General features: G+C 40.2%; 1 protein-coding gene across 3 annotated transcripts; it reads right to left on the bottom strand.

Moving 5' to 3' along the window:
• Positions 1–5,407: 5,407 nt before the first annotated feature.
• On the bottom strand, positions 5,408–48,111 carry m1ap (meiosis 1 associated protein). 3 transcript variants are annotated; one of them, XM_084345097.1, is made up of 13 exons: positions 47,877–48,111; positions 47,294–47,356; positions 44,504–44,767; positions 44,158–44,355; positions 40,558–40,729; positions 15,567–15,722; positions 15,160–15,319; positions 11,781–11,922; positions 11,054–11,117; positions 10,808–10,950; positions 9,980–10,095; positions 9,668–9,749; positions 5,408–7,611 (listed from the first exon to the last, which is right to left on the bottom strand). In XM_084345097.1, exons 2-13 carry the CDS (start codon positions 47,339–47,341, stop codon positions 7,366–7,368), a joined length of 1,791 nt encoding a protein of 596 aa, XP_084201223.1. In that variant the 5' UTR covers positions 47,342–47,356; positions 47,877–48,111; the 3' UTR covers positions 5,408–7,365. The 3 variants fall into 3 exon arrangements, with proteins under 3 accessions (XP_084201223.1, XP_084201224.1, XP_084201225.1); XM_084345098.1 differs by lacking the exon at positions 47,294–47,356; XM_084345099.1 differs by lacking the exons at positions 47,294–47,356; positions 47,877–48,111 and adding an exon at positions 46,150–46,215.
• Between the last annotated feature and the right edge of the window lie 2,698 nt (positions 48,112–50,809).

Below are 50,809 nucleotides of genomic sequence, written 5' to 3'. Positions count from 1 at the left end.
CTGAGTCTGGTTGGCTTGCACAACAGGTACAAACTGTTCCCGTCAATCCTGCGCTGCTCTTTATCCCCGTCATCCCTCTTGATCCCTTTTTTTGCTTTTCTTTATTTCCCCACCTGCTGCTGGAGTTTTTTCTGGAGAGTAAAGTCGTCTAAAAGTAACTGGAAGACATTTTGAGGTAAATTTCCTGACTCTGTTCTGTTGTTTCAGACAGAGCAGGGGAAGAAAAACAGAAAGGGAAAGAGCGATGACAAACTTCTGTCTTTCTCATTAAACTCTGGGTGAACTCATTGGAAAAATATTCACGGTGCACACACACACACACACACACACACACACACACACAGTCTGCACACAGTACATGGTACTGTTTTCAAGCTTTCAACATTTGGTTCTTTAATATGGTTTAACACTTCCTCATTGGAATATCCAAAACAAGCTGTTTACATATTTACTGTCAGCCGGAAAGTGAAACCTTGACTTGACTGCTTATTCAGTAGCTGTTCTTATTATTTGTTGCAGTTAATATGGTGAGATGTGCACCATGTAGAGGTAAAAATCAAGTTACTGTGCCAGCTGTGGATTGGTCCGTCCTAATTATATTGTTTTAATGACAACGATTGATCATAAAATCAAATTTCTAACATCTTAGCTTTTGGCCACAATAGTAACAAAAGCATCAGTACATCAAACCAGGCCTCAGTTACGTGCAGAAGTTTTTAAGGAACAGTTTCACATTTTTGGAATACACATTAGTGTTGCCCTTGCTGAGAGTTGGATAAAAATATCAACACCAGTCTCTAATCTGTACCTTAAATATGAAGCCACAGCCAGCCGCTCATTAGCTTAGCTTAGCATAAAGCTTAGAATCAGGGCAAAACAGCTAGCTTTGGAGTCTTGTCGTCACTGTAAGGTTGCAAAGTTGCAAACTGGGACTCCTGGAAGTCACTGCACCCGGCCAAGAAGCAGTCCCATCCATTATCAACAACTTTTACACGTTTCATTTTGTACTGAATAAACAATAAAACACGTTTATTAATTAGCTTTACAGGTACGCGTAGGCAAATTTTGTTACCTTTGGACCTACCATGGCTGGCTGTTTCCCTGCGTCCAGTCTTTATGCGAGGGGTCGCACAGAATAATTAATCAGTTGACTACCCGAGAATGAAATCTGCTAGTCGAAACTATGCAAGACTTATTGTTCATCTGAGATTTTAACTCAGTGCGGTAACAAGTGACATCATAATGTTCACAGTAGGTCAATCATAGCTTTTCAGATGGCCTTCTAAGGCAGCATAACTTTAGGTGTCGATAAACATCAGTTAACTCCTGCGATAAATCCACTATTAGACTACTTTTTTGGATCAGTCAATGTCTACTATAATGCAATAGTCATGAATGCCATATTTTATGCTAAGCTAACTAAGCTTCTGCTGGATACAGCTTCATATTTAACAGGCAGAAACGAGAGTGGAAACAATCAAATGGTCAAAACTGAGGCTGAGATGTCCTTATATGTAGATCACATCCGTTGTATGTGTTGCGCACGTTTTTCAAACGCAAACAGTTCGCAATTCAGTTACTCCTTATCACTAGCAGAATGACTTTTATTACTAACATTGTAGTTGTTATGGTAGTTATGTTAGCCTGACACAACACAAACAAAAGAGACTGTCATGACTCATTATGGTACAAATGTCATTCCTCATCTATCTTAAATAAAAAGTACAGTACAGTAGTTGTATCAGTCATCGGTGTAGCATAATGACTGATTAAACTTTGTAGAAACACATTTAGTGCAGCTTTCTAATTTTGAATTCTTTCAGATCTTGTTCCTGTGTTATAAAAAGTTCCTCTGTGCTTTCTGTCACCTCCTCTCCCTCCTTCTTCACATTTCTCTCCTCGTCTGCTTTGACCTTTCACACATCTGCAGAACAGCTCAACTGACTGCCTGATCATCTATGAATGTGTGTGTGTGTGTGTGTGTGTAACAGCTACACAGCTACAGGCGAGCGGTGTGAGAAATCTACAACCATATGTCTGCATATGTTCCACCACAACTGCCATATCACCTTGTGTGCATTCCTGTGTGATTATGTGTGTGTGCGCAAGGTTGGTAGCCTCAATCTGAAAGCATATGTGACCTCACTTCATAGTTTCAGATCAACTTTAGAGAAATGTCAAGTCAGTAGGAAGCCCTTTAATGTTTTGCTGCAGGACACATGACACAAAAGGAACCAAAGCACTTTGTTAAGAAAATGAGGATTTATTGGTGATTGTTGACAGCAGACAAAAAGCTGACGGATATTTGGACTTTAATATGACAGACAGAACTCGACCTGCTTGTGGACACACGTTTGTATGTGTAGTCTCAAGCCACATGCTGCTATCTTTGGCCAGACAAGCTTTATCTGCAGGTTTGAGGTCTCTGCATTTCTGCATGTAGACGTCACACACACACACACACACACACACACACACACACACACACACACACACACAATCTTCGACTATAAGCATTTCACTCACTGTCTTCTTATCTTTTCTCTGGCTATCCTCAACATTGTGTGACTGTCTCCTTCCTGTCGAGGTCTCTTGCTCTGTCTTTCTCTTTTTTTAAAGTTCAGGTCAGACTTACAGAAAGAGAACAGGACCAGTCCGACGACAAGAGGTACTGAAACCATGCTTCACGCTGACAGGTGCATTTTGTGGAGGACAGACCGTCTTTCATGCTGGGAAACACATTTCCAGAAATTTTGAGAGAAGACATACAAAATGTTGCATTGCTGTGAATTTACGTAACAGAGTGAATTGAAAATATCTCAAATTTAGTGAAAAATTAACTCCTATCCCAGGGCTTTATGCATCTACTTCATTTGCGTACAGAGAGCGTACAGGCACACTCCTACAGCCTCTGTCTGTTGCTAGCTAGCTTACAGTCTTGTACATTGGTTGTTAAAAGCAAATAAAGACAGCAGGGTCCAGCAGTGACATTTGTGAGATTGATGAAATGTTAAAATTCACTTCACTTTTCTTTTTTTAAAGGTGTTCGTGAACACATTTGGGACTGGTTCTTTAGCTGCTCTGCTATATACACCGGCTAGTTGCTAACTTTGTTGGTCTAGCATTTGATACTGAAAATGTATGTATAAATTATATTTCACAGCAGCAGGTTGAAAGGAAACTTTTTTGACTTCAAATATCAAAAATCCTGATATTTTATCAAGCTTTAAGAACTGGAAGCTCATCATTTTCAGTGCAGATCATGCAGACAATCTTTCATCTTGTGAAGATTTCCCACCTGACAGCTGCACTTCTGATATAAAAAACTTTGAGCTGAAACTCAGCAACGTTTCCTCATTCTGTTTTCAGACTGCGGTACATGAAATATGAGACCTTTCTGTTGCGCACATCTGACGAGGATTCAGATGTGCTCCCTTCAGGCGCACCTGAAACTGCCCCATTTCCTCGTCTTTGACTCTGCAGACCACCAGCTTTTATTTTTAGAAGTGCGTGGGCAAACCCATTCAGTCACATGTGTCTGACAGAGAGTTTCATTCATTCTCTCTCGACTCAAGTGCAATCTGAAGGAAATGAGGTTCTCATTCAGCTTGTCGGTCCATTGCCTCAGGGCATGGACTTCTATGCAACACTCTGCTGAATGTGCTTAAATGTTGTTTGTTTATGTTGCGTGATTTCGTCCCAGATTTCCAGATTTCTCTTGCCCTGCATAGGAGTACAGGCCTTTCATAATTCTGTCGGTCGGATTTAGTTCAGGTTCTGTCGCCTGACTTCACCTCCTCACTTCCTCCTCACAATGATATACTTCCTCTTTCTTTTTTTTGCATGGCATTTTTGGCCTTTATTGTTAAGAGTGAGGTGAAGAGGTAGAAAGGAAATGGGAGAGAGGGATGCGTAACATACAACAAGGACTGTCCGCTGGAGTGGAACCGGCGAAGTTGGGGTTATATGGCATGCGCTAACTATTTTGCTACCAAGGCACTCTGCACTTCCTCTTTCTGTTCTGCTTTTGAGTAAACCGATTATTCTCTGCCTGTAACCTGTATATGAATTGAGACTTTGTGTCTCTGCTCTGTTCGTCTGCGTGTACATTAGATTCCTGTGCTGCCGTTGTATCCAGTGAGGACAATTACAGGAAAGAGACAGTTTGTGACACAGATAGAGAGTCTGGCAGAGGTTTTTTCTCTCTTTTTCAGATTTCAGCAAAGGAAACAGTACATTCAGAATAAAGCAGGAAGTCAAAGCACTAATATTATTCTAACCTAGTTATAGAAACTGATAGGTGCACTTATAGCAAAGCGAACCACAAAAGTTTTTTTGATATCAGAATGGAAAAAGTATAAACAGAACTTTCAGAAATGGCAAATATAACTGTAAACTGCATTACATGCAACAAGTTTCAAGAAACAGGAAGCCAAGAAAATCTATGAATAAAAATACAGAACTTATCAGCCAAAGTGGAACCATAACAGAAGCATGTCCTGTCCATGGTGACCGAGACTCAAGGACATGTATTCACTGTCTGAAAAATAAGACAAAATGGTGCAGTGAAAGGTCACCTCTCCACCCTCAGGAAACACTGAATCAAAACTTAAAAAGTGGGAGACAAACTGTCTCCTGCACAGTGGTGAGTGATGATCACACTGTCTGGTCTCAGTATTAACACATGACAGAAGTCCACTTTTTTTTAACTCACTTTCCGCTAAAAAGCTTGATCTTTATGCAACATTCACAACCTTGATTCCATGTGATTATCTTTGATGTGTCGAACACTTTCTAGCGCACCGGTCACATAACACATGTATGAATTAGATGAACTAGTGAGCAAAGAAGCGCACTGCATTTAAAACGCAGGAAGCACAGATAACCAACATGGAGAGTGGCAACTGCTGACATAAGTAAGTTCTAAAATCAGCCAGCATTGTTTGGTACACCAAAGACTCGGCGCTGGTCATGGCCAGATGACCACACTTGGTCTTTCTCAAGGCCATTTCTGCCATTTTTGCCAGCAAAAACCACATATTTCACATATTATTCGTCAGTGTATAAAGGAACATTTTTACAGTGAGGTAGCTGCAGGGTATGTCAATGCGAGGCTAGACTATTTATCAACTAGCTCAAGAGATACTCAGTTTGGCACAAAATAACCACATATTCAACCTGCAAGAGGCCACAAACATGCCACCCTTCCATAAACAGCAACATACAGCAGTTATTGTACCTTATCATAGTACCTGCAGTGAGAGTTCTATATAGGGCGAGCATGCTGCGGGTGGAACAGTGCGTGGTAAAAGGTTAAAGGTGGTTAGATGGCCTCTTTTCAGAGCAAAAGTATCTGAGGCTACTTCACCTCACAGGAAAGTTATCACAATAATTCTTCCACCAAAGAGTTATTTTAGGATCGTTTATTAAACAGCAGTTCATAAAATACAAATCTGAGAGGTCAATAAATATACACTGTATAAATACAAATATGCAGAACTTACAAGAGCTGAAAAGACTGCTGGAATATCAATTAACAGGAACACATGGCATTGATCCATGTCAGTTTCCTTTGCAGCTCAGATAATACATTTAAACCAGTCACAACGTGTAAGCTGAACAGGAACATGAGAAAGTGAACACTGAGATAAGGATGTTTGTGGTAGAATAAAAAATAACAATGAACAAAGAACTTTCTCGCCAAAAACAACTGCGAAGGTTCCCAATCCCGCCAAAACCTGAAGTACCTCCTGACTAGCGGGGCAGTTTCTGCTCAATTCAACGCTGAAATAGGGAAATTTTTCGTTGACTCTCCGTCATGCCCCATTTATCGCTTACAGTTATGACATTTAAAGAGGAGTGTGGCTGATGTTGTCCGGGTCAAACAGGGGAACTTTGGCAACAGCCTTTTGACCTTTTTGAGGACAGAGAGGCTGCTGTTGTGCTATTTGAACAAACGTATGAAATCGACACACGTTGACTCGACTTCTCTGAGCTCGTGAGGATTAAACAAAAAGTGCTGAGAGAGAGCGAGAAGAGAAAGTACAGAGAGAGAGAGAGAGAGAAGTGGGTTGAATGTCAGCGGGTAGTCAAATTCTCTCTGGGGACAAAAGGATCGTTGTGGGTGTAATTCGTGAATGCGGAAGTCCTGTGACATCACAGCGTCATGAAGACATTTGCCACTGGGTCGTCCCTGTAATGTTATAAGGTTCAACAAGGGGGTGGAATGGCGGGAGACTGATTAAGCCTGTGTGTGACTGTGTGTGTGTGTGTGTGTGGATGACAAAGCTCCTTGACGAGGAATAAATTAATAATAGTGACGATGGACGTGTGTAATTGACCAGTACGTACGTGTGAGCATGAATCATTGCTTAAATGCGCGTGGATGTGTGCAGGAATCAAACAGTGCAAATCTTTTCGGTGTGTCGTACTCACTATTATAAAGAACACACTTCAGTTTTTCTTTTGTCTTTGTCCTCCTTCCATCAACCACCCGACTCACTCACGCTGCCTTTCAACCCCCGGAGAGAGAGCAAGCTGTGGGGGTGAAGGAGAGCAGAGAGGCCCCTCTGTCTACTGCTTTATTCTCTGTCTCATTAAAACAGTGAAGCTGTGTTCACGCCGGGGCTTAAGGGCAAAATGGAAATGGAATGTGCATATGTGTGTGTTTGTCTATAAGTCACTATAGAACAAAAGCTGCAGTATGTCTTCTTCATTATGTCTGAATTATAATTTTATAACTGGTTTCTCGTCTCTCACTCAGTCAAGGCTTTTTATACATCCTTTAATCTCCATTTGATCTCCCACACCACCCACCTTTTGCTTTTTTTTTTGTCGTTTCTTATAACTTCCTCTTCCTTCCCTCCATTTTTTGACTCTTCCAGGCTTCCATTGTCCTGCTGTTTCCCTTCTTTTCATCTTGACGGTGTGTGATTTTGAAGTTTTGCAGCCTCAGCGAACTGTAGATGGCAGGGTCACAACTTTCCTTTCTCACACGCTCACGCACGCATAGATAGGCTTGTTAAATTCGGGTCTAGCTAATCGTGTTCGTGTGGTGAGAATAAATAGAGATGAATTGAGGTATCAAAAGATGCTGTAACCACCCAGAGTGTAGCACAGAGTAGTGTGTGTGTTGTCGTGCAAATTGGTGTGTTTTTAAAGCCTTTATGGGCTGTTTAATCACCCATAAACTTTAAAAGGGAGACTAAATGTGTGTGTGTCACTGTAAAACTCTTTGAAGTGACATTTTCAGGAGGGATTTCAAAGTGAGTGTGTGTCAAATGACTTGTTGACTCTCTCTTTGTCACTTTCGTGTCACTGTATTGCGCTCTCGGCCCACTTTCCTCCACCCACCCTCTGGTGGTCTTACTGTATTACCATGGAAGCATCATCATCGTCATCCTCCGGCAGAGTAGGCGCTGGAGACTGACGGCTTCTTCCACCACCGCTGCTGCTGAGGAGCGTCAGAGCTGGACGAGAGGCCTTAGCAGGAGGAGGTCCGAGGGAGGAGGACGAGTGGGAGGAGGACGAGTGGGAGGAGGATGAGGGGAAGGGAGCCACAGTGACCCTGACCTTGCTGTTGGTTCCCAGTTGGTGACCCTGGTTATGTGGCTGAAAAGAGACAACATATGACCTTTATACTTCAAATAGAGGGTATAAATAAGCTTGGAAAACACGTATTTAATGCTACTTAAACTGGCAACTTTTGGCTGAATAATACAGTCAGTTTTTAGTACCCTGATTTGATTTGATTTGAAAAAAAAAAAAGACAAAGAAAAAAGCGTTAGATACAAGAGAGGAAGAGGAGGAGGCTCTGAAGGAGGTGGAACGAAAGCGAGATAAGAGAGGTGGAAGACATTATCAAAACAAACACAAACATTATGTTAAGAGGTACAGTAAGATTAAGTTCCACGGTAGTGGATAAAAAGAGTGTGTGTGCCAAAGAACAGAACAAAACAGAAGCAGAGCGGGCGGACATTTTCTCTGTGTTTTGCTGCTGTAGTGAACTATTTGCATGTCAGCAGCCTTATCGGCCCTGATGAGTCACACAGCCAACAGCTACACACTCGGCTCACAGTCGGCCTCAGCTGATGTAATGAAATAACACGGATGGATGAAATGTTCAAAGAGAGACACTGTCTGTAAAATATGAAACCTACTCTGACAAAGTTACAATTATGAGCTATACTTAAAGTCATGAGACATGTTTAGATATTTGCAGATATTTGTTAAATGTTACCAGACTTCCTTTCTTATATTAACAATTTTGGCAATGTATCATGAAACAGACCTTCGACGTGAATCTATTATGATATAAAACCACAGTTTCGTCAGCGAGTATCATCAGTCTGACTCACTATGAAAAAATAAAACAAAAGAATGATTCACAGGATTATGAGTTCCTGTCTAAAACAAACTATATAATCTAATCTCCTCTAATCTTTTCTTCTTTGGTTGGCAAGTTTTACTCACATTACTACACATTTTTTGATGTTTAACATGTGTCCTTATATAGCCATAGCAATGGTTGTGTTATAATCAAAGTTATAATGTAACTCTGTAAATTTACTCAAGCACTTAATGTGCTGATAAAATACAAAACATTTTTATAGATTAACCACCGGTTTCCAAAAACTCATTGGCTTGTGACCTCTAATATAAAACCAGTGTGTGGCTCTGTCATGTGTCACATGTCTTTTTGAATAATGTGTTTTAGTGTAAATACAGTATATCATACAAGAGTTAATGGTCATGTGTCAGATGTCTTGGAGTAGTTATAAAACCACCAAAGAAACATTTCCCCTTTAAACTTTTCACATGGTTTCATTTAAATAACCGTTCAAGTTATCCAATATTTTACTATAAACACAGATTTGAGAATAGTCTAACAAATTAATATAAATGTATGTATCACAGCTTAGTATTTTCTTCCTTCCTGCCCCATTATTCATCTCACAAACCCTCAAGTTTATTTTGTGACCCTTTGGAGGGAACCGCCCTGAAGATTTCACTGTACTAAACTACTGAACTGTAGATTGAGTAGTTAAAACTAGCTCCACCTCCAGCAGCTACAAAAGGAAAATACTGCTGCATCAAGAGCCATCTGACTGCAGAACTTTATTTTCATAGTAAACCTAGCTGATAATATCTCAGTACTTTTATATTACTAGGATTTTAAACGCAGGATTTCTGCTATTTAGTGGAGTATTTTTATATCAGGGTATTGGCGGTTTCACAAAGTAAAGAATCTGATTACTGACCACTGGCTATAACGTTTCACCACTGCAGGTTCAGGTCTGATATTATGGTGTTATAGGTCTTCTAATAGCTCCATCTTTTGTTCCTAAAGAACCAGTGATGAGGTTTTGCTGTGTTAGGTGTTAAAACGTCGAGGTCAGGTGACTTCTAATACATCAACCACATCTGTATTGCCAGGAAAACTAAGTGCTGCCATCTATTGAGTAAATATGGTAGTGAGAAGTGAGGGGGAAGTTGGATTAGTTTAGAACACACAACCTTAATGAGTTTCATAAAAAATATCCTTCCTGCTTCGTGCTTTCAAATTGCTCTTGACTCACGTTGTTAACTTCACTCATGTCATAATCAAGTTCATCTATATGAGCAGCACATCCTGACCTCTACACTGTCATAAAGCTGCGGCGTTTACCTGCCGCGGCTGTCTGCTGCCTGTGCTTTTAGGGCCCTCTAGTGGTTGAGACTGGTTTCTGCGGGAAGCTGATGGCTGCAGCCTGGAATCAATCATCATCGTCATCATCATCATCATCATCATCATCATCATGTCCTTACTACATTAATAAAATTGACATGACTTTATTCTAATCATCATGCTCTATAAAATCATTATAATCAACATAAGTAAATTAAGTGTGATCTTCTACCTTTCCTTACATCATTGACCTCTACATCCATTACATATTAATAATGAATATAGTCCATCATCGCACTAAACCCCTCTGACCTGTATGGGTATCGTGGCTGTGAGAGCAGGCCTCTACTCCTCAGGTGCTGGTACAGGTTACTGCTCAGACTGAGAGGATTGAACACAGACTCCTCATCCAGCTGAGTGAGACAAGCCTGGCAGAGAAATTGACAGAAAACAACAGCATTATTTGGGTGTGTGAATTTTTGTTTGTGTTCGTGTGTTTTTTATTTTTGTACACTTTGTTAACATGCAAATAAACACATTGAACAATCAAGAAATCTGAATTGTAAGCACAGTCTATCCCTAATATGCATGATACACAATAATATATTGACAACTATTTAATCCTAAAATGGAATCAAAACACGTATACAACAATAAACAACAATAAAACAAATATGAGCAATAGTATCACATTGTGGGGATGTGACATGATTGTAAAATACACCGAGTACTTGTACATGAATTGTCATTATAACTGCATACATCTTTATCTGTAAATATTTGTATACACAGTATATCTCTCTAGATGAGTGCTGAGATTGATTTTTGGGGGTATTTGGTTCCAACTTTAATTCAGATGAAATGCTCTACATCCTATCCATAGACAAGATTTTAATTCAGAGAAAAACTCTAAGCACTTTCACCATGTCAGATTCTCTTCAGAGTCATCTTTTTATAGATACATGATATTTTTACTACAGAGGAAGAGAAGATGCCTTACTGAGAAACTCAATACTCATCAGCCCCATGTTTAATTCCTGGTATCAGTTTGTGGATCAGTAACAAAACCAAATGTATTTCTCCTTTTGAGTCCTCTGTCTACTTCTGCGATTTGTCTGCAATAAACAAATGTCACCTAACCTGCATGGTCTGTATGGCATCAGGTGCAGGGTCCTGAGTTGAGATGGGCAGTGAGCAGGGCAGCAGCAACTCTCTGGAGACCACAGGCTTCAAAAGGAGGGAGAGGGACGGGGAGGGCTGGAGGATGTAGTGAGAACACACACCTGTGTAGTATACAATCACACACATACACACAGCATAAGAGTGCACTCATGAGGACTGAAAAAATTCTTTCTCAAACACACCAGCAACCACACACATATGGACCTGAGCCTCCAGCTGTAGACCTCTGTGCAGGCTCCACCTGCATCAGCAGGAATAGGTCACGACTCTGAAAGAGAGAAAAAAAAGAAACAGGCTATTCATTTGTGTTGCACAGAGGAAACTTGGGAGTAGTGGTGTGTTCATTTAATTGTCAAGTGAGTTTAAAGTGAACTTTAGAAATGTTGGAAAAAAGAACAAAATAAATAAATAGTGCATTAGGCGCAAAGAAACTGGGCTTTGCAAAGCTCAGTTTCATCAGAAGTTGGCATGTCACATATGACTGCAACAGAATACAGTAGAAGAAGTAGAGGCCGCAAACTGGAAACAAAACCGGTTGTTTGCCAACCACCAATAAACCTCAAAGAAGAAGAAGCAGTAACAAAACTTGTCACCTTGGCCATCTACAAGAGAAAAACAAAGAGGAAGGCGGAATCTGGGAAGATGCCGAGAACAGAAACAGCTTCATTTTCTTATCTCAGTGTGGAAACAGCTGAGCAGTCATGTGAGGTAAATGTCCACTATATTGCAGCACGGTGGCACACTATTAAACACCTCTCTTTATTTTGTTAAAAGGTATCTGGTTTGCATAATGCAAAACACAGATAGATTGGTAGATTTAAAACCCAGCAACCCACAGAATTATCAGAGAACTCCAAGCCTTGCCAGTTTTCTCATGGTGAAAAATAAAATGTCTGATCTAAAATTATAAACAGTAAACACATTAACACACCCTGAGTGTGTGGCAGAGAGCGTGGAACAGGTTGTGGTTGGTCTCCATTTCATCCCAGTCCAGCTGCCAGCAGGTGGTGGGGTGGATCACCAGCGGCAGGCCGTACAACACACTCTCACACACTCCGTCTGCACGCAAAGTCCTGCAGCACACACACACAAACCTGGTTAGCATGCAAACCCAAAAGGAAGGACAAACATGTCCATGATATATGTCTTTTTCTTCCGCAGATACTGTCTCCAATCAAAAACAAACATTCTGTGACCACTGGAACTGTACTGTAAACCATTTTATGTCTAACCAGCTGTCGTCTATCTCCCCTGAGCTCCTGAAACAGTTTTCAGTGGAACACTGTCTGTATGCAAACACAACAAATCATCAGGAGCAGACACAGACCATGACATCATCCCTGTGACTGTCCTCCAGCTCCATTTAAATGTCACTGCTGTAAATCATGACTCATCAGTATGTAAAGCACACACACAGACAGAGCACAATAACTTTTCCGACTGACCGGTATGCAAAACACACACGCACGCGCGCGCACACACTTTCAGTCTCACTTACAGGCACACATTACATCCAACTGCAGCTCCTGGAAATGTTAAACTGATGCAAATTAGGGACTGTGTGAATGTTTTTTTTGTTGTTGTTTTTTTTTGACTGAGAATGACTTCTGCTTTTGAACAGTAGAGCTTTTTACACCGGCGTGACCCAGTTGTCTCCAGCTGATCAACCAGTGATACATGAATCGAGGAAATTCTCCTGCCAGTATTTATAAAGACGTGAAAATGTTTTCAAAAAGACATAAAAACACATGACGACAATATAATATGTATTAAAGAGGTGAAAGCTTAAGACTTGACAAGTAAGCACAAGCACTCTAGTATGCTGCTGTTTGCTATTGGATTTATCAGACATATCTTTGTGTCATTTGTTTGACTTAATGCTCTTGGTTAAAGTGCAACTCTCGCCAAAATGCAATCTAGGCTTTTTTCGTGAATGTACCCGAGTCAAACCTTTGTGTAAAAGCATAATTCCGACAAAAAATCCACTTTTAAGATTTACCGTAGTTTCGTTTTCGGGTCAAAATCATTTTCAATTGCGTGCTAGGGGCAACATTACGGTAGCATCAAAATTATGATGCTATTTTTAAAACACTAAGAAGACTCGACACAACATGAAACTTTGCTCGTAGTATCACCAGGGTCTCTACACATGAACACAAGCATTGAGAACATTGTTTGTGTACACAGAGTTTACTAAAAAGAAGGTTTTTGAACAACTTACGTTTGCAGTAGCTGTCCTGCCAGTCGAAATGCATCGATTCCCTAGTGCGGCGTAACATGGAGGAGAAAGCTCCATGTTACGCCGCACTAGGGAATCGACGCATCTCGACTGGCAGGACGGCAACGAGCGGAGCAAGCGGCTGCTAACGTGAGTTGTTCAAAAACCTTCTTTCTAGTAAACTCTGTGTACACAAACAATGTTCTCAATGCTCGTCTCATTGAGATCTTTCTCACATTCTCAAGACAGGCCTGGTCAAAACTAAAGCAACACTAAAACACATAGTTGCATATAGATAAGAGTCAATACAGAGACAAAATTAAACATAAGAGTGCCTGTCAGCTTTAGAATAGCCTAATGAATTATAGCAGCGTATGTTAATTCCAATTACAGTAATCAGGATTAACATAAAAATGGATCCAAATGATTAAACTGAGCATTAGAAAAATTGCTTATTTTCATGTCATACACTGCATGCCTTTTAACCCTCGAGTTTTGACTTGAAGTACTGTATATCTGCCTTCTTTATCAGTGAGGTATTTCTTAAATTGCTGTCCATTTTTCCTTACATGAATTTCCAACGTTTTGGAAAGAATTTTAGATCCCCTTGACACATACTGTATTTTGGTTCAGAGTAGCCAGCATTAATATTAGTTCACAGTATGGTTTATTTCAGGCTCCTTTTAGTCTTGTGAAGGTTGGGTGGGATGACGATGGAATGGTTTTTGTCAACACAGACTTCAGTACTGACTTTGATTCTAGCATGTTTTTATAAGATGTTTTGGCTATGAGCCTCTATTTGGACAGGATAATTTAGCGTATGATAGGAATTAGTAAGAGAGAGGTGATGACATGAGGGGAAGGGCCACAGGTTGGAATTGAACCCAGGCCGCTGCTGAGGCATCAGCCTCTGTACATTGGACCTACGCTCCTCAGGTGAGCTATAAGGGCTCCCAAAGTATTTTTTTGTTGACGAATGATCTAAAAAAAGGAAAGTGAAAGGAACAAATAAAATAATTTGTATTAATATGTGTTAGAAAGCCTGTCCGTTTCATTGTGAAAATACTGAAAACATATATACACTTAAGATAACTGAGCTATTTTAAATGAGTGTGCCCTCAGAATAACTTTAAACTTGCTTTTGCCATAGTATACTCGTCCTGTATGTAAATATATAACAAGCTAAGGACACTGTTAGTTTATACGATTATACGATATTATTTGTGTCAGTTGGATGTTACGTTATGTACGTTAGTCCTTGTAGCCAGTGTTAGCCTGCTCATCTTGTGTTGAATCCCTGTCCTCTCCTTGTGCATCCCTCTGTGACCATGCCCCATGAGTTACTACTATATGAGAATAAAAAAATGTTCCTCACAAACATGTTAGGGGGAAATTCTCAACTGGCGCTTTCAGGCATGGAGCAAGTTCTCAGTGTTTTCCAGCATCAGAGCCGATGACTCGAGCAGAACAAAGCAGACTCTGATGTGATGGGAGAGTATCATCTAAGAAATATTCCACTGCTCCCAGCTATCAGAATAGAGCCATTCATGGACAGGCAGGGTTTTACTGAATACACACAACATTACACACATGGCTGATGGAGCTTCTGCACATAATCATACACACACACGCACTCTTCATCTCAGCCAATCTAAGAGATAAGGAAGCATGAATGTGACTGACAGATGGTGATGGCAGACATCATATCTAGACAATCTCTTTAAGGTTTAAACTAAAAATGTGCATCTTGTCTTCTTCAACAAGAATAATGCCAACTGATCATCGCTATGGTATGATTTCAGTTTCATGTTACTTACAAGCACATGTAAAAGGTGCAAACTATCAACATTATTGTCTTTTTTTTCATTCATGTCACTGACTTTGCAACACATCTTCTTTAGCAGTATTAGACTTTAAAAATGGTTGAGTGAAAAAGGGATATTAAAACATGCAATTTCTGCACAATTATTTTGTTATTCCTTTTACTGAAGCTCAAACACAAGAGATCTCAGATCAGATCTGAGATGAAAGCAATAGAAACTGACTTTTCAATACATTGTAAGGAGGCTCTCCTTGCTGCCACATCTCTTACTTGATTGCTTTCAGTCTCTGTGGCAGTTGGCTCTGATTGGTTGATCCCTTAGTGACAGGCAAGAAGTCCCAGACGCTCTCGGTCTTCACGCCCACGTTGGGGTTCAAGGGGATGAGGGCGGGGCTTATCAGACGCTCCTGCATGTCACACTTCACACACACTACACGGGGGAGAATACAGAGAAAATAAAGTGACAACTAATTTGTTAATAGATTAATCGTTTATGTCAAATTAGCTGGTTCCAGCTCCTAAAATGTAAGGTTTTGCTGCTTTTCTTTGTTATTTGTTAAAGTTAGGTTTTAGACTGTTGGTTGAACAAAAGAAGCATTTTGAAGACGTCACATCACATCCATGTTGCTAATCAACAAGAGGAGATATGCAGGTATGTTTGTGTGCAGTGCCTCTACCTGGAATAAGACTGTCCAGGGGGCTCGGCAGCAGGAGGTGGAGGTGCTCCCTGTCTCCTCCCTGCTCTTGAAGCCACGCCTTCAACACCGTCTCCATTGCGAACACACTGTTTTCCACCCGCTGCAGGTCGACCTCCGTTCCCAACATCAGACAATCTGAAGATGGACACACAGAGGAATCTACTGTCAACAAATCAAATGCTGATAGGGTTACAGAATTTAAGTATCTCAGCTCAATGACACATTTACTTTTACATGCCAATTCAGGAATCTACAACAAAAGATTGATCCAGCTTTCCCTTCTGTATGAAGAGGACTGTTACATCAACTCTCATGTAATCATGTCATGCAACATGCCTGTAACAGTTTTACCTAATGTTTGTGGATTTTTATCTTTGTATTTTTATTTTAACTGGTTGATTTTGCTTGTGTGTTTGATGTCTTTGTTCATGGCATCACTGAAAATCTCCCTCAGTTGATTCCCCAGGTCTTGAATAGAGATCAAGAGTTCGAAATTAGATTAAATAAGGATCTGGATTAACGGTCGACCCTGCTGACAGAGACCTGACACTTAATTTGGTATGGCCAACCATGTCCTTTTCCAAACCACGTTTTACACAGATATCAGTTGCATTAGTATACTCCTGGAGAAAATCAACAATTTTAGTCTATGACCACTAGATGGAAGCAAAATTCAATAAACTCAATTCACAGACTTCAGTTTCTCTGGATTAAGCCTTCTTAAGCTTTACTGGATGAGAAGGCCTGGCACTGAAAGAAGTAGAGCTGAAGCTTTGGACATTAACTGACTATTATTTATTTATTTATTTTAAAAAAAGAAGACAGACGACACAGAGAAAGAGCGGGCTGTCTAGTTATTTTAGAGACACTCATGCAAATCTTTGTCTCTTGTCTCTCATTTTCTGTACTTAGAGTGACGCCTCATCCCAGAGGCCATAAAGCAGCTGCACTGCTCTCCTCTCTTTGCTTCCACTTATCATTACAGAGAAGAGAAAGAGACCCCGTGGACCTGCCCCACCCTCTACTCTCTCTGTTGTCATCCCCCAATGTCCATTTATTATAGCAAACTAGACACAAACCTTAACGAACGCCCTTATTCTCCTATTCCCTCTATCTGGTGTTTAATAGTTAATGACCCATCAGGAGATAACTAATGGGACTAAAGGGAGAGCAGTGGATCAGGAGGCACTGGAGGGTACAGATGGAGGAGAGGTTCACAGAAAGGCGGGATAAGAAAGAGCAGATAAGATGGATGAAGAGTAGACAACATTTTTAAACTTTCTCTGTCAGGAACTTTTAGGGAGAAAATGAGAAATTCCTTGAATAAGATGTCATTGCTTCTTTCATCTGTCAGAGGCTGCTACAGTACAGAAGCTATTTTTGGTTCTTGGCCAAAGTTTCCAAAAGTGTTTTATCCAGAAATAAGTACGTTATCTGAAGGGGAAAATTGTGTTTGCCGAGTTTTCTGCTGATGAACATTTTGCAGTCAGATCCCTGCTGAGTGAAGGCAAGAGGCATGAAGGAGGAGAGAGACAGAGAAGCTAACAAAGCGTGTACTAATGACACTTTTGGTTTACAAGTTCTCCGTCTATGTGTCAAAAAGTCACACTTTAAAGTCAAGCTTAAAATTCTGACGCATGCCCATTGCTCCTGCTTTAATATGGATTAAAGACCTGGTGGGAGTTCTGTGATACTCGGGATGAGCTGTTAAAAAACGCTGCATCCTGCTGTGTACCAGCTAAGTGAAGACAGAGAGGCTGCAGAGAAAATGCATAAAGGGTAGAAAGAGAGAGACAGAAGAGTAAAAGCTGAGGTTAGAGACACTTATGAAGACATGTATATTTAGAGGAGGAGAATAGGGGAGAAAGAGAAAGGATGCTCAACTTTATGGGAACGGTAATGCAGAGATAAGGGAAAAATCCGTGAGAGATGTACAGAGATGGAGGAAAACGGGTTGCAGAAAATCAATTGCCATTCCCTCGGATAATGTCTGTCTGGGGAGTGGGAATGGAAAGAGGAGGAAACAGACTGAGAGAGAGAAGAAGAGAGAGCGAGAGAAAGAAATATGCAAGAAGACAAGAAGGGAAGACAGTATAAATTACACAAAGAGCAAGAGCAGCAGGAAGGGGGGAGAGAGGACAGAGAGAGATAAGATAGGGGTGAGATGGATGGGTATGGTGGGTGAGGGATGACGGACCACACCGTCGGAAACGCTTGTAATTAGACCATGAAGAGTGTAACTGTGTATGTTTGTGTGTGTGTGAGAGAGAGAGAGAGAGGGGGAGATAAGGAGGGAAAACGAGGTGCATTTCTCCTCACAGCAGCATAAATAAGTCAAGACAGTCCATCTTCTTCGTGTGTGTATGTGTGTCACAGTGGTTTCTACAAAGCAATACATTACTGACTGAGGATATTAGGTGAGAGCAGTTAACCTCGACGTGTGTGTTCAGCAGTGAGACAACAAAGAGTTGGAGTGAAGCGATGCTGTCTGTGTCTCCTCAGCAGGCTTATCTGACCTCATGAAGAATGTGTTTACACTGCAGAATCCTCCTACAAATGCCTCTGCTTCTCAATCTCTGCTGAGTTCATTAAGTGTGTTTGTTGTAGGTATGGAAGATTAAAAGAATTAATCATGTGTGATCATCCATCTCTCTTCCAACACTGTCTCCATGCCTCTGCTTTAACTGTCCCTCGTTCTCTTGGTCTGTAGCCAGACGTGACCCGTCCCTCTGACCTACAAGGCTAATTGTGCACCTGCATCTCATTAGCATGTCCTGTGTGTGTGTGTGTGTGTGTGTGTGTGTGTGTGGGTGTGTGTGGGGATGTGAGAAGATAATGTCTGACACACATGCTGAGGTTAGGATACAGGGTAGCCGTCGAATCTCATTAAGTGTGTGCTTGGGTGTGTGTGTGTGGGGTGTTAGTGTGTTGTAAATTTAGAAGCACAAGCCTGCTGATGGTCAACAACTGTAGAGCTACTGCCACTATACACTACAAACCCCTGAATAAACATTTCAGATGTTGAATGTAAAAAAAACAACTTTATTTAACCTTCAATTAAAGTCTATCATTAGAAAGCACATTCTGTGTGAACACTGTTATACCATACATTTCAAAGAGTGTGATTTTAATAATACTTCAGTTTCAGAGAGAGTTAAACTATTTGTTAGCAACCCCTGTATACAGTCTAAAATGTACAAATGGCTTGTTTAATGTTCTATTGATAACATTTTTATGTAGACAAATATTTTTTAAAAATCATACATCTACAGTGCTTATAGAAAGGTGCAGAATAAAAGTATCTCACTTCCTCAAAAGCATTATTATGATTGTGAATCAATTATTTTAAATGTTTGTAGGGTCCAAAATGATTGTTTTGTTTATCTCTGTGTAAGATTGGTTCCAGCTTCTAACAAGGTTTATGAGCCTGGTATAGTATAATGTATAGTAGTATAATGCCGCTGGTATCACGTGGTATCTGTGTTTCATCAGTGATCAACAGTCTTGGTAGTTCTACAGTATGCAGTGTTACACGCTCCCCCTCTGCTGGCCAGGATGTGTCACTGTGGCTGATGCTTGGCCTCCTGCCTTTCCAGGTGATGGCGGTTTAGCTGATTAGGGATGGCCAATAAGAAGGGGTAGGGCACTAGGCTCTTTCTCTCTTGCTCTTACTTCAGTCCACCAGACAAGAGGTGCAGTCAGTCAGCTGGGAGGCTGAGGTATTATGTCTTTGATTTATGTTTATCTAATGGGTGCGGTAGTCCAGTTTTCTTGGCTTCATTTCAATTAGGTTTAGTTCTGTTGTGTTAGGGTAGAGGGTTAGCCCCCAGCTCTGATGGCCCTGGTGGGTTGGTCTGGGAGGCTGCTCTTCTTTTGTTTATTTGGCCTGCCCATCAGTTCGTTTGTTTTGTTTGATTGTTGTTAATTAATAAACTTACATTCTTTTAAACTGCAACTTGCTTGTTTGTTGTGTGTTTGACCTCACTTGTAGGGGGTCATAACAGCGGCCAGTATACTGTACTGCCCTAATGTTAGCTAGCTAGCAATAGCAACATTAAAGTTTGCTAGCTAACTTTAGCAACATAAGCTAGAGTTAGCAACGTTAGCTAGTGCACAAACAAGCAACCACATGAAGGGGCAGATGATTCAAACAACAGCGGTGTTGCGACGTGTGGCTGAATATTAAAGCTTAAAAATGTAAAACTGTCATCTAACATTACATCATATTCACTTTTACAATACTTTTATAATAACAATTTGTCAAATGACTGTTTTATGTAGCAAGCAGCTATTTTTCACTGTAGACCACCTGCCCAGCACCAAATAGCTCAGAAACAAATAGAGACGGGCTATTATACATGCTAATTTAGCCACCTATTTTTCTCAGGAGTTGGTGGAGACCAACACCGAGCTGAAGGCTGAGTGAATATTGGACCGCAATTCATCAGATAATCAAAAACACAACTCACAACATGCTAATGTTGCTCTGTGTCTGCTGGATGTGTATAACCTTCTCCATATTACTGTACATTTTTAACGTTTATAACTTATTCTGCTCTTTTAATTAAATTATTGCTTTACAACACATAAACACCTATTTGCACCACACTCTGATGAGCTGTATCTATTGGGGAGAACCTGTGCCTTTTCAGTTATATGCTCTTTAACCACAAGGTCACCGCATCTGTTCTTACAGTTAAGACGGTTTGCATTTTAACTGCAGGAACTGTTGCTGACTCATCTGGAAAAACACATCCTTTAATGGGTGGCTGCCAACGCCTCGCCCTGCTTACTGTAGCATCTCTCTTTTCTGTAATGATTGAAGAGTTTTTCTCCTGTCCATATGACTCATTTTGATTCGACATGTTGAGTGATTTCCATGCAAACCTGAGACATAACATATTTTTTTGCTTTAGTTGACACCTTAAAGCTGCTGTGTGCCTCTAGCATTGTTGCTTGTTGGAGAACATTTGCAAAGGGCAAACATATTTGTGATTCACTTTCACACACACACACACACACACACACACACACACACACACCCTTTAAAACCTTAAACAAGTGGATTAGATAAAAAAGCAATGTCTTCAGTTTTGTTTTAATTTCCCCGGAGACATCGGTTTTGATGAATGACTGATGAGCTTTATAAGAGAGGGTTGGGTCACTTTGAATTTAAAATTTGACTGTGAGGGAAATATATGTGATCCGTAATGATCATTCTGGAACCAAAATTGTGTTTAAATTAAAACATAGATTTTTTTAAAAAGGGACAGCCCCACAATGACAACCCCCCCTACATCTTTTCAAACCCCGAATAAATCAGTGCATCAGTGTGAAACTGTTGGTTTCTGTCTCTACGATTATTTTTTACTTTGCTTTGGTAAATAGGGTTACATAATAATACATGTACCACTCTGGAAAGACAACTACATGTACTGCTTTCGGTTGCTGTTGTTTTGCGTCTCAGTCTCTTCTTCTAATTGAAGGTCATTGTGCCATTTCTCTTCCTGACCCTCAACTCTCTCTGTCTCACCCTGGCCCACGCCCAGTAATAGTTCCTTTTACTCCATGCATTAGGAAATGTGCATCATCCTCATGGCCATCGACCAATGTAACATTAGCTTGTGTGGGGAAATAAGTGAATCAGTGAGCTAATGCAGTACAACAAGAGGAAGCAGAGCCCTGCTCTACAACCCTGTCACTTATTCATGTAGATGCGGATCAGCTTTGCCTGATAATGGACACTGCGCTCTGTAATGGTGGAAATCTTCATGAAAGCTTCTACGATCACATTGTCTAATTCCAGAAACATAATGGTAATGGACAACAAATCTGAAGTGCGCTGCATTAAAACATCAATAGTTGGAATTTCTTTGTCCTATTTCATTTTTTTTTCTTTAAATTCATGAGTTATTCAAATTATTATTTGATCAAATTTGAGGTCTCTGCACCCTTTTGAAAGGCGTGTTTGAACGGGCACTGCACTTGTATCAGTAAAAATAAGTTAGCGTTATTGTTAACTCCCAAATCTCAGCAACTAACGTCTGATACAAAAATACCACCCCTGTTAAAATAAACCAGGATCATCCTTTAAGATTCTAGTTAAATAATAACAGTAAAATAAAAGTTGTCCATAATCCGTTTTCAATTTATGATTATATGTTGAACGGTATCATCCTGTTAGAAAAATACTTTCAACTCACAACGTAGCTTTATGATGTAATCCAAATAAAATGTTCTTACTTGACACCAATGTGTGAGGCAAAACTGTAATATCAACCTAATGCATATCCTGACACAAACTTCACAAAGTGTACGTAAACAAGAAGGAGACACTGATGAACGTCTGTCTCTGGAATTTTCCTCTGACATCCATATTTCACTTATAGAGCGACACTGACAGCACACGCTCTGTCCTTGCCTTGTCACATTCTGTCAGCATGTGTCTGTGTGGGCATTAATGATGAATAGTTCATTGATGTAGTTTGAGACTGTGACAAATAGGACATTGATCATCTGGGCTGAAACACATGCACTCGACACACCAGCGGCTCTGTGACCTAATTGCCTTGCGGTCACTTCTGATGAAGCCAAGCGCTCATGGAGACAATTAAAGCAGATGGACACTTGTAAAGGACAAGATGACGAGGGGGCAACAGCAGCACAGTTATCAAGAACAAGAGAAGAGAGAAAAATAAGAGAAATAGTGACAAGTACTAAAGAGAAGGCCAAAAAGATGGGACTCATCCTTACTGTTTTGATAAGTGTAAGTGGATGCAAAATGAAAATATGCTTGGACAGAAGAAAATAAATTAATCTTTCCATTTCCTGCTTTTAATTGTGCTTCTGATAAGACTTTTCCTGTAGGCTGCCACAGATTTGCCCTGTCACCAAACGTATATCAAACAAGTAAGTGCTGACAGATAAACTGTGATTTCCTCACTGCGAAATTACCATTTTGGTCAGATTTCAGATTCCTGGATACATGCGCCACACATTCACACCCTCTGGCCAGTCAGATGAAACCCCAGTTACCCTCAGATTAATTGGTGTCAAATTGTTGGCGACTGCGAGGTTGGCTAACATATCTCGCAGGCAAAAAAAAAAAATTATACAAACCTTGAATCCTGGGGAAGATGAGTTGCAACCATGTTAACGTAAATAAATGATGTTTTAGTGAGCCTGATCAGCAGAGAGAGAAAAGTAAAGTGATGGCAAGAGATCAACTGTCTGGTTTCAAGCAGAATCTTGAATTAGAAGAGGGTTAGGCAGCAGAGAAGGACACAGACTCAGAGAAGATGGCAGCTTGACGACTTCTTTGAGGCACTTGAAAAAGACAAGAGGACGAGGATGAGTGGAGCCCTGCAGACAGTATGAAGACACATGAGAGAGGGGAGTGTTTGAAAGAAGGACAGGAAAACAGGAATGCTGAAGAGAAATTACAAAAGTCTACATTTTTTAAGTAGTATACTTTTTTGAGGACCATAATTTATCCCGGCTGTATTGATTAAAACAATTATAGCTCCAAAATGTCCACTTTCTAGGAAACAACAAAAGCTCACTCCCATAGTGACTCCCATGTACTTTAGTAAGTCTTCAAGAGATGTTCAGTGTCATAAAATATCTTCAAACCAAAAAGTGGCATGTGAATTCAGACAAAGAAAGAAGACAAGGATGAAAGAGACCCATGAAAGAGGCTGCAGAGAGAAGATGAGAGCAGGGTCCAGAGATTGGAGAGGTGATAGCAAATAACAAACCTCTCAAAGGAGAAGGGAAAAAAATGGCCTTATTTTCTTTAAGTGGCTTGAAAGCCAAGATTAGAGAGACACACAGAGTCTATCTGTATATGCTGAGATAGAGAAGATAGCGAGGACAGGAAGAGAGACAGAGACAGGCACAATGAGCAGCTACTTAAAGAGGAAAGAAAGAGTCAGGAGGAAATTGGATGAAAATAGGGGAGGAATTATAAGACGGTAAATTGAGGAGAAAAAGGGTGAGAGGAGGATGACAAAGTGCGTCATTACAGCAGATGATTGAGAGTGATATTTGGAAGGCACAGGCTGCATGGAAGATTAACTGATGTTTCATAGATACCCCATTCAGGAGTGTAGACTAATTTTGGTGCTTGCTAATACATAAACTAACCTTAGGGAAATGAAACAGAAATTAGAAATTCAGAGTTTAATTTGTGATGATAAGACAATCATAGCAGGTACATTTCTTCTGCAGTAAATCAAAGAAATGACAATTTTAGCTCATTTGGAACACCAGTGGTGTGATTCAGCATATAAAGCATTTGATGAAGTTAAGGTACTTGCATGGTACAAAATTTTTGGGTTGTAACAACATAGCTGAATGCACTTACTGTCGCTTGGTCCACATTCTCATCTCACCGTGCAAGGCAGCTTGCAGATTTGAGAAATCAGTTGATCACGTGATGTTACAAATTCATCTTGCCTAGCTTAGACCTATGTGCTTGTGGCTGAACACACAGCAGCAGCACCCTTTCAGGAACTACTGGCAGCTAGAGACCGCAGCTACGAGAGTAGACCAGCGATAAAAGCGACATTTGACAACAACAATGGTAGCACCTCAGGACCTTAGCATAGAGCCTGTTACAGCGTCATGCCACATGCTTTCTCAGTGAAAAATATGTTTTTACTCCAATGACCAGCTTTGGTAAGGGTCTGGTAATGCTCTCCTACTGTTGATCTGACTGGTTTAAGTTAGCCCGTGATCAAAGGTGTTAGACAGATGAATCATCCAATCACCTGCCAAGTATTTTCCTGCCTGCCCTTTTCCAAACAGTTTCCAGCACCTCTCCAGATGGTTCCCTGTAACAAAACATCTGGTGTGTCAGGTTAATTTCCATTAGCAAATGTTAGCATGCTAAAATGCTATACTAAGTTTAGATGCCGAAATGGTTTGCAAACTCATTGATCTCTGTATCACTTTGTAAGCCCAGTTCTTACAGGATATGACTTTGCAGGTTATAGAACGTTAATGTGACTACATGCAATTCAGACTTGTGCCATGTTGAAAAAGATACGAAAATCATGTTTTTGTTGTCATGAATTTAATGTTACGTAAATTACTCCAGTGTTTATTCACACATGAGACCGACGTTAAATTGCCATAGGATTATTGTAAAGGAGTGCCTGTCTGAAAGGGGTTTCATACATTTTTCAACCTCCAATCCTTTCTCAGTGTGGAGCGAGGCGATGAAGAGAGCAGAGGGATATGATTGACAGAACAAGATAGTGGCAAGACAGCTGCAGGTAGTCAGAGGGTGGAGAGTGGAGAAAAGAAAGAGCAACATCACTCTGTGGGTGTTTAATAGCTGTGAACCACTCAGACGAGCCCTTCCCTTATTTTCCCTATACTTCTTTCTCTGCTCACTTTCTTGCGCTTCTTTCATCCAACCATCTGTTGTTCTGAACCACAAAGAAAGAAAGAAAGAGCCACAGAGGGATAACTGAAACATCTCTCTGCAAATATGTATCTGCAAACTGCAACCACAAGAAAACCCGACCCGATTACATTAAAGCATCAACTTGTTCTGTCCAAGTTTTCTGTTACAAACTTTTTTTGTCAGACTGCACTGTAGATTTGCGGTATTTGTTTTGTCGTAATCTTTTTAAAAATCGGGCTGAAATGGCTTAACAGTAAAAAAGAAAAGATCAAAAGATTTATATGAAGATATGCTGACAGACAAACTAGATTTTAGGAGGGGTTTTATCAACAAAATTTTGTATGTGTGCATGATGCGGAGCAACCAGCCACCTCTCAGTGTGGGACTAATAGGTTCCATATCCTGGTGTGAAGAGTGATGCCAGTCTCCATCTGTACGACCACCTGTTGCTCTGCTAACGTCACACAGAGGTGTGAACAGCCTGACCTTGGCACCGTGTGTGTCTGTGTGTGTGTGTGGAAAGCTGAAAAACAAGTACTCCTGAAATCCATGCATCTTCATTATCATTCATGTTAAACCATACTTACATGTAAATGAATAAAGCAATGGCGTAAACAGAAAAAAAACCATTTTGTCTTTTTCTCTGTTGCATTCTTGCTATTGAATTTATGGCCAAATTATGTGTGTACTGTGCTTCCTGTCTGTGCAAACATTGTGCAGTAGCTGCAGTTGGGTGTGTGTGAGCATGTCAGCAGGTCTGGGTGGGGTTTCCTCTAGAGCACCTCTCTGCACTTTCACCCAGCACACATTAAAGTGAACTAGCTGACTGTGGTGGAAAATTAACTGAATGAAAGAGACAGAGAGAAAGAGACTGAGGGAGGGGGCAACCCTGGGTTGAATGACTGCAGGTGTGTGGTGGTAATAGTAGCTAAGAAGGAAAAGTCTGGCAGATGGAAAGTAGTTTTTACACCGAACCAATTACACAAAAATGTAGGAATGGTGTTTATTAACATCCCACAGGAGTTGACTGCAAAAGATTGATGTACTGAGTCACAAATACCATCCATTATATCCTCTAATTACTCTCAGGGTAACATACTAGATCATTTATCACGACAAATCTAAATATCGGAATTTCTTTAAATCACTACAATGAAATTAAACTAGACAATGTTGAGTTTCCACCACATAGTTCTCATTCATGCAAAAAAAGACTATCGGATGAACCTCTTGATTTGTCCAACTCTGATGGCTGAATATTAAACACAGAGGGAAGATTGTGAATCCCTTACACTGAAACTGTATCAGGAAGGGTCCTTTTTAAAAAGCCAGCACGAGCAAGAGATTATATCCAACAAAACCTGTTGCAATGTTCACACGGGCGTCTGACTATTGTCAGACTAGACAGACATTTCCGGGAAATTTGCTTCTCGATCTGCCACAGAGTTAGATGAGGAAATCAATACCAGCCTCATATCTGCCATGCTGCAGCTTGGCCTAGCTGAGCATAAATACTGGGGAAACAGCTAGTCTGGCTTGGTCTGAGTAGCAAAATCTGCATACCAGCACCTTTAAAGCTCAGCCATTAACACATTATGTCTTGCTTTTTCCGCTGAGCGGATTAAGGATTTGGTCTCATTGGGGACATGTTTCAGGGACACTGTCCTTCACTGTCCAGATGACCACAGTTAATACATCCACAAGCATTCACTCTGCCAGAGCATCTTTGCAAAAGCTTCAGGGCTTCTGCTCTGTAGGTCTTAACTCTGCTTGGGGAGAAGTCACTCTGGGGATCAATGAAGTTTCACATTATTATTGTAATGTAATACAAGAAATATGGCTCATTGTGAGCATTCAGGATGACGACTTGGTTTACCGTTGCTATAATTCTTGGCTGTGGGCCAGTGGATTATAATCCTCCTCTCGAGGGACATACATTTTCAGAGTCATTATTCTTGCGACTCAAAATGGATTTGTGGGATGTATGCTGATCCAAGTGCAACTGTGTGGGGTGTGGAAATGGCTTAAGTGTTCCGAAGGAGGCAAATAAGGAGAAGGAAAACACTTCTAAACAAAAGGAGCATTACGTATTCAAGGTGGCAGTCGCAAAGATATAAAAAGCACAGCACTGCAGGCAGTGTAACAGTTAATATGATTACACAACACAAAACACCCACAATCTTGGCAAAATGTACGTATCAATTGTGACCTGACGTAGAGTGCATAGTCTGACAGGAAACAGGCTCCCATCACTGTACGTATTGTTTCATCATGCTTCCTGCATGTACTTTTGTAACATTAACTGCTGATCCAACTCAACAGAGCTTGTTTTAGGCTGCTAAAAATGACTTCATTTTATGCCTAAAGTAAATGTAACCAAGATTTGGTTAGATGGATGAAATAATGTAAGTAGCTTTTTATTAAATGGGCTTTAAATCTAAGCAAACCAACCCTAACATAAATCACAAGTGGTGAAGGCAATGAGCACAATAAATCTAGGTTAATACATCATACTTTATGGTAATACAAGAGAGATAAAGTGAGAACAAGATAAAAGCCGAGAGGAAATGGGATGCTGCATAGAAGATCTGCAATGTACGAGGAAGGAGAGACAGTTGGAGACAAAAACATGCTAGAGAATTTCTTTTCTTGCTCCTCCTGAAAAGAGACATCGGAGAAGAGGAAAGGGGAGGTGGAGGAGGAGGAGAAAGTAATTAAGTATCTGAACAGAGAACAGAAGGAAAGGGGAAAAAGTCCTCTCATCTCTCGGTTACGCTTTGATGGAGCAAGACAGATCCTGTGAAACAGAGTATGATTAAAAGAAAAACAAAAATTACACAGGAAGATTACATTGTTAAGGCCCCCCGCCGAACACACACACAAAGAGTGAAATGGTGCGACTAGAGATATCCGCTGATTTACAGATATGTTTGTACTCAAACACATGCACAAGAGTCTAAAATCACAAAGAAATAAATAAGCAAGGACACAAACACACATGCAGGCTCAATTACATAAACATAAACACACATGCTCTCTCTCACCTACACACACACACACACACACACACACACACAAACACGCTTTTTATTCTTTGAGTCTTAACCACATCAACTGTCATCTGTCCCTTGTAAAAGCTTCTTATCTCTCACACAAACTGGACCGACAGACAGGGAGAGAAAAGAAAAATTTGCAGGGGAAAACACTGAAGATAGCACTGTGGACAGTTTGAGAGGAGAGACTGGGAAGGAGAAGAAAAGGAGGAGAGAGAGAGATTGCAAGCAGAGGGAGAGGATTAGGGGAGATATAATGGGCTATAATCCTTTTCTATTGAGAGACTGATCCAAGAATCGCTGATGGGGTGTCAGTTTGAAAGAGCTATTTGTCCAAGCTATGAGTCTGCTTTTAGATGGCTTCTACCTTTAGCTGAAATGTCTCAGGCAAAGAACAGAATAGCACTCGAGATAAGCTCTTTTTTCATGTGATTTCAGGAACAATCGTTTTAATTTTAGTGAAAAAGTTACATCACCAATCAAACACATAATTAACAACCATCTTTAAAGACATTTTGGCTACAATGGTAACATTTTAAGTGTATGAACTAGTTGTTGAATTAGTTCTAGTTGAATTTAATTGAATTAATTACACACAGAAGGGAGTCACATGTTCTGAACATATTCACATTACTTTTACAGTCCTGGTAACTTTGGAAGCCACATGTAAATGCTAAAAATTGTCACTTATTTTTTTCAATTATTAGAAATCGGGATGAAATGTAAAACATTTTGGAAGGACATTTCTATAATGCTGTAATGTAGTTTTCACAATTCAAAGATATTCTATTTCAGCCTTTCAGCTCCTTATCACAGAGGTGAGACGGCCATCTGCCAGAATAAACTTGCAATATAAAGCCATTGAAAGAGGGGATGTAGCTCAGTGGTAGAGCGCATGCTTTGCATGTATGAGGTCCTGGGATCAATCCCCAGCATCTCCATCCTTTGTTATGAGCGCAAACTTTTTTATCATGTATTTTTCTGAGGAAGATGATAATTTGCTCTTTTGATGCATGGTAAGATATGGTTCACATTGTGCTGACTATCACACAGCAGTGAACCTCTACGAGGAGTACACTGTCTGAGGAGCCTGGGTGTGTTTGTGTTGGTATGCTTGTGTATGAGGAATAATGTTTACCTCAGAGCTCAGAGCTAAACTGGAGAAGCAATAAAGGAGGTTATTGATGTGAAGCAGATGGGTGGAAGGGTGAAGGCTAGATCAATGAGGGGATAATACACAACCTCCACAAGCAATCTGTGCGGAAGGTATTTGAATAGGATAACGACAACTGAAACCTGGATTTTGGGACAGAATATGTGTGGATGGAATGACTATATTGTCACTTTGAGCAGCATTTGCAAACTAGGTATTTGAAGGAAATAAACGCTTTGACAAAGCTGGGAAGGGATGTGAAAAAGACTATAACTGTTTGAATGAATATTTGTCAGAATATGGTGATGAGGAAACAGATTTTGGCAGCCGTTCGAAAAGATTTACAGTGAGTTTTGAGAAGCATGCGTCATATGGATTTTCATAATACTGCACCTTATTATAAGGCAAATTCAAAAGAGAAGGGGGTTAAAAATACACAAATGCACAACCACACACATTTGCCTACAGATTTAAATATTATGTAAAATACCAACGAAAGAGTATACATACAGCAATGGCACACAAAATGTTTGCACAGCCACATATACCGATGACATACATGTACATTTCTTATGATGTGTTGTATAAGTTGTACATACTAGTTTAGAGCAGCTACTTTTGAAGATGAGAACACAGTCAGTGGTGAGACGGGGAACAAAGACAAAAGTTATTGCGACAAGAGATTAATGAGCAGACGGCAGAAAATAAAATATTGCTTTTACAGGTAACACACGGGCAGCCATGTCCCCTGGTGAGTGGTAAACTCCAACTTAAAAATGTGATGTGGAGGGTGAGGGAAAGTTCTATGTCAACACATATCTGTTGTTGTTCAGAACTTGAACCATGTTTTAGCCCCACCCCTCCTCTCCTCTGAAAGCCAGCCACCTCTGCCAAGTGGTGCTACCAACACAGGGGTGATTGGTGTGGCTGAGCAAAGACAGGCAGGTGTCGTTGTGGGAAGTGTATGTGGCTGTTTTTAGTTGGACAAAACCACTCAAAATAAAGGCAGGTGTGCAGCAGAGTATGTTACTATCTCAATGCACCAGATAGCCTGTTCATTGCTTAACATTTGCTCTTGTAATACTATTACTTTCAGTCCTGCTCATTTTGACAGAAGCTAAATTGCACTTTCTACATTTTGTAAGCTGAGGATTCATAAAGACTATATAATAATAATATAACATTTTGGAATTCCCACTGCTGACCAATAGCAAGCTATCTCGACACTGCTGACCTTTGAGAGCTGTTTTGCTTCATCAACTGCTGGAATAAGTTCCACCAGCAATGGTCTGCAGACAGTTGTAAGCCAGGAGTAGATTTGTACAAACATGACTTTTGAATTAACTGTCTGGACTTATTGTCATGTTAGCCACCAAATTAGCTCAGCTTTATTGCTTTGTGTAGCTTTATTTTTTATTTTCAATAACTTTTTATTGAAGAAAATGGTGTACAATATTGAGCAAACTGCCAGGGGAAAGCAAAGAGAACAGCAGTGATTGAGGTAACAATTAGTCCACCAGATGCAGCAGTTCACCACTAGCTCTGTGACCACAGATAGGTGTCAACCTATAGGTGTTACTCACCATTCGCTCTTTTTACAGCTTGCAGTTTTTTAAATATTGTGCAGAAATCAGGATGCACAAACCCTACATAATCAGAATGGGGTATACATTTTGAAGAGCCACTAAACTAAATTCCCTCTGAATCCCCTCTGAATCAGAATAAATTATTAAAGCAAAGCTTTACAAACTTTAAACTTGTATATCATGAGCTGTGTGTAGGGGATGTAGCTCAGTGGTAGAGCGCATGCTTTGCATGTATGAGGTCCTGGGTTCAATCCCCAGCATCTCCATTTGTATTCATAATAGGGGTCATAGTTTGCATTTCTTAGATGAAGAAATAATAATTTGATTCATAAAACACACCAGTATGGGGATGTAGCTCAGTGGTGCTTGAAATTGACTAAGTGCAGTGAAACACAGCTGCAGGAAAAGTTACAAAAATAGTAAGTTTGCCTGAAGGCAGCCATCCGTGAGAGGGCAGTGTTTTATATAAACAGGCACTGACCCAATTTATTTAAGTGTACGCATGTTGCTCTCAATTTTAACATTCATAGAATGGAAGTCTATTTCCAGTGCTAATGGAAATCTAAGCCCAGTTAGCAAATTACCTAGTCCACTCAGGTTTGGTGAGTGTAACATCAGCAGTGGATGGACTTTTCTGAATCATTGCCTGAGACCACTATCATTAATAAAATACTAAATGATGACATTTTCAGTGGTGTCACTTTCCATTACAAGAATTCAAAATCAATGTGACGTGAAGCATTAGTGGTTTATCGAGTCTACGGTGGCACAGTATAATATAAAGATACTTCAGATATAAAAAACATGGTAGTCAAGTAAACTACATACAGTACTGTTTGTCAGGTATGGAGATGATTTTTTCAGAGAGAAGTGTCTCAGTGGAAATGTCTATTTTTGATGCTGGAACTACTTCTAAGCAGTGAAATCATTCATATGCAAACTCCTACTGTGATTCACTGATATTCGCAGCATTTATAGAATCAGAGATCTGCTTCAACAAGTCGATATTCATGCAGCATCAGCTGCTGTTTCTGCTTCAGGGGCGACTCAGTACAGTCCTGAAATACTGTAAAGAAGTCATTGTGTGACTGGACAAGCCCATGTCCTACACAAAGATTGCGATATTCCTCAATAGTCTCTTCAGGTTCAGGTTGTGTTAATTGACAATCCAGCCTGCAGCCATCATGTATGTATAAACATTTCTTCTAAAAATAAAGCTGTTTTATTAGCTGTTATCAAGCTGAGACGAATGGACAGCAGATGAAACCACTGTCTGCACAGGATTACAAAAGAAACAAAAATGCCACACACAGCAAAAGAAATTAAACCACACATGATTAACATAAACAAACCTTAACATACAGTATATTTTACAGTATCTATCCCTGCTGGTGATGTATGCCTGGGAAGACACAACCTTCAAATGTTTTCCAAGGTAACACATCAGGCTCTCTCTTCCTTTCTAATTACAGTAGCATCTTAAATGGACTTTTATATTGGTTATCATTATACAAAAAACTATGCACATAAGGTAAAACCTAATACTTTTTGTTGCAATTACATGAGTCACTAAGTGCCATCCATGCCTCCTCTATCATTCTAAAAAGCTTAACTCTCAAATTCAGACATGGTGTTCAGAGATGCCAAGCACAACTCCTTTTCTTCAGCTGGATCTATTTTATCTTGCCTTTACATTTTATATTAAACAGGACCTGGCATGTTGAAGACAGCTAAATACTGTGTACGATGGCAAAATCCAAACCTGAGCTACACAAACAATGAGTATTTTAATTCATTAAAATAATAATAATAAAGTTGCTGCCAGGCCCAAACTCTTTAACTCTTTAATACTTAAATTCAGAAATCTTGATATTTGATCTGACATGTATAGGGGATGTAGCTCAGTGGTAGAGCGCATGCTTTGCATGTATGAGGTCCTGGGTTCAATCCCCAGCATCTCCACTTATAGCCATATAATGGAGAAACACAGCATTTCAGGGCCATATAGCTCAAAAGTTCTCCACGTCCTGAAAATCTATCTAGTTAAAAATGTGCTACGATGAGGACAAAGACTTTTGACATGTATGAAGACAACATTTAAGCATCTTGTTCAAATCAAGGCACTGCTGGATATGATACTTCAGGCAAACACACAAATCACTCCAACTTTGCGTGATGGCACTCCTTAAATTAGATTAGATTAAATTAGATTTTTACGATGCGAGCTAAAACTGTAAGTCTTCTTGCTTCTGTAAAAGCAACCTGAATATTGGATGATTGGTTGAAATACATTAAAGGGTAGCAGGATATGGGAAGCAGGTAAACAAAATATTTGTCAAATTTCACCAAAAAACGTTTAACAAAAGAAAGAGTTAGAAAGCCTTCAGGGGAATTTCTGAAAAAATGGAAGAACAAATTCTCATCCATCTAACTTTCTTTCTTGTCTTGTTTTGTTTGAGAGACAGAGAGAGAGAGAGAGAGAGACAGAGACAGAGAGAGACAGAGAGAGAGATGCAGCTCAGGAGACAAAGGTCCAGCTGTTCACGGGAGACAGTCAGACTGTAGTAATCTATCTCTGCAACTGCTCCAGACGGGAGCATGGGTGTGTCTCTGTATCTGCTTGGCTGCCTGTCACAGTGGGTGTCCTCTAGCGCAATAGCAATGACTTTGCAAAAATAACACATCTTACTCCCAAAGCAGATGCTTCTTTCTCGAACTTGTGATTCTGCCTCGAGAGTAAATATAAGTTTTGTCTGGTGTGTGTTTACATAACTGTGTGTACATATTGAACTAGTATTGTACAATTGTACCCACTGGGGTGTTATGCATGTTTAGAAATTGACATCAAGTGCCAAAGACTTTAAATAATGACTTGTGGAGACAGAAATATATGCTCCATGTCTTCGTGATGTATTCACATCAAAAACACACATACACACACACAAAGCAGGAGCTGTCAGACAGACTTGGCAAGCTGGACAAGTGTTTGTATTTCTCTAGTCTGGAGGGAGTGAAGCATTAAACTGCTACGTCTGGCAGGAACTTCCTTTGGCGTGCAGAATAAATGGTGGACCAAATTCAATCATCCTGTTGTCTGCTCTTTACTTGAACATCATCCTTTGAATTTTATGAGTAACATGGGTTAAGTCAAAAAGCAACAAAAGCTAACTGGTTAACTGGTTAGATTTAGATGTATCAGGGACATGTGCATTTATTAGTTTTCATTAATAAAATACGATGCATTTGTTTGAAGGAATGAATGGGGATGTAGCTCAGTGGTAGAGCGCCTGGGTTCAATCCGCAGCATCTCCATTCACACTGATAATAGGGAGTTTTTCTTAACCCATTCTTGCTGGGAGAAGTGGACTCTATTATGCTGGATTCAGACCTCATAATATTTATGTCTGTTACGATAGTCACTGTATCAGAATAGGCAATAAAGAGTTATTAATTCTTGGAGAAATGACAGACTAAACGTTGGTCCTCAACCAATCATGGCTTGCCACGATGTGTGTGATGTCACCGAGAAGGAGTGCAAGGGAATGACGTTAACCTTTCCTGTTACAATGATCCACCTTGCAGCACCCACAACATTTCTCTTTTGAGTTGCCATGTTTACAGTTGTGCAAGAGTGCTCTGTGTTCCTATTGGTCAATGACTGGAACATGTCATGAAACGTAAAAACTCTCTCACATGCACCCTGATTGGGGATACCGCAATTCTCCAAACCCCAATTGGATTTGACTTTTGATTTTAAGGTCACAATTAGATTTGAACTTTTTTTTTCAGCACTGACAGCTAAGCCATTGTTAGACTGTTGCATCTACATTTGTAAGGATCAATAGATGATTGTTTTTTAAGCCCTGTCAACTACCATTTACATTCTCAAATTATTTTTTTAAAGGATGGGGGTTTCCTCCTGGTGTGTTTTTGCAGGTTGGAATTAGGCAGGTTCAAATATTATTCACAAAAAATAAAGAATTTGAAGTTCAAAAAATGCCCCCCTTCTGGGTTTCAACAATAAACAAAAAATAAAAATTCAGTTTAATAAAAAGTTTGGTTTCTCAAATCTGTCAAGAGAAAACGATCTTCTCAAACAAATCAATAAAGTATCTTTTGCAATGTTGATTGATGTCCCAAATGAGTAAACCCTCTTCGAAAACAAATGAAGGACGCTCTCAGAATTACCTCCAGTACCAGTTGGTCGATCGCCTTTGTTTTTTTTCCCACTTGGGGTGCCTTCAAGTAGGTGGGAGTAGAGAGAAAAAACTACCAAAGAATTGCAGATCCTGCTTTTGATTTTGATAATTTAATTTAAAATCGTGACTGCCCTGTCATTGCAAGGAGTGAAAAGAATGTCATAATAAATGTCCGTTTCCATTCCCAGCACATGATGTCTGTCGGATTGGGGTATTATTGGAAATAGAAATAGTGAAGTCTGAATCCAGCACTAAAAACACATCAAACCTGTCCTGAATTGGGCCCATAAACATTAGAGATGTTAATCCCTGATTGTCACTGTTAGCAAAGGCTCCAGTCTGCAGTCTAGTTCCTAAATCTCTCACTGAAAAACCACAGAATTGCACTGAATAATTATCAAATACAAGTTCAGTTTCAGTGTCACCTCTACCCATGTATCCTCTTCGCAACTTTACATATTTCCAAATGTGATTGGTTGAAGACTTGTTTTGTTGGCAACTTTTTGGCAGTTTGGAGACAGGCTCTCCCAGAGCAAAGTTACAGCACAGATGGGGCAATATTTCACTGACTGGTAAGGACACACACATAGACACACCCACACACACACAAAAACATAACGTCTGGCAGCTAAACACATATTTGGGTTAGTGCCAGCACTACAGGCAGCCTCAGGTAATGTAAACCCATTGACTTGGCCTCAATCTCGCACTGGTCCAGAGGACATCTGCCTACCTACTGACACTGTTATCAACACCTATCTGTCACAGTCCCTGTCTCATCTTCTCCTCTATCACTTTGATCTACTATTTATTTTGTAATAAACCCTTTATCAGCTTGTCTTTGATTTTATCTTACTCTCTATCCCTCTGCTCCAACACAATGATTTTGTCTGCGAAAAGACAAGCATTGTTCCCTTCGCCCCTCTCTCGTCTGCATCCACTCCATCGCCTCTACTTTCGTCTCTTCTTGTCATTGAGGTCTGAGCGTTCTTTAAAGTGATGGCTGTAAAGCCAACAGCTGTGACTTGACTACATTTAAATAATTGCATCAACAGAACACGCTGAGGGTTCAAAAGACACTAAATACAGGGTGTCAACCCTCAAAAAAATATGTGCCCCCCACCCCCCCAAGTATACATCAAACTGTCAAACATCTGCAACAGAGTTGCATTACTTACATAATTAATTTGTTTCATTTCAACACAACTTTATATCTTAAGAAAAACAATGCAATTACATTTTTCTCCTATGAATCTAAACAACTGGAGTGAGTAGTTATTTGTTGCTGACTGTCCCTAAGGTACTGCTGCATCCTGTGTGGGACAACTTGTTGAATCTCTTCCAGTCAACAGCTTGGCTGTTCAACTGTGAGGAAGCAAACCCCAAACCACCGGTGCAATAATCACCTCTGTCTCTGTCTCACTCTGCTCCTCTCGCTCTGTGACCCATTTCTCTATCTGCTCCCTGGTGCTCGACTGTACAATTATACAACAGGCAGGGGATTCAAGGATACACTGGTTGAGTTTCAACAAAAACAGGATGCTTATCAAGGCGTTGGCCTTTAAACACTTAGACACGTTAGTGCTTTTATACTTGGGAGATCCCTCATTGACCCAAAGCACTACCTCACACCTAACCTTAATCATCACAACTACACTCTTAACCTCAACCCTATTCTGACCATAACCATAAAACCAAGTCTTACGGTTAAAAAGCACTTTGCGGAACGATTACAATAATGTCCTCAATACCAGGGTGTAAAACTCACATTGGTTCTCACAAAGATACACTTATGAGACCTCACAGCAATGTTGCCGGTCATTATAAAATATGCTGCATCTCACTCAATCACACACACACACACAAGCAGTTTGAGCAAAACAACTCTCAGCTTTTTGAAAAATGAGGCATCTGCATAACTGTCCTCTTACTGATGTTTCTATCAAGTTGCTGCACTGTACTGTGTGCACATTTGTTCCTATTTTACTTGCCTTACACACACACAGAGACACACACAGACACACACACACAGACACACACACACAGACACACACACACACACACACACACACACACACACACACACACACACACACACACACACACACACACACAAACACACACACACACACATACAGTTATGTAACAACCATTCTTTATTCTAGAAAAGAGTTGTGACCCTCTTTCTTGCCATTAGATAAGTGAGTGGCAAAGATGAGAGACAAAAGAGAATGAAAACATTAGTTATGGCTTTTGCTCCAAGTCTCCCTTTGGTACAAAAATGGATACTCCACCCACTACTTATAATATACTGCACTCCATGGACTGACTGACTGACACACACGCACACGCACGCACGCACACACACACACACACACACACACACACACACACACACACACACACACACACACACACGAACACAGCTAAAATAAATAGTCTGGGGTTAAGTGAGACATATTTCCTTCAACCTCTCTCTCTCTCACAGTATTCCCACCCAGCATCTTAAACACACGGACATGATTAAGATTCCACAACGCACCCAGATCCTGGAGTATTCCCTAAATAAACACTGCTTGCTAAATGTTAGCGTATTAGGCTTGGTATATTAGTCACACATCCCTTTTCAAAACATAAATTGCTTTACGAATTGAAATGATGGGTCAATGAGCCATTACATCCCACTGCTGATCAACAAAGTTCTGCTACAAACTCCCTCAGGGTTGTGTACATGATAATAAACTTGATAAATGATAAAGGAAATAGAAATTTGACTAATAAATGGAAATTCAAAGTCAAACAAAAGTATCTCCCTGTATACTGTAATTTCTGAGCAGGTCTGTGGGTTACACCTTAAACAGCAGGTATCTGAAATCTTTGTTTAATACAATAAAAACACCCGGTCAAACTTTCATTAAGTGTGTGACATTTAAACACAATTTCAGGACCAATACTGGTATTCAGTAAGTCTGAAATCATACTGGCTAGACAGTTAAACTTCTTATCTTTGATTTAAGCCAGCTTCAGTTTCCAGCCAGATGATCTCTGAGGTCAACGTAGCTCTTGGATGCAGTACTGACCCCATTCCCTTTTCTCCGTTGGCCGATTCTTACAGAACTTCATCCAAAATGTTTGTGGTTTAACTGTGAGCAATTGCAGAGTCTGAAATATCATAAAAAGTATGCTTGTTTTCAAGCAAAAAGACTGTGTGGTCTCATATTTTCAAGGAGTTATCTTAAGGTCTGGTTGTTCTGTGACTTTTTAAAGACAAGCAACTTCCACAGGTTACACTGTGTGTATTAATGTGGCCAATTGGTTGCAGCAAACAAAGAAAAGGGAAGATTAAAAACTACTGAGTATTTTCTATTATGTCAAGTTTTTGGGTCAAAACATTTTGTACTTATGAGAAAAAGTAGAAAACTAACTAAGATGCATATTCAAACTGACAATTCTGTTACACAAAAGGCAGAAAAACACCAATCAATAACATGGTTTGTGCCATCAATAACACTGTGTACGAAGATGTTTTCATGTTTTCTCCACTGTGGAAAGAACCAGTTCTAATGAAACAGCTTTATGTGGAACATCAGCGGTCTAGCAGCACCACGGGTGCTGACATAATTAAGAGGGTGTAGGCCGATGTATCAGAGAGTTCAAGTGACAATTATGTTTCTCGTTGCTGTAAACACTTGGAGACACTGCGGACAAGTGATCTCGTCCCAGTGGCATAACAGCAGCTATAAAATTTCTGGCCTCACTGTCATCAAACTGTGGTAACTACATAACCATGTCTCCAAGGCTCCATTCCAAATATTACTTTTTTCAGTGGCACTGCTTTATCATTTGACACTGGAAAGTGACAGGAATAAGCATCACTATTATTAATCAATGAATACAAAAGAGGAATTTGCACCAGAGGAGGTGGAGCAGGGACATGTACCTCATGATTCCTGTAGATTTTCTTCTATACTTTTTTACTGTCGGACTAAATAAATATACACACACAATAAGCTCATCACACTTTCTTCTCATTGTGACTGCATTTCCAACCAAATAAATTTCCTGCACTGCTCTTTGCATTAAAGGATCCCCAAAACATCTAGCCAATAGCCTACCTTTTAGGCTTGCGACCCCTTAAATGATGCAAAGTCTGCTTGTAACCTATCATTACAGCAGTTAAAGATGCAGTCGGCAATTCTGGAAAAAGGTATTTGTTTGTTGAGGCTCATTCCCACCCACCTAAATATTGAAGCTTTAGGTTGGTGTAAGATTGGTTTGGGAACCACTTGGGAACGAGACTCCAAAACATACTTTCTTTCTCCAGAATTGCCTTATGCACCTTTGAAACTAAAGTTATTTTTTTATTTGAGGATGGTTTCATTTGAAACAATTTTAAACGTCCACTATTTCACAAATTGGAGATTTTCTTTTCTTTCTTACTCCTGGAATTATCTGGTGGCCCCTAAGACTTTCCTTGAGGGGCCCCAGGGTGAGACACAAAAGGATGGTAAAGCAACATTAAACTGGAAGTCATCAGCTTTTAAACAACACAAACACATCTTCCACACCGATGTGGTCATTCTTAATCTATATTCTCTATATTTAGTTTGGCTGACAACAAAGAAACTAGACATCCACCTTAGTTTAACACTACAAAGTATGGGATTTATTTTACAACACCCAGGTAGCTCTGTTATTGAAAGGCCAATGCAAACCAAGACTGGCTCCAGGGGGAACAAGGGAAAGGTTTAATTAAGGAGAACTGGGACAAATCCATAATATTTCACTTTAATATTATGTAAAAATAACAGAAAGGGGGCCAAGCTACAACCCTGGCAGGACTGCATAACTGACATAACTGTGTCAGGTGAGCTCAAACTCTCAACATCATTAGTATCATGTTTCCAACATCTCATGCACTTCTGAGAAAACTAAGTTGCAGTCAGTTACTCAACTGATACACTTAGTGGTTTAAAATCACGGAATAAATATTTCAAACGGCGCATAAATATTTTTACAGGAAAGACTTACACTTGCTCTCATTTTGTCTCCCCTCCCTCCTCCCTGTATGTTTTCCTTCTCTGTCTCCTCTTTTTCTCCCGTTCATTTATATCCCATCCTCACTGCACTCTCTACTTACTCAGACCACACCACTTGAACCTTCATGTAATTACAAAGAATGACATGTCATTATGAAATTAGTCTCTCTGCAAGGACTGGTAAATGTTTGGATTGTAGCCAGGTTGTGGGAATTGTGACATGTGTCTAGAATGTGTTGACTGTGGATATGTGGCAAAAAATGCAGCGTGATAAATGGGTCAACACTACACAACTGAACTGAAAAAGATTAAGAAAGCACAGGGGAAGAGCATGTGCAAAGTGAGGGGGAGGAAATAGATAGCAGAAAAATAAAGTAGTTTTGTTAATGCTAGTGTTTGCTTAGTCACAGCCACATGCACTGCAGTATATAAATGCAGTGTGAGTGTGTTTGTTTTTACCAACCTCGCATGAACAGTACATGTGCTACTGTGTGATCCAGTGTGTTTTTGTGTCTGAAGATTTCCTACCTTCAGTCTCAGTGTGCGTTGCCTCAGGTGACGGGTTGTCTTGGCTCCATTCTGCTGCACTATAAATCTGTACCACCAGGAGCCGCTTCAGTGACACCAGGTCAGCATCTTTGAGCCCCATCTCCAACTGGCGAACAACACCACGCCCCAGCTGGCTGGTCACCACAGTAACCTGTGAATATAAAGAAAAACGCCTCATTAGACCTGGAAGATAAAAGGGCTCAAGTAAGAAATATTTTACACCGAAATAGATAGAATCAGTTAAAGGAAGAGAAAGAGCACCTCTTAACTCAACCATTAAAGCCAAACTGCTGGGCCCAATAGGCACATGTAAAGGTGTCAGTATGTGTAAAATATGGTGCTTGTTGAATGGTTAAACAACTTATAAAATCCAACATCAAATCGTGTCTCATCTCGCTCGTCCCTTGTCATTAGGGCTGTTACAACACTTAAAACAAGCTATAACGCTTCATAAGTGGTTGCGCAACTCTGTTCTGTTGAAACATACAAAATGCATTGAAAAGTGCACACAAAATTTCATTTGAAATTTGGACACAGTCGGTAGAGTAGTTACATTAAACTGCACAAAACGTTTGAACATTTGAAATATCCCTTTAAGTCACATAGATGTTCCATCCCACAACTCTTTCCCAAAAGATCACTTCTGATTTGCGGGCATTACAAAAGATCAAGTTCTGTTTAAAGTTGTCATATCTTCAAAAGAACAGGCCACAACAACACCACAGCAAAGCATTCTTTGTGTGTGACTGTTGTGTTTCTCTTGTAGTTTGGGGACATGATATGCTGTAAATTACTGTTACTAAATTAAACACATGATGTCAGAATGACTGTCCCTGTCCCAGTGAAGCAAGTTCCCACCCTAACAGAAAAGTGGCATGCCTTATGTTGTAATGACACAACTCTACACTTACACATACTATGAACACTATGTTTCCTGAGAAAAAAATGCAGCTTTGACTACCCTCTTGCCTTATGATGTGTAATTTTAATGTTTCCTGTAACTGAGCTATCATTATCTCACACGTTATTGCATCCCGTGAGAACAAAACGACTGTTAATGCACTGTAAAATGTATTTTTTACTTATCCATTATTTTTTAATTAAGATTAGAAGATTTACGCAAAATACAACTTCTTAAGTGATCACTATATGTGATGATGGACAGAGATTAAATTATTTTTCTGTTGCATTTACATGTTGTAATGGGGTGAACACAGATAAACTAATGTTAGACTGATGTTGAGCACCCTACTGAATCACATTAACAGTAGCAGTAAATGAAGACTATAATGGGTTTATTAATGGGGTCTGCTCTCTGCTTCCTGCTGTTTGGCCATATGTAGAGGCCTGAAGCACATCATCAATGCTAGAAACCTATATAAATGAAAACATGTATTGCATTAGTGGAACAGCAACACACACACAGACACACATGCACAGGGCCGTGTCTCTGCTTAGTGTCCCTCGGCCGTGTAATAGTGCTATTCATATCTGCTTCTGTCGGAAACAGTGACTCTTAGTGTAATCATCTGCCCAGAGCTTCTTAATAAAGCTGGTTGGATTTGAGAAATCCTCATCAACAACTCAGAGCCTTGTACCCGGAGGACATTATGTTCAAATTTAACAAGAAGGACAGTGACTGGCTCATTTCTCAGTTGGCTCCCCAAATGGTCTGCGTTTAAATCTAACAAATGAGACGATTTCAGTAATGTCAGATAATATTCCTGTTGCCCCACACAAAAGCTGTATTTGTGTCCGAAGTTTTGAACCTGGAACATGTACTGAAAATTTGCCCCGAGCTGGCATTGAATTACATAACATAAATAGGCATTAATAGTTCTATTAAATGTCAAAGCTATGGTCTTAAATCGATGTCAACAACTACATCCACTAGAACCACAATGAAGTGATGTAAATCAGCAAGTTGAAACAACTTAGACCAGGATTGGCCTTCAAACTATTTTACCCAACACTGAACAAATGCAAATGTAGCTCAGAAATGGTTTCTGTACTTGAAGGGTTTGCCAATTTGAATGTGATAGCTGATTGGATATTCTAGCAGGAAGGTACTGAGAGCTGATGCTTTACAGATGGCTCATCAGCAGATGAATAGAGCCCATTTGCAGCATTTCAAATGTACACAAGCTGGTTTTAAGCGGAGTGGCTGATATAAGACGTCAAGAGTTCTCAGCCACTAAGAGGAACTGTTAACAAAGATTTTTTAAGATGTTAAAAATGCTAATTAGAATCCCAATTCAATATGGTTTGCAGCTGCTAAATACACTGAATTGGACATGAAGAGAGCTCATTTATCAAATATAAGTGGAGCCTCTTCCCTACATGAAGTACAAAGTTTGAACATCAAAGGGGTCTATTCAGTCCCAGCTAGTCAGCAGCTGACGATATGCTCCTTCATATTGGAGCTGTAGGGACAGAAACAGACAAATATTTTGTGGAATTGACTTCACAATCAAACAGACAAGGGGATGTAGCTCAGTGGTAGAGCGCATGCTTCGCATGTATGAGGTCCTGGGTTCAATCCCCAGCATCTCCATTTCTTATGGTACTGTGCTACAACCGCTTCACATGTACAGTGCCGTACAATGATAATTGTTAAAACACTGCATCATGAATAAATGTAAGGCTTTGTCACAATAACATAAATCGACTAGTACGCTAACAATACTAATCTAAGTTGGCTCCCAATTTTCTCTCCATGTGGTCTTCAAAATGGAGGACAGATGATGTTAATCTTTTCCCGGTAGTATTTAGGGGCTCTGTTCAAATCATGGTAATCATTCAACCCTTCTTCAGTGGACTACATTGAAAACATCTAAATTGTGGATGCAGCTGAATTAAAAGACAGCAAAGATGACGACAGAGCAGGAGAGGCCAGAAAAGACGTGCAATGAGCTGAGACTCAGCAGAGTAACCGGGTGTATCTACATCTTCCCAGATCTTAGCAGATGATGCTCAGTTTTGTTGTTTTTCCAACTGGAATTGAATTGAAAGACTTGACCATTTTTTCATTGTTTAGATGTTACCATATGGATAGAGATCTTTATAAAACACCAACATGTTGTTTTCACATGTAAATCAAGTTCTCAAAATGAGCTGGTCTATTGTGGGCACCCGCCCAACTCTGTCATACAGTTAGAGGTGTGCAAGTGTGTGCAATTGTTTCAAGGGGATGTAGCTCAGTGGTAGAGCGCATGCTTTGCATGTATGAGGTCCTGGGTTCAATCCCCAGCATCTCCACTTTTGAAAGCTACTGGTACAGACGTGATACTGAAGTAAAGTCTGTAACATTAAGTGATCAGACCATGGCTGAATCCAAGTGTCCACCATCTTGACTTGGGAATTGAGCCCACGTGGACTTGAAGTCTTGTGTGTACCTGTAGTGTGCACCCATAAGCACACTCGCTGGAGATCTAAAGAGAGCCAAGTGGGTACCTGATGAATTATGGGTTTGGACAGCCATCAGCACTCACAAAGTCTGTACGAGCAGTGAGGTCCACACATTTTGATTCAATTTCTTGTTGTGCTGGTTGTGCATATTAAGGGTCTATCTATGCTCACCTCCACAGATGTGTTATTGCCGGCCTGGTTTCCTGTACAGGTATGTCTGATGTACTGTTTATACTGTTGCAGACTGTCCAGCACCGCCTGTCGCAGCAGCTCACCTACTCTGGCTGCTCCTCTGATACAACCTTCACCTGGAATAGACCTCAGCTCCTCGACGCAGGAACGCAGCCTGGCCAGGTTAGCACGAACCTGCTGAAAATCGAGATGGACAGAGAAGAAAAAGGAATACTAGTGAGAGATCTCCTGGATGATAGAAAACAATAAAGTGAAGCTGGGTGAGATGAAGAACATGACAAACCAATAATGGATCTTCAAACTACTTCTCCTTCATCTTTCTTACCACAAATGGCAGTAGACATTCCTGCTGCCTGCTGATGGCATACAGACTGAGTAGTGGGATCCTACAGGGTCCATCCAGACTACAGGCCAGAGACAGGAAGTTATCCAGAGCATCACAGAACACCGCACAGGTCTCTGACCACCAGGGTGGCAGTGCCTCCACGATCAGGACCCTTGCTGGTTGCCGCGGAAATGAGGAGGACCAGTAAACCAAGTTCCCAGAGTTGGAGGAACCTGCTGGCCTCTTTCTGTTGTCCACGGACATCTGAAAACAGCACACACAAAATACAAGTGTTCAATGACAAAGAAATTAGAGAAAAGCATAACAAATGTTTTTAAGGAAAAATGTAATCCCAAATAAATGTTCTCATGTGCACATCTATCAAAAGTGAAAGCCAAGAGGAGGAAAACCAGTAACGACCAAAATTAGCAAAAAATATAGACATAATAACAAACCATTGCCCTGTAACGGTAATCAGCTCATGGAGTGAACAACATTAAAGAACTTAAGCTGTGCTCATAAACACAAGCGTTGAGCACCACTGTAAATAGAACATGAATAAAGAGGCTTTGATAAACATGGACTATTATGTAAGAATCTAGGTTATAAATGGGCCGGTTATCACATAACTCAGTGTCTTTCCCTGACTTCTGAGGAGCCTAATGTGAAAATGGCTGAAAAATGAGAATCAATTTGGAGGCCAGAAAGTGGAACTCTGCTGTAAGGCATATGTAAAGTAGACAACATAGTTTCCTGAGGAACAAATTCTCCCTGAAGTGGACAAATGTTGTAAGAGTTTATTGTGCACAGAATGTCCTCGCTTTCTGGTGAATGAATAAAGACTGTTAACTTGTTTATCATTACTTACAGCCCTCTGATCTATTAATGACATTGCACCTAACTTTGACAGCCAACTTGCAGTAGGGCTGTCAAAAGTCCACTTAAAAAGAGCCTCATGCAGTCATGATGCAATGATTAGACTATCACAGAAACTCTGATGATTCTTGTGGAAAAATGGGTCATTACAGCACCGCAAAGTAAAAACAAGACGGATAAAATGGAGCATATGCAAAGCACTGTAGTTACTAATAGTATTGTTTCAATGTTAATATGGCTGCCTGCAACTAGCAACCAATGTGACATCTCCATATTGTTTTATCTGATCAACAGTCCAAAATCCAAATCTACTTAATTTATAATGATATAAAAGAAAAAAACAGCAAGCCCTCACATCTGAGAGACTGGAACCAGCAGATGTTTGGTATTTTTTTGCGAATTCTGAGATAATCAATACATTGCAAGACAATCATCTAATGATATATCGATATCTATACTGAAGTAACTGAAGAATACAAAGAACCCCTAAAAGGAATTATGCATTTATCTGTCAGATTCACAAAATTTGACATGAACTGAGATGAAACGGTGTTTAAAAAAAGTGCAGAGTCTTAGCTAAGTGCCTCTTTAACACACACTGAGTGCAACTTGTCCATGTCCATGTGTGACATCATTTGGATGGCAAATAACCATAAAGTGGCAAAAGGCTGAACTGCCAGAAGCAGAGCAGTTCTGGAGTTAAAATGTTTAAAGGAAGTATAAGCTACAGAAGTTTTCACCACAAAGAGTGATGAAGTAAAACCCTTTACCTCATCAATATGTATCGGGGGAAAATTGCATCGCTTTTTTCCTTTTAACAGCTACACAAGCGTCATCAGATGGAAAGGGCCCGTCTGTGTCAGTGTAAAACAGCAAGGGTCCCTCATGGAGGATGTGGCCAGAGAGATAGAGAGGGGAAAACCCGTCACGCTTCACAGAGTCAATCACACCATCTGAAACCCTGTCATTCTCAGTCTTTTTGTGTCTGATCACTCACATCATCATTACTGGAGGGAAACCCCTCATTTAGCAAAACGAATGACCCTCTATTCTGTCACATATTAGTACAATTAGTCATTTCATTTCCACACCTCAGTGGGCGAGAACAGAAAGGACCACTGAGTGTGAGGAAAAAGCTGAAACACGAAACAAGATGCCAGATTAGCCTACACAAGACAATGATACAGGTTTTGGGGGCTTTTTCATAGCGGACATTATCATAGCTGCAGACCTGAATACAGCATATATATCAATACCTTTGATCTCTATACAATACCTTAACCATTTGTGTATATTTAGCTAAATATTCTAGCTCTGAGTCCAAGGTTTGGGTACTGCATTGCAGAGGACTTACAGAGGACAATTTTGTTTACAAATTCCCCTTCGTATTTGAGTGGTGAATTAATTTAACGGTGAATGGAATATTTCTGCTTCCTGTCATCATGTTGCCATAAATCTGCCAACGGGCCTGCCTTACATCACTTGTCTGTCTCAATGTTTAACACACACATACACACACAGTCATACTAGCCTGCCGATGCCCACAATCACACTAAGACACTGAGGCACCAACAGAACCATATCAGACAAGATTTAAACTTGAAGTACAAGCAGAAATAACAACACGCCCTATGGAAAACACCTGAAGGCTTGGACTACTCTTATCAGAGCAGAAGCCATTGACAGAACTAATCCCCTCCGATCGAAAGCTGAGCTCTGAGCGCTCTTCATCATCCGAGTACTTAAATCCACTGTCCTGAAACCCTGCTCTGTTCTGATCTTCACAGAGAAGGCCTATTTTACCGGCAATAAAGGGCATATTGTGTGAAAGTGAGTGTGCTGTTTGATCTTCTGCCCTTCTCATCTGTCTCTGACTCAGATCGCCTCTTCTAAGCATAATTCTGTCCTCCTCACCACCCAGATCACACATCTTTCCCCGTCACAACTTTGATCTTGCATCATCTCTCAGACCTCTCTCTGTGTAAACATGAACAAAATCCATCAGTTTCAGTCCAACAGCAAAACAATTTAACTTCTGTTTACCACACCAGTCAATGTTTAAACACACATGCACACACAGTCATACTGGCCTGCTGATGCCCACAATTATCCTTAAACATAATCTGCTGGATTTCTTCACTGGCATAAATACATCATAAAGCAGTACCTGTAAACTACTGAATTTTCTAAATCTCCCTTACAGTTAAGGCACGTATGTGAATGCTAGGTTTATCCACCAGCATCAGAGTCAAGTTCAGTTAAAGTTAAAAGCATGCATAATTGACAAGAGACTGCGTGGCAAGAAATTTTAGCTATTAGCTAACGTAACACTACCTCTATGGCTTTCAAAAGCTAAATACTAACTTATGTAGCCTACATGTATACATACATGCAGTCAGATCAGATAAAGTCAGTTGAATTAGCTCTGTTATTTTCATTTTTAGCTGACTTTAGCTAACCGGAGTTACATTGTAGCTACCATTAGCTTGTAGCTTACCTTAGCTTATTCCCTCCTCCTCAATTAGCTTCTGCTGGAATAACTTTAGCTAGTGGTGTATAAAATAACGCTAGTGAATAGGGAATATTCTTGGAGGTATCTAAAAAGAAAGTTTTGACAAGCTACGGACAAAGCTAACCTAGCTGTTTCCTTCCTGACGCCAGCTAGTGCTAACAGCAGGCTAACTACCTGTAACGTTCAGTAAGTGGTCACGCGCAGCCTGTCTCTCAGTGGCGCGAGGACCATCAATCAAGCAGAAAGCCAAAGATTGTTTATTGGCAAGATGAGTCACTCCATACCTCAAAAAGACTTTTGTTAAACACACTATGAAACTCCTTCCTGTCTCATCTAATGTTGAGAGGTGAGTCAACACTAAATAATTCAATAATAATTGAAGTAATATGGGTGCGTATATGCACGTGCAGGCATATGCAATAAAAGTCAGACGAAATGTGTCGCATTATTTTTGGGGACCAAAAATATTCACAAAATAAAAATACACACATGTCAATGAATAAACAATCAAGTGAAACACATAAAATTCCAATATCCCTAACTAATTATGAGTACTGTATACACCAGGACATCTTGAGCATCTGCTAAAGAGACAAAGAAGCACCGAAAAACAAACATCAACTCTCTTGATGTTAGAAAACAAAAAATCCACAAGTTTATTTGAAAAACTTTTGCATCTTGTCCTGCCCTCCTTCCATGTGTTTATTTCTATTCATTATTTGTAGTTGAATAGAGAAAAAAGAGAAATGAGGGCCCAAGTGCAGGAACCCAGGGACAGAGTGAGCGACTGATATGGAAATGTGTTCCTGATGGTCCGTCTGCTCGAGTGCTTGGTCCGTGTATTGGTGTGCGTATGTGTATGTGTGTGTGTGAGAGAGACAGACCTTCCAGGCCATGAGGGCACAATCAAGATAAAAGAAATACGATATGTGATTTTTGATGAGTGTGTGTGTGTGTGTGTGTGTGTGTATGAAGGGGTTTTATAATGTGCTGTGGTCTGTGTAAGAGGCTTTGGTGGATGCTGGGTTGGGAAATGAGAGCTGACTGATGCGTAGTCACATAGGTTTTTTGACTGTGACTCCCAAGCTCACACACGCACGCACGCGCGTACACACACAACATGTCACTGTGTCGGGCCGTATGAGATTGATATGAAGTATTTTGGAACACACACATCTGCTTATGGGAGATAAGATGAGGTTTACCAACTTCTGCCAACGCTATGTACCTGGCAAAATCATTTCCAGATGAATTTGTGCCCAGTGGAGATTCTGATTTCAAAGCATAGCCTCTGTATGTGTGTGTGTGTGTGTGTGTGTGTGTGTGTGTGCGTGTGTGTGTGTGTGTGTGTGTGTGTGTCACCAAAAGACGATCAAGGCTTAATGTTGCTGGTCGGGTGGTGGCTGAGGATTTGACTGAGCTGCAAGTTTTCTTCCCCGAATCTGATTCTTGAAGACAGTCCTCTATCTTGCCTCCAGTCTTTCCTCCCTTAAAGTCTTCTTCATGTCCACACACTCTTTCTTTCTTTCATTCTTTCTTTCTTTCTTTCTGTCTGTCTGTCCTCCTCCTTCACATCCCACCTGCCCGTCTGTGCTTCATCCATACATTAACACTTGGATGCATAGATGTTTCCATGAGGATCTTCCACTGAGATGGATGTCGAGCTTTCACTCTCAAATATGAAGGTCCATGTAAAGGGATTAGGTGCACTGATATGATTGGTGCTTAATCGCTCTTACGCACAGACACACATAATAAAATACACAAGTGCTTCCTAATTTAGTTGCGAGGAACACACATACTTCTAGGTCAATAGGAGCTTTGCGACAGTGCTCTAATCCGCTATGCCTTTTTGATTTACTCGGAGGGGATTGAGGGAAAGTTTGCCCAGTAGTTTTAGTACTTATTCGGCACACTAGTTGCTTTTTTCAGTCCAGCGTGGTTGGAGCACCGTTTTGACTTTTACATCTGGGTTCAGTTTTTACTCACTGTGCGATTGAGGTTAAATTAATGTTAAGTCGCTCGTGTTAAGTTGTTTGCTGCCTTGAGAAATTTGAGTTTAATTCCCTAAAATGGGAAGAGGAGCATGAAATTAGAAAATCCCCTCTGTAGCTCGCATCCTAGCAGTTTGAGCTGGAGAGGGTCAGATGGTGGCAGAGGCTTGAGTTTCTTAATGAGCCGACGGCGGAGCTGCGTCCAATCTCATTATTTTTTTTGTGCTACTCGCTACATCTGTTTTTGTTTTACACACATCATTATTTAGCCCATTTGCTACGTCCCCAACATATGCCTCGAGCTTGCAAACAATACGTCTTAAATAGTTTAACATTTTGTTTTTTATCAGTACAAACTGCGAAGTGTTACTGCGAAAACAAAAGAGATTTAAAATGCTAACCAGAAGTGGCGATAGGTGGGTTGTGTTGCTTATTTACCATGCCAGTTATTTCCAAGAGAGGAAATAAGTGTTTTCAAAAATGCCAGCTAGCTCTTTAACGAGATTCATGTGATACATTTTTAGAGAAAAATACCCACTTCCTGCTTATTACATGTTGACTATGACCATTATGTCTGTGTAGGAATTCAGTGTAAAAACAAAAGGCTTGTCTCAGCATGTTAGCTAGACTGTACAATGTTGAGGTTTATGCAACAGGCTGGTTCAGAACCAAACACAGATTGTGTAAATTGCTTGTTATTGCTTGTCTACAGTATTACCACAGCACACCTCACGCATCCGTCCTTACACAAGAGGTCTCAGCTCCAGTGAACTACTTTAGGTGTTTGCCTGCTTGGTCTCAGGCTCAGAGAGTATTTATTTTTGTTATGCTGAAACTAGATTTTATACCTTAAGGGTGAAAAAGAAAGGAATGGGAAGTGAGCAGCTACAGCAGCTCTGATGACTGATACTATGAAGACATCTG

This window comes from Pagrus pagrus (genome assembly GCF_965226575.1).
Source record: "Pagrus pagrus genome assembly, chromosome: 22".
In the NCBI taxonomy this organism is placed as follows: Eukaryota; Metazoa; Chordata; class Actinopteri; order Spariformes; family Sparidae; genus Pagrus; species Pagrus pagrus.
The sequence above is the reverse complement of the archived record's forward strand: the minus strand, read 5'-3'. Positions and strand labels throughout refer to the sequence as shown.

What these genes read in the sequence shown, in the direction of transcription:
- m1ap (XM_084345097.1), bottom strand. Translation starts at nt 47,341, where the DNA reads ATGATGCAAGATCAAAGTTGTGACGGGGAAAGATGTGTGATCTGGGTG. An exon ending in CAGAGACTGAAAGCAATCAA is followed by an intron (nt 11,923 to 15,159) that starts GTAAGAGATGTG and finishes TGTGTGCTGCAG; the next exon opens with GACTTTGCGTGCAGACGGAG. An exon ending in CAGCCACGATACCCATACAG is followed by an intron (nt 9,750 to 9,979) that starts GTCAGAGGGGTT and finishes GATTGATTCCAG; the next exon opens with GCTGCAGCCATCAGCTTCCC.